Here is a 63,832-nt window from a genome sequence, read left to right on the forward strand (position 1 = left end):
TTGGTAAAAATCAAAGATAAAGAAAATTTATTGCAAAAAGCCAGAAAAATAAGTCATTATGTGAAGATGAACAATTTGAATGAGTGTAATTTCTCATAAGGAAGCTTAAAGTCCGGAAGACAGTGGAACAGTATTTTTAAGCGCTAAAATTTATTTAAAAAAAACAGTTAACTCAAAATTCAATACACAGAGAAAATATATTTCAGGAATGCAGATGAAATAAAGGCTTTGCCAGCTGAGGAAAATCTGAGAGAATCCATCACCAGCAGCCAGTCTCAAAATGAAATTCTAAAATGACTTATGGTTGAAGAGAGGTTATACAAATTTGAAAATTAGGAGATCAGTAGTAAAGGGAGAGCAACAGAAATTATAATTATATGGTTAAATATGAAACTCACTTGCTCCAGTTGTTTAAGATAACTTTTACATAGCCTTTGTGGGGTTTCCATGCATGCAGATGTACATTTGACAACTGCAACATGTAGGGAAGTACAGGATCCCATAAAAGTAAGGTTCTTTTACATTTCACTTGAAGTGGTAAAATATTAACTCTAAGTCAATTGTGAAAGGTTAGGTATGTATGTCACAATCTGTATATCAGTGGTTCTCAGTCCTATTTGCTCCCAGTCAGACATTTGGTAATTTCTAGAGATACCATTAGTTGTTAGCAGTATCTAGCAGCCATAGACCAGAGAAGGTGCTAAACATCCTGCAGTGCACAGGACAAACTTTCCATCAAATTATTATCTGGCTGAAAATAGTAACAGTGTCACAGTTGGAAAACTGTGATCTAGAGCAATCCCTAAAAAATAAAATAAAATAAAATAAAATAAAATAGATTATAGCCAAAAACCAATAGATAAATTAAAACTCAATACTAAAACTACTTAAATCCAAAAGTAAGCAGTGGGGGGAGGGGATGAATAAGAACAACAAACAGATCAGACTTATGGGAAACACATACAAAAATGGTAAACTTAAGCTCAACCACATCATTAATCACATTAAATGGTACTGGTCTAAACACACCAATTTAAGACAGAGATAGTGAAATCGGATAAAAGAACAAGATCCAACTGTATTTGTGTACAAAAAAACTCCTTTAAATATAAATACATAGATAGGTTAAATTAAAAAGTTGGAAAATACATGCCATGCAGACAGTATGTAAAAGAGGTGGAAGTGGCTATATTAATATAAGACAAAGAATTCAGAATAAGAGATACTGTCAAGGATAAAGACGGATATTATATCAAGATAAAAGAAGATAAATGCATATGCACTTAAGTGCAGAATTCAAATTACATGAAGAAAATTGATGAAATGAAAGAAAATATTGTCAGATCCACTATTGTATTTGGAAAATTTAAGATTCCTCTTTCAGTATCCATCAGCAATCAAAAGGTGTGGGATACAACCAGAAGTAGATTAGACTAAAATTTGTAACATTAAATATTACTAGAAAAGCCCCCCTTATAATCAGTATACATTAATTACTTTCATTTACCATCTTTACTTATTGCCTATCAGCTTTACTAAGGGAAATAATTTGGCTTCTTTTGTTTACTGTCATGTCTTCTATGTCCATATAAGTGTTGGGCACATTACAGATACTTACTAGATACTTACTGAGTGGATAGATGAATGCAAAATCAGTCATCATTTTATTTTATTTGCTCATTTCAGGAATAACAGTTCTAATTCTTTGAAATTTTCCACAAGTTTGAAAGATACACAGTGTTTGCACTAGCAGTGGGAATGACTCACTTTGCAATCCATATCAATTCTCAAGGGAGTTCCTAACATGCACCCTTTCTCATAAGTTGCAAGCTGAAAGCTCTATGGCCTACCCAACATTTTTCTCTTCTGCCCATCTCTCACCAACTTTCCCTATGGTTACAGTGAGAGGACAAATCAACCCAATGCAGACTGCCATCTGGATTATCTAGTTGAAAATTCCCCCATTAAAAAAGATAAAAAGGGGCATCTGGGTGGCTCAGTCAGTTAAGCGTTGGACTTTGGCTTGGGTCATTCTCATGGTTCTTGAGTCCGAGCCCTGCGTCAGGCTCTGTGCTGACAGCTCAGAGCCTAGACCCCGCTTAGAATTCTGTGTCTCCCTCTCTCTGCCCTTCCCCAGTTCATGCTCTGTCTCTCTCTCCTTCAAAAATAAATAAACATTAGAAAAAAAGCCACAGTCAGATTGATGTTCTTATTTGGTTAATCTTATAAAATAAACTAATAAACATGTTTCATAAAGACACTGAGAAAACAAACACATAACACACAGAAGAATTATTTCACAGACTGAAATAATATCTTTATTAGGTGCTACAATATACTAGAAACAGTACTAAACACTTTGTAACCATTAACTTATGACATAGGTATTGCTGTATCTGTTTTACATATGCATGTTAGTTAAATATAACTTCCACTTATGGAAATAGTAAGTAAGAATTAAGATTCTAATACTTGGTCTTGCTGAAGCTAGAATCCAAGAAATTTATACCAAAGAATTACAGGAGGATGGGAATAAGTGGAAAAATAAGACCCAGAATTCTCAGCTGATTTTAGTCATGAATAATTGTTGAACACATTCTCGGATCTGTCTGGTCCTTACTCCATAGATGATAGGGTTCAGCATAGGTGGTACCAACAAGTACATGTTGGCCAGCAGGATGTGGGTGTGGCGTGGTATATGCTTACTAAAACGGTGGGTGAGGAAGGAAAAAAGAGCAGGGATGTAGAAGGTGAGGATGACACACACATGGGACCCACAAGTGCTGAGGGTCTTCAACCTGGAATCATTAGAAGGGAGATTAAATACAGTACGAAGTATCTGTACATAGGACAGAGAGATGCATGTCACATCAGTCCCAACAATTAAGACAATGACTGCCAAACTATAAAGACTATTGATGGAAATGTCAGCACAAGCCAATTTCACCACAGCCATGTGCTCACAGTATGTGTGGCGGACTACATTGGACTGGCAATATGGCCATCTCCTTACCAGAAACGGATGTGGTGTCATTAGTACTAACCCACGTAGAAGTGCCACTACGCCAACTTGAGCCACCACAGTATTTGTAAGAATGGATGTGTGTCTCAGTGGATTGCAGATTGCCACATACCGGTCAAATGCCATGGCCACAAGAAGCCCTGACTCGACCCCAGAGAAAGCATGGATGAAAAACATCTGAGTGAGACAGGCATGGAAGCCAATTTCATGATAATTGAACCAGAACATACCCAACATCTTGGGAAGAGTGGAGGTTGACAAGATGAGGTCTGTGATGGCCAACATGGAAAGAAAATAGAACATGGGTTCATGGAGAACAGTCTCAGCTTTGATGATAAAAAGGATAAGTATGTTTCCCATGAGCGCCACAATATACATTGAGCAGAAAGGGATGGCTATCCAAATATGCAAATATTCTAGGCCAGGTATGCCCATCAGGAAGAAGGTACTAGGATTGGTGAATGCAGTGGAGTTAAAGTCAATCATGGTGATTCTGGCTACGTGAAGATATAGTCTTGCTTTCTTTCCTTCCTTTGTTCCTGGAGTGGTCAAGTGCATATATACTCTGGTAAATATACAGTAGGATTACTTAGGTAAAAGTGCAACTGAGCAATTTTATTCATATTTTAAGTCCTCCTTGGTGAGCTTCTCTCCTTGGTGAGCCTCCTTGGTGAGCTACCAAGCTTACCTCCTTGGTAATTTCTCTGAAATTACATGTATTGCATTACTCACTGTCAGCTATTAATCTCATTAAGGACTAGCTTGAGTAAAGACTATCTCCTTAAGCTCAGAAACTCCACAACATTCTGCCTGACACTAAGTCTTCTCCTTCTGTCTGTGATAGCCAGGCTGAGCAAAATCTCTTTTTCTTTTCTTTTTTTTCTTTTCTTTTCTTTTCTTTCCTCTTTTCTTTCTTTCTTTCTTTCTTTCTTTCTTTCTTTCTTTCTTTCTTTCTTTCTTTCTTCTCTCCTTCCTTCCTTTTGCAAAATTTCTGATAAATAACTCAAGTTCCTCACATTCTAACCAGGAACCTGTAACAATGCCTTCTCTGAGAAGTACCCCTCCGAAGTAATTATGGTGTTGGAGAATTTGGCATGAGATAAATTCTAAATAGAGATTTTTAAAAGCAAGGCATGAAGGATTAATAAGCATTCCACACTTGCAATGCTTCAAAGGACAATACTTTAGAAATTTGCTGCCCTGGTGAATTTCTGGCCATAAAAGAACCAGTATCTGATCACTTAAATGCATAATAGCTTTAAGATAGCAACAAAGTCATTGACCTTACATCCAAAAAGTATGCTCCCTGGATTTTCCAGGATCCCTGGAAAAATGTTACTTTGGCAGATTGTCCATGCTTTCATGATAATTCATACAAATATATATATATGATATAAATAAATATATGCAATATTAATATAATATCTAATATACAAATATATAATATAAAATTTACATTCCAACATCTCAGTTGATACCAGCTGTTCACTGTGAAACTAATGGTTAGTATGTTATTTCTTACTAAATTATTCTTAAGCCCAGAGAATATACCTGCATACACTTACTTTCCCAGAGTTGGTACCAGGTACCTTGTGGACTAGAATTTCTAAAGGATGATTGGGGAAAATGCCAAGAGCATCTTGATCTAACTTATTAGTGGCTAGTTCTATGTGGTGGAACTACACCAATTTACCTGTCAACAAGGAGGCAATCCAGAGAAGTCTCCAACTTATCTTCAGAGGGACCACCGTGTCTTCCTCTATTGCATGCTCTCAGTTTATTTTCAGCACAGCTGAGTCTCAAGAGTCCAAAGTAATTTGGAATATTTATGCCTGAGTTCTAGAAAGTCCTTCTTCACACCAATATGCTACAGTACCCTCATCACTGCCTCTCTCATGTCTTAGGTTTGAGTAAACATAGACAAGTTGTCTATATCCCTCCAGATTAATTGTGTTGTGTTGAATTAAAGCCAGGAATTCAGAGATTTGAATTATTCCCTCATGAAATGCTAACTTCAGATTTTATAGCTCCACTGGAGAGTCCCAATGGCTCAAGCACAGCAACAGATGTTTCTGTAGCTTCTGAGAAGTATAAATGGTGCCAGAGGAAGTACACAATTACTCTATCACATGATGTCCGTGGACAATGAAATTTGATTTGAGCGAGACTTTAAAATGGATTTTAAAAATCAGGAATAACTTTAAAAAGTTAACAAAGAGTCAGTGGAAATTTGCAACTAGTAATATGTTCTGGAGATTGTAATTCACTGCAAAATGATTATAGACAAAAATGTTGCTATTATAAACTTCAAGGTAGCTAAGAGATTAGATTTTAATTTTTCCTAACTCCAAAACAGAAATGGTAATAAGATAATAAAAATATACAAAATAAGATAAAAAAATAAGAAATGATAAAAAAGATATGATTAAAGGTGTTAGCTAATACTATGTGGTAATCATAATGCAATATATAAATCTGCCAAATTAACAACCGTACACGTTAAATTATACAATGTTATAAATCAACTGCATCTCCATATAGACACATTTTTTAAAAAGTTAATAGAGTTTCAGAAATCATAGAGATCTTAAAAGCAAATGGAGTAAAAAGATAGTTGGGGTGCCTGGGTGGCTCAGTCAGTTAAGTGTCCGACTTCAGCTCAGGTCATGATCTTACGGTTCATGGGTTCGAGCCCCACATCGGGGTCTGTGCTGACAGCTCAGAGCCTGGAGCCTGCTTTGGATTCTGTGCCTCCCTTTCTCTCTGTTCCTCCCTTTCTCTCTGTTCCTCCCCCTGCTCATGCTCTGTCTCTCTATCTTTCTCTCAAAAATAAAGATTAAAAAATTAAAAAAAAAAATACTCTTCGTGGGGCACCTGGGTTTCTGTGTCTCCCTATCTCTCTGCTCCTCCCCTGCTTGTGCTCCCTCTCTCTCAAAAGTAAAGAAATAAATATTTTAAAAAATACTCTTTGTACCTCAAATATGTGACCCATATCTTATGATAATCTATAGAGGGAAAGAAAGTTTGTGCCAGAAACAGGTATGGAGGGTGAGGATTTTGGAATTAGCCAGTAATATTTGTTTTAATCTTAAAATTCAAAAAGTGAAAGAAAGCGTAAACGTTACCCTAGGGAAAGAAAACACACTACGTAAAGTCATATTTTGCTCCATATATCCACTTCATAAACACCGCCCCGTAATTACTGAAAACAGCATGGATTTATTTTGCTGATAGTTTCACTAAACAAATAAATAAGAACAAAAAGAGGCTGATTTTCAAGTGAAAACTAGATAGTTATTGCCCTGATTATGTCTCTAAAACATCTTTTCCCCTATCAGGCTTATTTTTTCTCTTCATTGGAAAACTGTCGTTTTACTTAGAAACTGTCTATAAAAGCAAATTGCTATTTTGGATTGAAAACACTTACTGAACCTAGCATAAATCAATTTCTGTGAATGTGATCAGACTGATATGCAAAGACAAATATGAATATTTGGGCCATTTAAACGGACCTTGATTTATGGTTTTACTTGATCTTTATGTTACTCTCACTTTATAAAGTTCAAACAAAGCATCTAGCCATACCTCTCAGATGCATCGCCAGAGTGGCAGGCAGTGTGCACTACTTCAGAATTTAACTACCTCATTGACCATTACTTTTGGTCTTAAATACCTTTCAAACCTAGAAAACATTTTGTTCAGTTGCATGCACCAGTAAGCCCATAAAATATTACGTTTAATTAATTCTGTTCTTGTTTATAAATAGTCTCCATCTTAAATTCCCTAAGTGCTGCCTTTCCTTTAGTCACCTTACCCTCTATGGGAGACCCTGTAGATGCCCCTACAATTTAGCCATGGAAGTAAAGACTGGCATGGCAGGAGACCTTCCTGATGCTGCGTCTGTGCTATGGTTGGAGTCCATTTGTTGCTCACTATCCTTGTCATATAAGCTATTAAGTATTTTTAATTCTTCTGTTTTTCTCTCGAGTAGAAATGCTTGTCTCACGTAGTCCTATTTCTTCATCTGGCTGGGTTTTGCCTGGGGTTGCACTCATCTTGCAGACGCCTATAAGACAAACCAGCTGCCTGCTGCTTCTTGCTCTGGAGCCATAGGTTTTAGGAGGGTTATGCAAAATGAATGCCCCATGGGGATGGCTGTCAATGATCACCAATGAGAATGTCTCTCTTTGTTCTAGAGGAATCTCACTGACCAGACAGATGACAGACTTCTGAGACTTTTGCAGTCATTAGAGGACTAACCTCAGGAACCAATAATCAAAAGCGTGTGGGTACTAGGGTCACAATGATGATTGTTTAATTGTACTTTTGTGGAACTGAACATTGCAGATTGTATAAGGAAAACATCGGTCTTCACAGCATGAAGCTGAATAAACTTTCTATAGCCCCGCATTTTTGAACAGAGTTATCAGTATTGTTTAAAGCAGTGTGAATAAAGTGTTACCCATGCAGTGGCTGCCTCATAATCACCTGAAATGATCATCTTTACCCAGATATTCCCTAAAATTTCATATTTCCCCAGACGTTGCATGAGGTACAACAGCTTAGTTGATGCTAGTTCCTTATCTTAAAGAGGAGGATAATAATATCTTCTTTTCAGGAGTTATATAATATGAAAATTAATAATGTAATTCCCCATTTACTGTTTGACAAATAAAAAGTCATTTTTTATTTACTATTACTTTAGTTATTTAATTTTGCCTTTCAAATGTAAGCCTGGGATTTCCATTTCCAAATGGATGTGAGGGACTAGGTAACAATGTCAAGTAGTGTAATTAAATTCCCTGTTGCTCTTTAGTTGCTAGCATTGGAAGGAATCTGTGAAATTAGAACTAACAAACACTGATGACCAATGGATGAGGTATACCAGACGTAAGCCAACACAGAAAACATAATGAGGCATTTTGTCCCCTTTTCTACCACTTCTCCTGTCCTTAGTCTTCTTTGACCAGTCTACACTTGCAGACTTCCCTTGCCATCCACTGTATCATTTATTTTGCCTCTGATGTTTATATTATCCATTGAGATAGCTTCACTAGAGTTCATAGGATAAATGATTTGCCAAAATCAAACAAAGAGCGACTAAGGATGTCTCAAAAGAACACATTTAGCACTGTGAGATTTAATATGTCAACTTGAATGGAAGGGAAAAAATATATATATAGTGCTATATAACATATTTTATCCCAGGATCTGAGTTTCCCTTCTTAAAGACAAAATTCCCTGTTTCCTTTTTCTCAGTTAGTATGGTGTAAAAGGCCCCTATTTGATGTGTAAAGTACAAGGAAAGCATAGTGTTATTAACACCAGGAGTCTACTCCATAGATAGCGTTAAATATCAGGGATTGCATATCCCATTTCTTCTCTTCTTTTTTTAAATATTTAATTAAAAAGACATAGATATATCGATATGCAGATAGATATGCAGACATATATTTCTACGTCTCTGATTACCAAAATAATCTAGAATACTTTGAACGAAAGGCTTTTAGTCTTCTGGAAACAGAGGGAACTAAGTGGCTAATGCTTCTAAATGGACAGAGCTTTGGTGTTAACACCAGCATTAGTGTCTTTAGGTAAAATGTGATGAACCTCATGCTGTAGAGGAAGACCTGTTTTCAGAGTTGGCTCTGCTAGTATTGGTTGTATAACTATTTTCATGTAATTTCTTCTTTACAATCTCAAATTTCCTGAACTTTAAAATATGAATACTAGTAGTACATATATCATATTGTCTATATGAAGCTTAAATGAATTAATATGGTTATGGTGTTTAATACAATGAATAACATAATAATCACGTTAATAAGTGGTAGTGGCAACTAATCATGATGGGAATTGAAGTGGTAATAATAAATGGTACATAGATTGTCCTCCTCTGAGACTCATTGGATTTAAAGATTTCCTCATTGGAAAGGGAAATCCCTTACCCCCTACAGCCAGTTGCCTTTAGGGAGTTCCAATTATGTCAGCTGGTCTAGGCTATAAATTTGACATACAAAGATGGATAGCAGGGACACCTGGATGGCTCAGTCGGTTAAGTGTCTCTTTGTTTCTGCTTAGGTCATGATCTCACTGTTGGTGAGTTCAAGCCCTGCATCAGGCTCTGTGCTGACAGTGTGGAGTCTGCTTGTGATTCTCTCTCTCCCTCTCTCCCTGCCCCTCCCCTGCTCTCTCTCTCAAAATAAATAAATAAACTTAATAAAAAATGGATAGCAATAAAGCACTGACCATGGATGACTGGTAATTATGTCTAGATTTCATTACAATAAAAATAAAGGCAAAGTTCATGCAGATGAAAGCAACATCCTCCAAAAGCAGCTCTATTTTTAATAAAGGTATATTTAAAACAAAGTAGTTGCTTTATTTTTAAATATTTTAAAAATAATTTTTATTAGGGGGCACCTGGGTGGCTCAGTTGGTTAAGCATCTGATTTCGGCTCAAGTCATGATCTCGCAGTTTGTGAGTTTGAGCCCCGCATCAGGCTCTGTGCTGACAGCTCAGTGTCTGGAGCCTGCTTCAGATTCTGTGTCTCCTCCTCTTTCTGCTCCTCCCATGCTCTGTCTCTCTCTGTCTCTCAATAATGAATAAATGTTAAAAAATTTTTTAAATAATTTTTATTAAGTTTATCTATTTCTTTTGAGAGAGAGAAAGAGAGAGAGAGAGAGAGAGAGAGAGAAAGAGAGAGAGAACAAGCAGGGGAGGGGCACAGACAGAAGGAAAGAGTGAATCCCAAGCAGGCTTCCCACTGTCCACACAGAGCCCTACCTGGGGCTTGAACTCACAAAATGTGAGATCATGACCTGAACCGAAATCAAGAGCTAGATGTCAACCGACTGAGACACCCAGGCACCCTATCAACCGAAGTATTTTATATCAGTCTATACAGATACACTGTGTGTGTTTGTATGTGTGTATGAGTGTGTCTGTGTGTGTTTACTCAATTAGTGAACAGTATGAGAAAATGTTTCACAATTTGTATAGTGAAGAATCAGATACAAGAATTTAGATAGTTGAGGATTTCTAAATTTGAACTTAAAGGAATATGTGGGGACATTTGTTTTTGGACAAGTTGGAGTAACAGGAATGTGCATGAAAGAACTAAAGTACCATAAAATATGTGAAGTAAAGGCACTCAAGGTATTGGACATCAGATAATGAAAGACAATGGAATCTGTGGGATGGGAAACTAATGAGGTTATCCTTTCAATTGCCCAAGCTTACTGCATAGGGAAAGTTACCAAAACACATTAGGGAAAGGTAGAGCCCAGGCAGAGTACAACATGATTCTTAAATTCAGGATCTGGAGCTGGGATTCTTCTTCTTTCCTCTTTCAGCTTTCTTCTTTTTTCTTCTTCCTCTTCCTCCTCTTCTTTCCCTTCCTCTTCTTCCTCTTCTTTCTTCTTCTCCTTCTTCTTCTTTTAAGATTTCTGTTTGTTTGTTTGGGGTGCCTAGGTGGCTTAGTCGGTTAACCATCCAACTTCCAAGCTTGGCTCAGGTCATGATCTCACAGTTCAGCTCATTGAGTTTGAGCCCTGCATCGTGTGCTGACAGCTCAGAGCCTGGGGTCTGCTTTGGATTCTTTCTGTGTGTGTCTCTATCTGCTCCTCCCCTGCTCATCCTCTGTTTCTCTGTCTCTCAAAAATAAATAAACATTATTTTTTTTTAATTTTTGAAAAAAAAGGAATTTATTTCTATTTTTATTTTTGAGAGAGAGTGAGTGGTGAAGGGGCAGAGAGAGAGAGAGAGGGAGATAGAGAATCCTGCTGTCAGCGCAGAGCCTAATGCGAAGCTTGAACTCACGACCCCATGAGATCATAACATGAGCTGAAGTCAAGAGTTGGATACTTAATCGAATGAGCCACCCAGGTGCCCCTGGATCTGGGATTCTTGGAAGAATAAAACAGAAACAGTAAATCAGTGTACCAAAGAGAAGAAATCTGCAGAGAGACAACTTCTTGTTCTTCAGAAGGACTGCTTTAAAAATTACTTCAATACTGATTAGTTCATTGTGAACTAATTAGTTCAGATTAGTTGGAGCAAAACCTCTGTGAACCAATCTACCCAAAACCACACACACAAAATTGGGACAATATTTGAAGCCAACCCTTTTTGAGAAGTCACTGAGGAATTTTTCATAATTTATTGTGATATAGGAAAATATAGGGAAACCAAACAGTGAGACAAAATGAGAACTAGATGAAATATTGCTCTGGTTTCACACTGTACAGCCTAAAACAAAACCTGACAAGCTTGACCAATATTCAATCTAATTAAGTCCCAGAACAAAGCCTGAAAACATAGAAATACAAAAAAGAATTTAGCATCCCACAGGGTAAAATATATATTGTTTTTTTCATATTTTATATGTTTATATATGTTTTATATATTATCATATATAATTATGTATATAATCCATTCCAACCTATAAGTCATGAAAAGTAATAGAAAAACAAAATTCATAATAAGTAAGAAAAATTAATCAATTGAAACTGACCCAGAAATGACACAGATATTAAAGTTAATCGACACAGGCATTTAAAGTTTTTAGAAATGCATTCTATGTCTTTGAAAACCAGCATCCTAGCATCCAAAAGAAGGGACAAAATTGGTTTGGCAGTCCAAAAATCACCATCAAAATAAACTGTCACTATTTGACACAACAGGAAGCTTGAAAAATGCTCTATTCAAAAGGCTTGTTTTTATTTGACATGACTCAGAAATCAACCTATGAGAAAAAGGCATTTGTAATGGCAATTGTTTAACATTAAAGTGTCCTAAGACAAACTTACTAATTGGGTTAACAAAAGACTGACTATAAAACTCAAAACAAACCAGCCAACAAACAAACAAAACAAAAACAAGCAAACAAATAAAAACAGAGAATGAGATGTTCATAGGAGGATTTGAAAAGTTCCAACATATTTTTAGGAATATAGAAGGCCACCTACCCATGTGCATAGTGCATGCACAAGATTTCAAAAACAAAACAAAACAAAACAAACAAACAAAACCCACTCCAAGTAAAAATCTTGCTTACGAATCAGACTTGATATCAGCTATTACAAATAAGTTCCAAGAACTAAAATAAACGAAGTCTAAAGAAGAAAAGGAAAAGTTTGAGAATCATGTGTCACCAAATACAGAGTATAAATAGACAGGAATTATTTAAAAAGAACCAAATATAATGGAAATGTATAATAAATGAATGTAAAATCCACAATAGGTGCTCAAAAGCATATTTAAACTTAGAGAAAAAAAAGAATAAGCAAGCTTGAAGAGAGGCCAATTGAAACTATTCAGCCTGAAAAGCAAAAAAAAAAAAAAAAAAGAAGAAAAAAATGAAAAAGTCTCAAAGACCCCTGTAGGATACAGAAAAAAGAAAAAAAAAAAAAGCCTATAAAGAAAATCCTAGAAGGACAGGAGAGACAGAAATAACATTTGAAGAAATAATGGCTGAAATTTTTCAAAAATTGATAAAAAAAAAAACAAAAAAACTTCAATCCTCACAAACAAGAAGCTCAACAAATTCTAAGCAGAATGAAAACAAGATAGCCTTACCTAAAGTATCAGTCAAATGTTTAAAAGAAAAAGACAAAGGGAGAATCTTGAAAGCAGCAATATATGCTTTCAAACACATTTGATTATTAAGAATTTAAAGAATCCCTCCCGGATTCTCTTGGTTTTTACACCATAGATAATAGGGTTCATCATAGGTGGAATAAGAAGATATATATTGGCTATAAAAATATGGATATGTGGAGCGATGTGGTGGCCAAACCTATGAGTGAGAAAAGAGAAAAAGGCTGGTGTATAAAACACTAAGATGACCCATACATGGGAGACACATGTACTTAAGGTCTTGAGGCGGGCAGCTTTCGAAGGCAGATTAAAGACAGTGAAAAGAATAAGGACATAAGAACAGATGATCAATATGAAATCCAATCCCCCTGTCAGGAATGCCACAATTAGGCTGTAGGCTCTACGAATCTTGGTTTCAGTGCAAACTAGCTTTATCACAGCCATAAACTCACAGTACGTATGGGAGATGACATTAGTTCTGCAGTAGGAAAGCCACCTCAGTAGAAAGGGATGTGGACTGAGGAGTACAGCTCCTCTAAAGACAATGCCCAAACCAAAGCCTATAATCACTGCAGGGGTCAGGATAGTGGAATGTCTTAATGGGTGGCAAATGGCTATGTAGCGGTCAAAAGCCATGGCCAGGATAAATCCAGATTCCATAGTAGACAGAGAATGAATAAGATACATTTGAGCGAGGCAGGCTTCAAAGTAGATCTCTCTGTAATTGAACCAGAAGAGGCTAAGTATCTTGGGAAGTGTAGAAGAAGTAAGAATCAAATCAGCCACTGAAAGCATGCATAGAAAGAGGTACATAGGTTCGTGTAGTTTGTGGTCTGTCTTGACAATTAATAGAAGGGCAACATTTCCCATTAGTGACACGAGGTAGACTAGACAAAAAGGGATAGAAATCCATATGTGAACAGCCTCCAATCCCGGAATGCCAAGCAGTAGAAAGCTGGTTGGGTGAAGACTGGTCCTGTTGTAATTTAACATTATGTAAACAGTAGATATTCCATGACCCTGTCCAAATTAAAAATCACAAAGATTATAAATATATGAATATCAATGTTTTTCTTCCATTACTATGGGTTTGGAGAGATGCCAGTTATTGAATTATTTCTTCAGTAGTATAATCTCGCAATGCATTAAATATATGGGATTGTGCTTTTTTGGGTAAGAAAAATTAGTAGAAAAGTATCTATCTATCATCTATCTATCATCTATCTATCTCCTTGCCTTTTTTTTTTTCCAGAAAGTGTTGTTCAGTTAGCCATATGCATTTCAGTAGTATTATAGTATTAGAGAGGTAACAGGTGATATATTGCTGAGTATGAAGATATAATTTTCTATAATTTGAGACAAGCAAAAAAGGGTAAGTCCAACCATTATGACTGAGATCAGTGATTTGTGATATTTAACCTCTCTCACCCCCTTCTCAATGACAGGGCTTATAGATATAATGAAAAGGTGACTTGGGAAATACTAAAGAACAATTGGGGAAATTAGCTAAAAAAAAGGAGAATGAAGAAGTATGAACCAAACTGGTCCTATTTTTAAAGGTGAGTCATTAAGCTAATAAATCAAGGACCCTTATCTTCATAAAATCAGCTCAACTGAACAATAAGAAAATCACTTAGCAAAGGACTATCCAATAGAAAAAATGACTAAGTCTGGAAAACATGGGTATTCAGATTACCAGATATTTGTGTTGTTTTGTAAAAGATCAATCAAATTCTTCCAGAAGGTGAATAATACATTTTTCAATCACACAGTACACTTCACACTGACTTCTGTTTCCAAAGCTAAATTTTTTTCCCTATATGCCCAATGCTGTGCCTTTTATTCCTATAACTTACTCATTCCATAACTGGAAGGCTCTATCTTCCATCTCCCACCCCTCTTCCCTCTAGCAACCATCAGTTTGCTGTCTGGGTTTAGAGGTCTGATTCCTTAAGAAAACTTTTAAATAAAACTCTTGATTTCCAGAAATTGGCTTACCAGAAATCACTCCTTAGAGTTTGTGAGCAATTATTTTGGAAGGACATCCTAACAATACTAAATTTTGAATTGATAAATAATTATCTTGGTTCAAATATTGGTATATGGTGAGCTTTTATAACATGAAGTATCCTTTCACTCTGAATAAAAGAATTATTTTTAAAAAAATGTTTTGACCAGTTCAGTTTAGGACTAAATCCTAGAAGTAGATTAACAAAAATTATGAATGAACAAACTGTTCATTTCAGCTTAAATATTGAGTTCATCTTGTTCTACCTTATTTTTTGTCAAGAAGTTCAACCATCTTTCAGAGAGCCACAAGTGCTGTCTTCACCACTTAAGACTGGACCTAGAACCCCATCCTAGGTTCCATCATTCCCTTCTTATGGAAGCATTGAGTTTTCCAATCCCAACTCAACTACAACTCTGCAGCCTGTAACCAGGTTATCTTACCTCTATAATGAGATGGCCCCATTGTTCACCGTGAAGGTCAGCTTAATATATGCTATACTACAGCAAGTTTCATTATATCTCTTATCCTGGGGGACCAGATGCCTGCAAGGAATATCCTACCTATCACCTCCTTCGAGAATGTTGTCTGATTATAAGCAATTTCAATAATTTATCCTAGTCTCTTCAGGAACAGTTTGGTCTCTTGAAGGGAATCAGTCTTGTAGTGTCATTGCCACCCAAGCTAGCTCTGAACTTAGAAACCAAGAAGAGATGGTCTCTGGACTCCGAGTCTCTTGAGATACTTGATTTATTACACTTCTAGGGCTTAAGCACATGTAGGCACTGCGAATTAATGCCTTCTCACAACATATGTGATGAGAGCTAGACAGAATGGAGAATATCAGAGAGGCACATGGTTATTAATTAATTAGGGTATCCATATTAATATCCCCATATGTCTCCAGATATTAAGTAACTTACTTGAATCTTATCTAGTTCTGAAAAACAACCAAAGCTCCAGGATACTTTCTAGTCATGTTTCTATTACTGAATCCTCTTGAATTTTACTTGTTTAATCAAGTAAAGGATACTCATTATCCCTATATACAAAAGAATCATTATGTGCATTTTCGTTGCAATGTTATGCATATATTAAATATGTCTTCCTTATAAACTTGTCCTTCCTCAACTTCTTCTCCTTTTTCTGTATTTCAGGAGCATTGACCATTGCAGGCTATGTTTCCCAGGATCACAGATCATCTGTATTTATGCTGGGTTTGTTCAGTGTAGGTACTGGCAGGAAAATATTAGGGAAGAGGAAAGAAAGGTCAGGTTATTTCTCCCTATTTCTCACTCTCTTCAACTGCATCTACTCCAGGGCTCCAGATCCTGCCAGAGAGGACTTCCATGGTTTCACCTTCCACTGGGAGACTCATATCTTTGAGTCTGGAACTGCTGGCTGCCCCCTCTGTTTCACTGACCTAGAGCTGGTATGGCTTCCTATAGTTCTTAATTTCTGGGAATCTTTATTTTTAATATTTCACTTCTCAGAAGCTATATAATTATATAAATAATTATCAGTATTAAAGATGTCCTGTCCTAAATATTCAAATTTTTTTTTGTGTCCTGGTTAGATTCTTACTAATATAGATACCTTTAATAATTCTATAGGGCTTTGGTAATTGGTTGATTTGAAAGAATGACGGTATTTCCTAGTTAACTGTTATTAAATATTAGAAAGAGGACAATAAAAAATGACCAGCAACCTCAACCTCAACATAATAAAGGCCATATATGATAAGCCCTTGTACTAACATTGTACTCAATGGTGAAATACTGAAAGTTTTTTCTTTATGATCAGGAACAAGAGAGATATGCCCATTTCTATCGCTTGTATGCAACATAGTTCTGGAAGTATTAGCTATAGCAATTAGACAAGAAAAATAAATAAAAGGCATACAAGTTGGGAAGGAAGATACAAAACTATGTTTGCAGATGATTTGATCTTGTAAGAAGAAAACCATAAAGATATCACACTTGTATACACACACACACACACACACACACACACACACACAAACATACCTAATATACCCAATAAATAAATTAGCAAAATTGCAATATTCAAAATCAACATGCAAAACCCCAAAATTGCATTTCTATTCACTAACAATGAGCAATCTGAAAAGGAAATTACATAAATAATTATATTTATAATAAATTCCAAAAGAATAAAATAGGAATAAATTTAAGCAAAGAGACGAATACTTGTACACTAAAAACTACAAAACATTGTTGGAAGATATTAATGAAGACACAAATAAATAGAAAGATATTCCATGGTCATGGATTGGAAAACATAATGTTAATATGCCAATGCTACCCAAAGTCATCTACAGATTCAATGCAATCCTTACCAAAGTTGCAATGACATTTTTGTAGAAACAGAAAAATCCAATCTAAAATTCATACAAAATCTCACACAAAATAGCCACACACACAAAAAAATATTGAAAATAAGAACAAAGTTGAGGTCTCATACTTCCTGATTTCACAACTTACTACAAAGCTATAGTAATCAAATAAGTATGGTACTGGCCTAAAGACAGACATATAGACCTATACAAGAGAAAAGAAAGCTCCCAAATAAACTCTAACATATATGGTCAGGTAATTTCTACAAGAGAGCCCAGATCATTCAATGGGGAAAGAACAGTTTTTTTTTTTTTCAACAAATGGCAGTGAAAAAACTAGATATCCACATGCAATGGAATGAAATTGAACTCATATCATACAGAAAAAAATTACTGAAAATGGATCAAAGACCTAAATAGGAGAGGTGAAACTATCAAATACTTAGAAAAAAAATAGAGAGAAAACCTTATGACATTGTATTTCACAATTTTTTGGATAAGACAGAAAAACATAGGCAACAAAAATAAAAATAAATAAGCTGGACTTCACCAAAATTAAAACTTTTGTACTTAAATACAGACAACAAACTGGTTGTTGCCAGAGGGGAGGTGGGTGACGAAATGGGTGAAATAAGTGAAGGGGATTAAGAGTCAACTTACTGTGATGAGCACTGAATAATGTATAGAATGTTGAATCATTATATTCTACACCTGAAACTAATATAGCATTATATGTTAATTATATTTCAATTAAAAAATGAGCAGGAAAACAATACTTTTGTGCATCAAAGGGCACTATCAAGAGAGGGAAAGGCAACCCACAGAATGGGAGAAAATATTTGTAAACCATATATCTGATAATAAATTAATAGCCAGAATATATAAAGAACTTTTAAAGCTCAACAGCAATGACAACAACACAATAGATTAGAAAATGAGCAAATAACTTGAATAAAATTTTTTCCAAAGAATGTGTACAAATGGCAAATATATACATGAAAAGATGTTCAACATCACTAATTTTTAGGGAAATGCAAATCAAAACCAAAATGAGACACCACTTCATATATATTAGGATGGCTACTATTTTTAAAAAATTAAAAAAATTAGGAGTGCCTGGGTGGCTCAGTCGGTTAAACGTACGACTTCAGCTCAGGTCGTGATCTCACAGTTCATGGATTCAAGCCCCACATCAGGCTCTGTGCTGACAGCTCAGAGCCTGGAGCCTGCTTGAATTCTGTGTCTCCCTCTCTCTGTGCTACCCCCTCCTCACTTCCTGTTTCTCTGTCTCTTGAAAATAAATAAACATTTAAAAAAATAAAAAAAAAATCATTGGTGTGGATATGAAAAATTGGAACCCTTTTGCATTGTTAGTGAGAATGTAATATGATGCAGCTGCTGTGCAAAAAGAGACATGGCTATTGCTCAAAAATGAAAACACAGAATTACCATATAATACAGCAATTCCACTTCTGGGTATTTATCCAAAAGAAATTAAAACAGAGACTAGAACAGATATTTATATAACTACATCCACAATAGCATTACTCATAGGAGGCAAAACTTGGAAGCAACCCAAGTGTCCATCCATAGATAAATGGATAAATGAAATATAGATAGATAGATAAGAATCTGTATCTAGATATATGTCTGTTTTATCTATGTATCTATAGTCCACTATAATATTTATTGGAAATATTATTCCACATTAAAAGGTAAGGAAATTCTGACGCATTCTACAACATGAATGGAATTATGTTGAGTGAAATAAGCCAGTCACAAAAAGACTAATACTGTATGATTCCACTTATATGAAGTACCTAGAGTAGCCAAATTCACAAAGACAATATAATGGTAGTTGCCAGGGAATGTGGGGAATGGGAAGTTAATGTTAATGGATAGATTTCAGATGGGAAAGATAAAAATCTCTGAAGAAGAATGGTGGTGATGACTGCACAGCAATGTGAGTGCATGAATTACACTGAACTGGACAATTAAAAATGGTTAAAATAACAACTATTATGTTATGTATATTTTACCACAATACTAAAAAAGCCACCAGTAAATGTCCTTTAGTTACATTCTTATCTTAATTGCAAAAAGCATAAGTGGTGATGTTGGATAGATACATAGATACATGGATATATAGATCGATGATAGACTGATCTTCATGGTCTTTTCTTTATTACCAACATACAAATATATATTAACAAAGAGAAACATCAAGAGAAGTTTATTGCAGTTGTACACTGAGCTGTTCCATAAATACAAGTGGGAAACTGTCCATCATTTAGTTCTCTATAGAAATCCTTTTTTTCTATATTGTTTACTTATCCTTTTTCTTCTTCCACTGTTCACTCTCTGTTTGTAATTATCCTCCATAAGACATACAGTTAGAAGGAGATTGACAATTTGTCCTCGAATATTTAATACATGAAAAAGCTGAAATAACTTGTTTGATTAGAATTTTTGGAATTCACAGACATATAGTAAATAAAAGAACTTTCAGATGGTAAATGCAATTCTGCTTGTGAGAGTAAGAGCAGCTAGTTATTTTAATTATATCACTTCTTTTATTTCCATTTATTTTATCAATTCAACTACAATCAAGCAACTTTGACCATTAATGTCCTAATAACATGTTCCCGTATTTTCTTGGTCCTTACTCCATATACAATAGGGTTGAGAAAAGGGGGCACCAAAAGGTACATATTTGCAATAAAAATATGGACATGTGCAGGCACATTTTTCCCAAAACGGTGAGTGAAAATGGAAAAACCAGCTGTGGAATAGAAGACAAGAATAACACAGACATGTGACCCACATGTGCCCAGAGCCTTAAAGCTAGCTTCTCGGGATGGCAGACGGAATACAGAGCGGAGGATGAAGGCATAGGATACAGCAATGAGAATTGCATCACATGAGCCAATGATAGAAGCCATACTGAGGCTATAACTCTTGGTGGCCCCTATGTCCATACATGCCAGCTTCACCACGGCCATGAACTCACAATAGGTGTGGGCAATAATTCGTGATCTGCAGTAGGGAAGTTGTTTGAGCAGGATGGGATGTGGAGAAAAGAAGGCTACACCCCTAATCACCACAATAATACTCATTATGGTGATGCGTGCATGGGTGAGAATGGTAGTATGGTGCAGTGGATGACAAATGGCCACATAACGGTCAAAGGCCATGGCCAGAAAAAAGCCAGATTCCATAGCAGTAAAACTATGAATGAAGAACATTTGGGCTAGACAGACATCAAAGGCAATGTCATGGACTCCAAGCCAGAAGAGACACAGCATCCGAGGCAGTGTAGATGTGGAGAGGACCAGGTCAGTGACGGAGAGCATGCACAAAAAGAAGAACATAGGCTCATGGAGACTCTGCTCTGCCTTCACCACGGCCAGGATGCTCACATTCCCCACCACAGCCACCACGTACATGGAGCAGAAGGGAATCCCAATCCAGACATGCAGGTGCTCTAGTCCTGGGATGCCCATCAGCAAGAAGGTGACAGGAGAAGGATGAGAGGTGTTGAAAGGAGGCATGATGCTTTTTCCCGGGCTTATCAGTACTTCTAAAGATAAAGTTGCTATGACAGATGATCACAACCAGATGCTAAAAACATGGAGATTCAGTTCAGGAAGACCCTTAATGATCTATTGCTAAAAACAATTCAAATTCATAATCAGGTGTATTTAAATTCACTAGGACCATAATACCAAAATTAGTAATAACTAACCAAATGACTGTGTTTAGAAGTACAGAAAGATAATACTTATATCATATTATCCCAGGGGCTTATAAATTACCTTGTCCCTTCATTTCCAGTAAAAGATTCCATCTGTAGTCATACCTGAACGTAAGTCAACTAATATTTACTGAATGTCTTCCTTGAGTTACCATTCATTATTTCCCGTATGTCAGTGGGCTTTCCCCTAACTAGAAGTGATCAAGCAGAGGCACTGTGAAAACATCAAGTAGTTATTGAAAGGACCCTTATAGTCCAATCTGGCATTCACATGGGGAATAGAAATAAATGGTCTTTGTCCCTCTCTGGACATGATATTGAAGTCTTTGACACAGCTTTTGAAGTAGAATCAACTCAGTCTTTATCTTTAGCCTTTCATTTACCACTGTGCACACGTGACTAATCTGACAAGATTACAACTTGCTTTTTTCCTATTGTTTATTTCTTTCTATCATGTACTGTTCAAGTAGGCACATATTATGTTCTTTTGAACCAACAGATATCTATTGGTAAGGATATTTCTTAACATTAACCCCACTCACTACCCTTTTATTCTCATTTTTTTTCCAGATTTAGATTATTTCACAGTACAGACGGATACTAATTGTGCTCCTTCATTTGTTGATCTAGAAACTCAAACTCTCAAACATGCACAACGGTTTATTTATTGGATTGGTAAATTTATACCTGATGATGCTTGAGATATCAGTTATGGACTATAGTAGATTTCTTTATACTTTGTCCTATAATTCCAAGCAATAGTCAAATCCCCATAGCAGAGAAGTCCTGGGATAAAGTGGGTGAGCATGAGGCAGGAGTTGAGAAGGTTAAAGAGAAAAACTAACTTCTAAGTCACCACAAATGCTTCAGTTGTAGAGTAACCCTTGGTTACTAGTTTTCTGCTTCTCCTAGCTCCCATCAAGGCAGTACATAGTACTTATGTAGAACTTCCATCAGTTTTTAAAGATAATATGCTCTCCTTCTGTCCCAAACAAATCCTTATAAATATAATATGTACTAATAAGAACTTACACAGAGTTACCAATACATATGCTTTCCTGAATCATGCCAGAATACTTATTATATCCCCCATATATTATTAACCAAACAATTTTTTCCAGGCTTTTATATGTACTATAACCTAGCTTTATTACAGTGAAAAACAAAAATATGTCTTTTTCCTGATTTAGCTTTAAACAAGTAATGGTAGTGTAACTTTCAACACATAATTTATATGGCCAAAACTTATCCCAAAGCTAAGGGAAGGATGAGTTATACAGAAATGATACCAAAGGATCAAATTAAGCTTCATGAGTCAAAAAAAGTCTTCTTGAGTAAATGGAACTTAGGTTGGAATGTGAAGATTATATGACTTGGTCCTATGGAATCTGAATATAGATATTTAGGTATAGATAAAGATAATATGTATCCGTCTATCTGCACCCACATGCACACACACATAAACAAAGCAAAGGAAAGGGGCATAAACAAAGTTCCACTGGGAAGAACAATCATGATGTAATGAATTAAATCTAGTGTAGTTGAGACTCAAAGATTACAAAGCGATGGGGTGCCTGGGTGGCTCAGTCGGTTAAGCATCCCACTTGAATTCAGGCCATGATCTCATGGTTTGTGGGTTCAAGCCCTGTGTCATGTTATGTGCTGACAGCTTGGAGCCTCAAGCCTGTTTTGGATTCTGTATTTCCCTATCTCTCTACCCCTCCCCTGCTCAGGCCCTGTCTCTCTCTCTCTCTCTCTCTCTCTCTCTCTCTCTCTCTCTCTCTTTCTCTCAAAAATAAGCATTAAAAAAAATTTAAAAAATGATTATAAAGAAATTAAAGTGAGATAAACTTCTGTGGGTAAACAAAGGTCCCTACACATTCATGTGTAAGCACATAACCAGCAGGAAATTTTATAATCTAGACCAATGCAGTGGTTGTCAGGTGCTTACTAGTAACTGTTGGAGTTACAGATACAATGCAGAGCATTGTAAGCACAGAAGTAGAAAGTGCACACACTCAGAGATACACACACTGGTTTCTAAAACACTTTTTTTTTTGTTCAAAAACACATGATATAATGTCTGTGAGATCATCTCCCTGAAAATGCCAACCTGAGGTTGAGTATGGAGGTCATGAGGTATCCTTCTTCTTGTCCCTTCAATAGATTCACACAATATGAAATATGGTCAAAATGAGAGAAAACTTTCTATGAGATCCTTAAAAAAGATCTTCGTTTCCTACAATCTATTTTTTTCTTCATTTCATCCATAAAGAATGAAAAATGTGTATTCCCTCTGTTTCAAAGAATTACATCTTCTTTCTTGAAACTAGGACATTTGGAAAGTAAAAAGATGTTAAGAAAATCCCATGTCTTTGAAAGTTTTCCTTAGATTGCTCAGACTATCTTTCTCTCCATCCTTCTTTAGTTTCATAACCTTAACTATCTCACAAGGAAACGGACTCGGAACCAAGAAGCAACCTAAACATGTAGTTTCCATATATAGTAGCTTCAGCATGGTAATCTCAGAGGATAAGCAAGAATAACAAGTGACACAAACAGGTCCTCATGGAATCACTAAGAAAGGGGAGGGGGGTATTTGTATTGTTGGTAAATATTTGATAATCTTCCTAATTGCAGGAATCATAGTTTATCTGTACACTCCCTTGGGTTTACAGTTGCAGATATAGCCATCTCTTAGTATTTTGATATAATCTGTCAACCACTTAACAGGACTTGAAGGGAACTGAAAAGATAGAGAACACATTCTTTATTCCTTTAACACATCAGCTTCATTCCATTGCAACTTGGGACATAAACTTTGCAGGCCAGAACAGAGGGGGGTGCTATATGTAAATTATTAAAAAAATATTCAAGAATTCCTTATCTAGCAAAAGTGCCCTTCCAAATGAGGACAATAGGATATTCCCAGACACACAAAAGCTGAGAGTTCATTATCTCTAAACCTGCTTTACAAGGAATGCTAAAGGGAGTCCTTTCTGTTGAAATGAAAGGAAGCTAGAGAGTAACTCAAATCTATACAAAAATATAAAGTTCTTCAGCAAAGATAAATACATACACAGGTATAAAAATCAGTATTATCCCAATTTTGGTTCATAACTCAACTTTTTATTCTTCTACAGGATATGAAAGACAAAAGCACAAACAATTATAAATCTAAGTTAATGCATACAAAATATATAAGGATGTACTTTGTAACATTAATAACATAATGTCATTATGTGGGTGGTGGAGTTCTAAAGAAGGGAGTAGAGCTTTTGTCTGGGACTGAAGTTTAGTTTAAAATATATTGTTATAACTTTGGGATGTTATATGTAATTCCTGTGGCAATCACAAAGAAAATATTTGTAAACTATACACAAAAGGAAATGTCAAGGAATCCAAAAAGTGTCATTACAAAAATTAAGCAAACACAAAGACAGGCAATAAAAGAGGAAACGAGGGACAAGAAAGTTATAAGACATAAAGGAAATAAATAACAAAACAGTAATGGTAAATCCTTCCCTAGGAATAATTATTTTAAATGTAAATGTTTCGGGGAGCCTGGGTGGCTCAGTCGGTTGAGCATCTGACTTCTGCTCAGGTCAGGATCTTCCAGTTTGTGGGTTCAAGCTGGGCTTGAACCGTGTGGGGCTCGGTGCTGACAGCTCAGAGCCTGGAGCCTGTTTCGGATTCTGTGTCTCCCTCTCTCTGCCCCTTCCCTGCTCATGCTCTGTCTCTCAAGAATGAATAAACGTTAAAAAAAATAATTAAAAAAATAAAAATAAAAAATAAATGTAAATGTTTTAAAATCCCCAGTCAAAATGAAGAGTGGTAGAATGGATGAAAACAGCAGGATTCAGACTTCAGTTTGAATCTCCAGTCTGGCATATGAGAATATGGAAGTTCACACTCTACCCTAACAACAAGTAAAAAGCTGAACCAACTGAGAAGTCAGCAACTCTTCCTAGACTCAGAGGTAACGTCACAGGGCAAACTGCTGTCCCCCAAACTGGAGAAACCAATAAGTGAAGACAGAAAAATTATAATTTACCAGAGCAGAAATCTCTAAGAGAAGCAGTGCCAGGATAAGAAAATACAAACTATAGGGGCGCCTGGGTGGCTCAGTGGGTTAAGCGTCCGACTTCAGCTCTGGTCACGATCTCGAGGTCTGTGAATTCGAGCCCCGCGTCGGGCTCTGGGCTGATGGCTCAGAGCCTGGAGCCTGCTTCCTATTCTGTGTCTCCCTCTCTCTCTGCCCCTCCCCCGTTCATGCTCTGTCTCTCTGTGTCTCAAAAATAAATAAACTTAAAAAAAAAAAAAAGAAAATACAAACTATAATTGACAAGTTGCTGGGGGCTTAGTCTGGGAAAACATGAGAGATAAACTCCAGGCGAACGCAGTCATTGATGGGTCCCTACACTTTTTTGAGTTTTACTTCAAGAACCATTAGCTCAGTTGTGACATTCGATGTGACATTCGATATCAGGTACTACTCATATTGTAAGACATCACAGTCAGAGGTGCTTCAGGATTTAAACCACAGCTAATCATTCACAATACAGTGTAAAGGTATTAAAAAGCAAAAGTAGAGAGTCTACCATGCAAAACAGGATATGCAATCTTAACCAGAGCTCAAGAAGTCTAGTGATCCAGTGATCTTTAACCGGGAAGAAAACATAATTACACTAACCTAGCTTCAGAGTATGTCTAAAGTAGCCAGATTCTGCTTTTCTTTTATTTATTTATTTATTTATTTATTTATTTATTTATTTATTTATTTTTGAGAGAAGGAGTAGCAGAGTAAGTGCAGAGAGAGAGGGGGACAGAAGATTCGAATTGGGCTATGTGCTTCCAGCAGAGAGCTTGACTTGGGGCTCTAACTCATGAACCATGAGTTTATGACCTGAGCCAAAGTCGGAGGCATAACTGACTGAGCCACCCAGGCACCCCTGCTTTTTTTTTTTTAATACACTACCCTATTTTAAATTGTCCATTCTTCTTGAATTTGGTAACTGTGCATCCTTTTCTTTTTTTCCCCTTCTCTTTCTTCTTCTCCTTCCTTTTCCTAAGCCCCAGTAAAAACAGACTATTTCACATTCCCTATTCCACAAATCTACCCTAAATAAATGAGCCTTAATTACTTTAGAGAATTAATTTCATCTGGCTGTATCTGAAAGATGAACACCCTCTTCAAATTTCTTCTAAGGACCACGTTGAGTGCCTGGAAAAGCAGTAGTTTGTTCAACATTTTGATAAACGAATGAGTTAATATAAGGAAGATAAACCCTTTTAACAAATCCCATGGGGAACCAATGTTAATGACTCTGAGATAAATAACTCCCTCTCTGGCACCAGGAGTAATATTGAAGTAATATTGAAGGCTCTCATAGGATTATATATTAATGCACACACAGTGACAGAAACAAGATTTCTTCTAGGACATCAAGACTGCCAGGAGAATTTCCAACTGCAGTGAAACTGGGTTGGCATCTAGGTAGATAAAGAAGGAACACTTAATGGTGGCTTTCAGGCAAACTAGGCTAGAGCTGATGACAGATGGCAAAAATCAGTGTTCTCCATCTCATGGTTTCCATTTCCACAAAAACGAAGGCAGGAATACTGAAATGTTCCCATTTTTTAGCTCAGGTTAAGGTCTGCAGGATTGTTTGCTTCTACCGCTCTGACATTATTATTATAGAACTTCATCAGAACATTCTGGCCATACTGCCATCCATAGATCTGAACTTACTTGCTCAATGCTCAATGGTTGAAAGATAATGGTTGAATGATAGTGAGGGATGAAGCCTCTTCATTTCTCATCCAAGTTTCCTTCTGCAGGTGTCAGAATCAGCAGCAAGAAGACAGAATACCAATGTCTATGGCATCCATCAATACATCATATTTGACCCCAGAACAGTAATCTTAATCAGAATTCCTGGACTAGAACATGTGCAGTTTTGGACTGGGTTTCCCTTCTTTGCTGTGTGCATAGTGGCTCTTCTGGGAAATATTATTTTACTAATCATCATTGCTACAGAACGCAGCCTGCATCAGCCCATGCATAACATCCTGGCAGTGCTGGCGGCCACTGACATAGGACTCTGCGCAGCCATTGCTCCCAGGATGATGGCCATCTTCTGGTTCAGATCTTGTTCCATGGCCTTTGACAGCTGCCTGACCCAGCTGTTCTTCATTCATGCCTTGCAGTGCATGGAGTCTGGCATTCTGTTGGCCATGGCTTTTGACTGCTACATTGCCATCTGTGATCCACTGAGACACATCCATCCTCGCGCCTTCCATCCTGGATCAGATGATAGCAACAGTGGCGATCCAAGCTACAGTGCTGGTTGGTCTGTCACCCACTCTAATCAAAAGATTTCATGTTTTTCATTCCATTCTGATTGCCCCACTCTTACTGTGAGCACATGGCCATGGTCAAGCTAGCTGCAGAAGACATCCAAGTCAATAAAACATGTGGTCTCCTAGTAGGTTTTACAATACTGGGATTTGACATGATTTTTGTCCTCATTTCCTATATCCATATTTCCAGGCTGTTTTTTGTCTACACCAAAAGGAGGCACGGCTCACAGCATTTAACACATGCACAGCTCATATTTTTGTTTTCCTTGAGTTTTATATTCTTGCCTTCTTCTCCTTTTTCAGCCACCGTTTTGGACATGTAGGTCCCCCTACCCACATTCTCCTGTCTACCATCTATCTCCTTGTGCCACTCAACCCTATTGTCTATGGTGTAAAAAATAAGGTAATTCGTAAGCGTGTGGCATGGATTTTTCTTCTGAGTCATGGATCCCACCGTGATCTATCAAATGTTTGTGGTCAGGTAGAGAATACTTTTATTTCCTAGAGATGGAGAGAGTTTGGACTCCGTGCATTCACTGTTGGGGATTCACATCATTAGGCTCTATCTTAAAAGCTTTTAGCTCCAAAACCACAGCTAGGTTGACATAAAAAGTATCCAGACTAACAATGGTACTTTCTATCTGTAATGCATTTGACTTCTAATCCAATCTTTATCATGTCTTTCCTTTTACTTTCTTTGTGTTTAATTTGCAGTTCTTTTTACTTATTCATAAAGAAGCTTTGATTATTGGTTTTCAAACTTTCCCTTTTGGAATTTATGCATTTTCAAGTAGGGATTTATTTTAACCATTGCTTTTTCACATGCTACACATTTTGATATCCTCTGTTTTCATTTATTCAATTACAAATAAAATTAATATTTATTGTGACTTCTGTTAACCGTGAAATATGCAATATACTCATACATGTAAGGTCATTTGTTTTTTGAAGAAGATAGATAAGTGATGTAATGGAGATTAGATAGTCTTCCTGAAATGGAGAGCTGGAGCAAATAATTGTATGAGAAAATGAACTTGACATCTACCTCATATGACATAGCAAAATTAACTTAAGGTGAATCATAGACCTAAGCATTGATGAAAAAAACTATAAAGCTCCGGTCTGTTAACTAGACCTCATTAGAGAAGGAAGAGCCTTGGATCACTGAGAGACAGAAAAGTGGCTGTGATACTGCTTCAGTGGAACGTGCCACAAGTCCACCTTGTAGGATGCCAGGGCTCATGAGGAAACGGCTGGCCACTGGGTGCTGCCTCCTTCATTTATTGCAGAATTTGGGCCCTGGAGGAGTTGCAAGAGCTGCAGGAGCCTACTGTCGACTACAGATGGCAAACAAACTGCACTGAGTCTGTGGAGTGACCATGTAGGAACCAGGAAGCAAAACCCTCCCCTCCTTCAGTTCCTTACCCATGCCATCCACGGACAAAGTGTAGCATTGCACGAGCTGTGAAGACAAAGTAATCAGAGGGCCAAGGCACATTTTCACAGAGAAGGCAAAAAGTGAACCTGGAGCTGAGAGGCAATGAATCATTAACCAGCACGTGCTTCATGGCAAATAATAAAGTTGTTGGTACATGCACTGGGAACACAATATACAAGCAGGACCAGTCAGCCATTTATCTTTAGTGAGTGTTGTGCTCACAGCAGCCATCACCTATATAGCTGACAATCAAATATTCTTTTTGCCATCTGCTAAAGAAAAAAAAAAAGTAAGAAAGCACAGACTAAGCATAAATACTCAGCTCTCCTGACATCAAAAGTGAGGATATTTTTAAGAGCCAGGCTGGAAGGGGCAGCTGTGTTTTCTAATTGGCTATGTGAGTGATATTCCTATTTTGCTCATGACTAGATATTTATTTTTTATTTTTTGCTTGAAAAAAATATTTATTTATTTTAGGGCAAGTGCAAGCAGGGGAGGGGCAATGAGAGGGGGATAGAGGATCCAAAGCGGGCTCTGAGCTGACAGGCTGACAGCAGTGAGCTTGATGTGGGGTTCAAACTCACAAATCCTGAGATCATGGCCTGAGCCGAAGTCAGACGCTTAACTGACTGAGCCACCAAGGTGCCCCTGGATATATGCTTGTTTGTTTGTTTGTTTATTTATATTTTTAATTTATTTTTATACTTTTAAAAATGTTTTTATTTATTTTTGAGAGACAGAAAGAGACAGAGCATGAGTGAGGTGGGGAGAGGCAGAGAGAGAGAGGGAGACACAGAATCTGAAGCAGGCTCCAGGTTCTGAAATGTCAGAACAGAGCCTGATGTGGGGCTAGAACTCACAAACTGTGAGATCATGACCTGAGTCAAAGTTGGACATTTAACCAACTGAGCCACCCAGGCACCTGTAGATATTTATTTTTTAAATGAAGATTGCATATAGAACTTTTGAAAATTCTTTTTCTGCATATATTGATATGAACTTTTGTTTCTGGTTAAATCTTATTGTGTTGGGTTCCTATTAAAATATCCAGAACAAGTGCTTCTGGCCACCTCATTTACTAAATAACTACCTGGTACAAACCATTAATTTTTTTCTGGACATTGCAGTCACAATGTAGTAGATTGTATTATTAGTCCCTAATATTTATGAAACTTTCTTAATAATGTCACCCATATCAGTCTGTGCCATATTAATCACATTTTTTTCCATATTAATCGCATCAGTATTACATCATGTGACTTCCTTGTCAGTGAAATAGAAATGGAGAGACTTATGTCACTTATGAACTAATAATTTAAAATTCATCATTTACTGGGGTGTCTGGATGTTTCAGTCAGTTAAGCGTCTGACTTCAGCTCAGGTCATGATCTCAACGCTTGTGGGTTCAAGCCCCGGGTCAAGCTCTGTGCTGACAGCTCTGAGCCTGGAGCCTGCTTTGAATTCTGTGTCTCCCTCTTTCTCTGCCCCTACCCTGCTAGCACTCTGTTTCTCTCTTTCTCTCTCTCTCTCTCAAAAATAAATAAACATTAAGTTCATCATTTACTTTCATAGTCTCTCTTTCTCTTTCTCTGGTGACACAACAATAGCAGTGGTTAATAAAAGGGCTCCGCCTCCAGCCTAAGCCCTGGATCAAAGCAGCAAAACTGACACATAGGTGAGAAGTATATCTTTGTTGTTACAAGTTCCTGAGGTTTACGGAATTTATTTTACTACAACATTGGTTGGTCTATGTTGATTGATGCAGGTTATAAATGGCTCCCTGTCTCAACTATTTTCCACTTATATCAATTACCAAAGGAATAGCCAGGAAGCTTACTTAAATACAGTTGAGAACATTAACACTTCTCTACTACAAAACCAAACTCAATTTCTCGCCTTTTTTTTTTTTTTAAGAATTAGAGCCTAGGTCTTACAATTGCCCCACTCTTATCTCTCAAAATTATCTTTTATTTTAGTTTTTAATGTTTATTTTGAGAGAGAAGGAAAGAGCATGAGTGGGGGAGGGGCAGAGAGAGATGGAGAAGAGAAATTCCAACCAGGCTCCATGGTGTCAGGGCAGCTAGATCAGGAAGCGTGAGGTCATGACCTGAGCTAACATCAAGAGTTGAAATGCTTAACTGACTGAGTCACCCAGGCACCCCTCGAAATTATCCTTTATAAGTGAATCCCCCTTGCTTATTCCTTTCCAGTTACCCATGCCTCCTTAAAGCTACCAAGCATGCATTGTATATTCAACTTCAATGTCTTTGCATTTTCTGTTGTCCTTGACTGCAACACCCTTCCCCCAGTATCCATGAGGCCCATACATACCCTATACTGGAACACACTATTGCAATTCACCTGCTCTCTAATCCTTGTGTATACCCTTATACACATGTGTGTAGACACCCACACACACACATTCAGAAAGAGAGAGATCGAAAAAACTTGTTCCTACAGTTTTAACTCTCATCATTAGGGGAACCTAATTCCATTTTTAAAATTAATCTCTAAGAAATGAATAGTGAGAGAATGAAAATGTGAGGCATTTGACAATGTTGGCATAAAATAAATATAGTAAGTAATTTCAAAGTTTGTGTTAGTCATGTAAAAGAATTATGAACACGGTAATAACTTTCATGGAGACAAGGAAGCACTTGCTCAGGTTGCTAATTATAAGCATGAGTGGCCTCAACAAAATGAGTCCAAATATTTAATAGAGACAAAGAAAACAATACAATGTTGTGATGAAAACAAGAGTAACTGGGAAATGAAAACTTTGCTTTAGCAAAAAGGGGGAGATAGTTTTATAGAGGTCCTTTAGTTTCAATTTTAAGTTTCCAACATAATTTTGCATGCTATGAGTAGTATTTATAAAGATAAGCATCTTTTCTATTCTCTTAAGCCACAAGTCTGGCCATAGGCCAGAGGGTGAACTAAATTGTCTTCCCTCTTTTCCATCTACAAATTTTCCACTTCCTAGATGTCCCCCCCCCCACATTTCTAATGATCTCAGATTCACCATGATCTGAACATGACCCATAATTTGAGATTCCCTGATTTTCATTCTTTGAAAATAACTTCTTACGGAGTAACAGTACTTTCTGGCTATGTGCCCTCCAGCAAAAGATACCTTTCTCCTCCAAAATGGGGCTGAGCTTCAGTCAGGTGGTGAGCTCTCTAGGCCAGGTCTGAAAATTGCCCTGGGATCACCTCAAATTCAAAGGCCAAGAAAAGCAACAGCTAAAGACAGATGATAAAAGACACTTAGCTATTAGTACCTTTCCAAATCAAAGCCTAGCGAAAAAAAAAAAAAAAAAAAAAAAAAAAAAAAAGAAGAAAAGCTGCTTCATCCATTGATCTTACATTGTAGCCAGCTCTCTCTTTCTCTGGGTAAATTTCTTCTCCACTAACTGGGACCTGAGTATGGCTCAGTGTTTCTAATTGTAGCAAATTTTAAGAGGAACCAGAAAGGACAGTGAATTAGATGATCCTAATCCTGCGTCTTTCAGTGGCATACTTTCCTTTGACATGTCACATTTTCTCTGACCCAAGTAGATTTGTCAATAATATTAGAGATGGACTAGATTCATGTCATTTAGAGATGGAAGAGATGCAAAGGTAATACAGTACCATCTTCTTAATCCCATGTGAAGAAAACTATGAACTGCCATCCCAGTTAATTAGTGGCGGGGCAAAAATAAAATAAAATAAAATAAAATAAAATAAAATAAGGTTTTCAAGCTCCTTCTCTAGTGTTTACTACAAAGTAGTTCTAGCATTGCTTGGTTTATAAAAAATAAGAAGATAATCCATGTTTTTGAATGGTGTGTGTTTGTGTGTGCGTGTGTTTGCAGTTTGAGCAGGAAAGCTTGTAAGATATGAAGAGAAAGTAAAAAATGGGAACGTCCTATTTATTGCCTTTAATAGTTTTGCTATCTGGGCTTGTTGCCACCATAAGCATAGCTCATAACTCATCTCCCTAAATATAGTTTTCTCTTTATCTGGGGCATCAAAATCTAGTGTATTTGCCTCTTGTTTTTTATGCTTTACCCTGCCTCCATTTAAGGCATCTTCCTATTCTTCTCTCCTTCTCTTTTACTCAGGGACCAGGAATGAATATTTTTCTGATCTGATTAATACAGAAAGATTGCATAAGATGTATGCCTTTATGGCCTTAGAAGCTACTAGAAATTAGTTTTCCTATTTATGGGTTTTCCATCTACCTACTGACTTTATTTATTTTTAAGTTTTTTTTTTAATTTAATTTTTTTGGGGGGTGCAGAGAGAGGGAGAGAGAGCCCCAAGCAGACTCCACATTGTCAGTGTGGAGCCCAATGCAGGACTCAAACTCACAAACCATGAGATCATGACCTGAGCTGAAATCAAGAGTCCAATGCTTAACTGACTGAGCCACCCAGGTGCCCCTACCTACTAAGACTTTAAAGGAGTACATGATTATTTATCAGGTGAAGTGGTCAAATTAATTAAAATCAGTGAAATATATTGACTCCACCACAGTCTGCACATGATTGGGAAGTCATTTTTTTGTTGTTGTAACAATGATCATTTCATCTGCTTACACAAATGTCCAATCCCATAGATCAAACTGAGGGAGTGTATTCCACTCCAGAAAATTCAACATCTCATGAAGTTTTAATCAACTCTTTTTTCAGGAAGTTTCTCTTGTGCAGGATTGGAGGAGGTGTCAGCGTGAGCCCGATGTGGGGGTCGATCTAATAAACCGTGAGACCATGACCTGACCTGAGCCAAATCAAGAGTTAGATCCCCAACCGACTGAACCACCCGGGTTCCCTCATTTCCATATCTTTGTTTTACCTTTTGTTTTGTCTTTCTCAAGAAGGCAGTGATGTGTCTGTATTCTAAGAAGTTCTATACAGGTTCTGACAAGCACTAACTACCAAACATTGAGTGTTTACTTTCTTTCATACATTGTCCTGAGTTCTTCACATATAAACTAACACAGTTCTCACAATAATTCAGTGAGTTAAGTGCCATTATTACTCCCATTTACAGTTGAGAAAAATTAAGGAACTGGGTAAGATTCCATGTAACATATCATAGTGCCAGCAATAGATGATATGCTATATTTCTAAATTCTTATCCCATGATTTTACATACTATTTATCTTTTTATCAGATTATCAGTATGCTGCAGCCTCAAGAAAAAACAGTGGAGAGGCTCAGGAAAACAGAGGTAATCATACCAATAGGTCCTAGAGACAGGAGACACAGAGGCCTTGCAGGGCCAAATAGAAAATCACCAGGGTGATCAGGAGGCAGAGGAAAGGAGGGGGAGGTGGGGAGAGTGGCAAAGGCAGAGCATTTAAGTGCTTAAGCTCTGGACTTTGTTGGTATTTCCACAGGAAAGGAAGGAAGGAAAGTGTGAACAGTTTAGAATTGGTTAGTTGGAATAAGTTTGGTGGATTTTGTGTTAGAGATATAGTGTCTAGTTTCCTGGTACTTGGCCCCAAGATAATTAAGGCAGAAGGATACTGTTTCCTGGCAGATAAAGGAGGTATGGACTGGTTAGTTTGCATATCGAAGGTATGATCCTGGCTGGACCCTTTGTTACTTTAAGAATTAACTAACCCAGCCAGAGAGAGGTGGGTCTCTCCCAGCCAGAAAGGTTTTGTAAGATATCAAAACATCATAATATACAAAAAATTACATATACATATATATCTATATATATAATATAAAACCTTACATGTAATGTATATTTTATCATATATAAATTTAATTTATATATATATTTTGTTTACATTTATACATTTTATATTTTTATATTTTCTTATATATTTATATAATATAAATTACATACACAAATGTTTATATAAATATGTATTTGTCTAATATAAACTTATTTTATATAATATGTAATCATATTACTTGTATAACTATTATAATTATTTTATGTATTATAAATATACAAATAATGCATATATGTATTTGTGTTTATATAATACACATTTATATTATTTATATATAGCATATGCTATACTATTTAGCATTTTATCCTTATACCATCAAGCTTTATAAATATATCTAGTGGCCTTTTACTGTTCCTTTAGGTTCTGCCTTTGTCTACTCATGTCACCTTAGTAAGATATATTCATGTTTATCAGTAATCTCTTCTAGAGAATCCACTACTTCCTCACCTAACCTCGTTATTTGGGCATCATAGGGAATTTCCTTTCACAAAATTTCTATAATATATAGCTTCTTATTGCCTTGGTCATAGTCCATTGGTATATGTAGCTACAGAAGGTCATATAATGATCTCCTACTTTCAATCAAGCAGTAAAGTATTTTAGATTTTATTGCATTAGGGACTTCTTAGTGATAGCCACATCTATATTCCTACTGACTGTGAACCAGCCTGTTTTTTCCTATGATGTTATAGCAGTAATCCTTCTAGTTTCCCTTCAAAGAAAATGTGTAAAATCTCATTCAGAGCGGTATTCTCTATTCAATGATTTGGCTGTGACAAAATCATAAGGAAAACAAAATGAAACTTTTGGATGATTTTAAGCTTGTAGAATGGCTAATGAAAAAGTAAAAAAGAGTACATAAGGTTTACTGAATAAATTTATAAGGAAAGAGAGCAAATTATAAAAATTCCAGAAGTTTGAGGTGGGTGTGAAATGGGACAGTACAATCAAAAGGAGTAATTATTTTCTTGGCCAAATAACACCAGTAAAATGAACGAAAGCACCTAGGTTAGGTCGAGCTCCATTATGGACATTACAGTGGCTCACAGCCAACCCTGCTTTTTTGCATCTGAAACACATTAATATCGTCAGAATATTTAAGCTACACTGGTTTTCCAATTGATCTGTTTCTGTAGGTTACTATCCTATCCTAATTTATGGTGCCTGTTTATTCAATTGACTTCCTATCAATCTTCACAACTTTCTGTCTTCTCTAGGATCTGTGACTACTTATATCACCATCTACCCCATTCTGCTTATATATCCACTTTGAAAGCTAACCAAACAGAATTATCTCAGTGAGTCAAATACACTCTGACTCTACTGATAAAAGAACAACTCCTCCATATCATTTCCATGAACCTGGATAATGGGTCTGCACATAGTCAGCTCAACCAGTATTTGCAGAAAGAACAAATATCCTCATTCCCCACTCTGAGAGTCAATTCCTAAGATCTGTGGGACAGTATTTTACTCCCTAAACCACAAAGAAATGGGAAGACTGGGAAAGGCTGCCACTTTCTGGAGATTCTGAGCTTTGAAAACAATGGACAGGTCTATGGGTTTGAGAATCTATCCTATGCCTTCAAGTGCCCCAGAGGGATTTCTCTTAATCTGAAAGGTGTCTGGAGTTTGGAGATAGATATAGACAAAGGAGCTAATATTGTCCTCTATACCATCTGAGAACACTTCAGAACCTAGCAAGATCAATGCTCTTAGAATCATAAATTCCATTTCTACAATTTCTTCATGCAGATACCCACACTGGCTTTGGGAAAAGATATTCAAGAATCCTGTTCTAATAGTGACTTGTTGATTCCTCAAAATTAAAAGTAGTGGCCACATTTCCATCTATGTTTTTTTATGTTATAGAAGACATGATGAGAATTCCCTTATTTTTCATCCATAATTTTTCTCTGAATAGGTATCAGAGTCAGTGGAGAGAAAAGGATTTATCACCCTGATGGGATCTACCAACATGTCATATCTGAACCCAAAGACTGTGACCCTGACTGGGATCCCTGGACTAGAGCATGTGCAGTTTTGGATTGGATTTCCCTTCCTTGGAGTGTGCCTGGTGGCTGTGCTGGGGAACATCTTCTTGTTAATCATCATCCCTACAGAACGCAGTCTTCACCAACCCATGTACATCTTCCTAGCAGTTTTGGCAGCCACTGACCTAGGTCTCTGTGTAGCCATTGCTCCCAAGATGTTGGCCATCTTCTGGTTTGGCTTGTGCTCCATGGCTTTTGATGCTTGCCTCACTCAGCTCTTCTTTATCCATGCCTTGCAGGGCATGGAATCTGGTATCCTGTTGGCCATGGCCTTTGACCGCTATGTTGCCATCTGTGATCCTTTGAGGCACACATCCATCCTCACACCTCTCTTTCTAGTTCAAATCGTACTGATGGTAGTAGTCCGGGCAACGGTGCTTGTTGGAATTTTACCCATTCTGCTTAAACGCCTGCAACTTTTCCAATCTGTGGTCATTGTCCATTCCTACTGTGAGCACATGGCTGTGGTCAAGTTGGCTGCAGAAGATGTCCATATTAATAAATCATATGGGCTCTTTGTGGCCTTTGCAATTCTAGGTTTTGACATGATCTTTGTCTTCATCTCCTACATTCTGATATTTCAGGTTGTTTTTCGTCTTCCCCAGAAGGAGGCACGACGCAAAGCATTCAATACTTGTACTGCCCATATTGTTGTCTTCCTGGAGTTTTATATCCTTGCCTTTTTTTCCTTCTTCAGCCACCGTTTTGGACATGTATCACCCTATGTTCATATCCTCTTGTCTACCATCTATCTGCTTGTGCCCCCAGCCCTTAACCCCATTGTCTATGGTGTGAAGACCAAGGAGATCCGCATGCGGGTTGCTCAGATTTGTATTCTGAAGCCTGACACCCAGAAGTGATCTAAGAACAGAATGACACTGGAAAAATGTATATTTACCCATTTATGATGGAAACTCCTTGTACTATGTCTATGTTGGTGGGACTTTCACATTATAAGGATCTCCCCTAAATAATCTATATTCCCCAAACAAAAGGAATCAGAAGGTGAGATAAACTTGAGTAACAAGTATATAAGCATCTCATTAATTCCTATAATCTCCCCCATCTCTCTATTCCTTTCTTCCTTTATCTTTTCTTTTTACCTTCCTTCCTTCTATCAATCTTTCTTGTTTTTTTCTTCCTTCCTCATTTGCACATCTATTGTATCTTTCTGCAATACCAAGAAGCAGTTTATCCTTTATGTGTAACAGTGACAAAGACAGATTCCATGATTTCAAAAGATGAGAGTATAGCTACAATATAAAATACTGAGCAAATATAATTTAATGTTATTTAGGCCATGGTAAAAGAATAAGAAAATATCTACTTTCACATGTGAGAAGCAACTAATTTAGATTTTAAAAAGAATTGGAGAAGACCTCATATAGGAAGTCAAGACAAATGTTAGATTTGAATAATGCATTTTACTTAAAATGATAAAATGTTATTAACCAAGATTTCACATTTTTAAAACACTATCATCATAACTCATATAGATGTGGAGATGTATGTGCGGGTGTGTGTGCATCTAACCTCCTTGAGCAGTGATTCAGGAAAAAGCAGGCTCATCTGTGCCTTTGTTAGTGATCAATAATACACAGAATTCTGAAGTAGGGAATTATGTATTAATATATCAATGTCTGACACATGGTTTTATTTAGTTGTACAAATATAGTCCTTTTATTGGATAAATGAACAACTCAACTTCTCAGAGTTGCCATTGACTAGCTTGTGATGGCCTTGGAAGGAGTTCATTCTCTGTATAGTCTGGTAACTCGCTATGAACTTATTTTTTTTCCCTAAATGATATTAGGAGATACTTCCAACATTTTTGAGATGCAATCCATCAACATGAGCAGTTCTCTGATGAGGGGCATGAAACTTCTCAAAGGGCTTACAAGCTACTGAAGAAAATCCAAAGACTTTGAAGTTTATCTATATCTCCTTTAGTTACCTTTTCATGTCAGACCTTCTTGTCCAGCATCTCTGTGGCTTGAGAGCATATACACTACCATTATTATCACCATATGGACACCAATAATCTTAACTCAGTTGTTTTTTCTATTTACCATAGTGGTTTGTCTCCCTCCTCTTGATGGTCGAGCTAAAGACTTATACTATGTCTTACAGTAGGAATAGAAGATTAAAGTTTACCCTATGATGATCTCAGTATATAAACAGGTGAGTATGGCATAAGAGTGTCTATCAAGGGTTTCCCCAAAAGCAAATCAAAGCAATAATTTTAGTGTATGTAGTATATTTGGGACTTGCTTCAAGAAAAAAGTTTGCAAGGGACTGAGCAAGAAAGATAATGAAGGGAAGTAAGCCATTCATGTGTGCATGACTGAGCAGGTTACTGCTATGGATTACCAGAGCTCTTTCCTGTTGAGGGTATCTGGAAAAGGTAAGGGTCACACCTTGAAACTGTACCAATGAGGGGCTAGAAACAGCATATTTATCTAGAAATCTCCATCTCTTGTTAGATGGTAACTCCTAAAATATCACCTTCCCAACACTTCTCACATGTACTATTTATGGACAGAGCATGCTCCCCAGGTCAGAGAAAGGTCTTGGAGTCATGGGAATCCACTGAAATGAAGAGACTATCTACAGGCAATATACGGAGCAGGCTGAGGGTAAATGGACAGACAGTCTTTTATAATGTAGGTAAGAAAATGTTTTTCTGGGTAAACATGAAAAAAACAAGTAAACAGAAGACAGTAAGTTCCTTCATGATTTCACAGACTTAGACAAGGTATGGAACAATGCTAAATGTGTCATGTACTCCAGAGAAAGAATCCCCATGAAATAGATTTGTAGGAGAATTAATACATAGGTCTCAGGTACCAAGCAGTCAGATATTTATGGGAAAAATTCTGAAGTACGAACTATTTAGAAGAACAAATGGAAACACTAGTTTTCCAATATGTGGAGATTTTCCCCGTTACCTGAGCCAATGGAAAACTGAATTTGGTTATATAGCCTTTCTACTGGGAAGGAGGGGGCATCCTTTGTTTCCCAGGCAGAAAAGATAAGGCTCACTGGATGATTTTTTTTTTTTGGTATTATCTTGCGTGTCTTCACAAGAAATATTGAGACATATTGAATTAAATTCTTATCCTAAAGTGATTTTTGTAATAAGAAAGATTCTTTTATATATTTTGTGGGACTAGAATTCCATCTAGAGGCTTTTACATTTTTTACTTTAAAAAATTTTGTTTAATGTTTATTTATTTTTGAGAGAGAGAGAGAGAGAGAGAGAGAGAGAGACAGAGTGTGAGCAGGGGAGGGGCAGAGAGAGGGGGAGACATGGAATCTGAAGCAGGCTCTGGGCTCTGAGTTGTCAGCACAAAGCCCGATGCAGGGCTCCAACTCACCAACCATGAGATCATGACCTGAGCCTAAGTCAGAGGCTTAACCAACTAAGCCACCCAGGTATCCCCCCACCCCCATCTAGAGTCTTTTAAAAGAAAGACATACAAAAGGTAGACCAAAAGAGTGAGATTTCCAAATAAGATAAACTAGCTGTCTTCAAAAAAAAATATGGAATATACTAGTGAAGGAAACTTTCAATCCTCCTGCCACTATCTGAATCAAAACCCAAAACAGGTGTGAAAGCTATTAATCTATTTATCCATTTATTAATTCATTCATTTTGTTTAAACTCAGTATCTATATTGTGTACATAGTATGAAAGGCTCTGAAAGAGCCTAAATAATGTTCATGCAGTCCCTGCCCTCAAGAAATTCTCTCCAGGAAAACAGTACTGTAAAAATATTAAAAACATGGATATCTTGATCAGACAGATGTAAGCCTGACTTTTGACTCTACTATCTAATAGTTGTGTGTTATAAAGAGAAAATTTAAAAATATTTTAATTGTCTAAACCTAGTTTCCCTCATCTTTATAATTGGGATAATAATAATTCCCTTAAAGGACGATTGTATGGACATAACAATTTAAAATGTGTTTTAAGCATAGCACATAATGATAAGGCGCTTAAAAGATAGTTATTATCATTATTAAAATTGTTAACAATAATAATGAAGACAGGCATTAAAAATTTAATATAAAATGCAAGGAAGTCATTGTTATGACAGCGACCTGAGATAAGGAAAAATAGACGGAGTAAGGAAACACTGGCGGTGTATTTTTTTGTTGCTTCCACTATAAAATTTTAATATATTGAAGAAAATCTTACTATAATAAAATTTATATTTCCTTTCTAGTCCTCTTGATATGAAGCTTCTTGCTCTGAATGGAAATAAGAATACCTATTTTAAAAAGTAGTACAAATTTGAAACATCCTAAAGGAAATATTTGATACATGGACAGTGTATGACTTCTAATGGAAGTTGATTTTAGGGAAAACCTGAAGTTAAATTCTATAAAAATTCCAATAAATGTCTATGCCTTTACAATCATAGCATATTATGTGTTAATAGATGTTCACGTACCAATGCCCAAGTGAGATCATTTAGAGAGAAAATTCTTATGTGTAATCTGACTCAAGCTCCTACTTCATAACCACAGCAGAATTAAATTCTACATTGCATTTATTTCTCTTCCAGCATTGTGGAGATATAATTGACATATAACACTGTTCAGGTTTAAGATGTACAATGTGTTGATTCAAAACACATACAGTGCAAAATGATACCACCTCAGTGTTAGCTAACACCAGCATCATGTCACATAATAACCATTTCTTTTCTGTTGTAAGAACATTTAAGATGTTATCTCTCAACAACTTTCAAGTATATAATACAGTATTGCTAGCTATAATCCCTATAATATGCATTAGACGCCCAGAACTTATCTTATAACTGGAAATTTGTACTCTTTGACCAACATCTCCCCTTCCTCCATCCCCAGCCCCTGGTAACCACCATTCTACTCTGTTTCTATGAGTTTGGCCTTTATAGATTCCACATGTAAGTGATATCATATAGTATTTGTATTTTTCTGATTTATTTCACTTAACATAATGCCCTCAAGGTCCAGCCATGTTGTGACAAACAATAGGATGTCCTTCTTTCTCATAGCTGAATGATCTTCCATTGTGTGTGTGTGTGTGTGTGTGTGTGTGTGTGTTTGTCCATTCATCCACTGATTGACACTTAGATTGTCTCCGTATCATGGCTATTGTTAATATTGCTGTAATAAACATGGGAGTAGAAATATTTCTTTGATATTCTATTTTCATTTCCCTTGGGTATATACCCTGAAGTATGATTACTGAATTATATGGTAGTTCTATTTTTAGTTTTTTGAGGAACCTCCATACTGTCTTCCATAGTGACTATACCAATTTACATTCCCACCAACAGTCCCTGTTTTCATTTTAAAAATAACAAAAATGGTGTCATATTTTGGAAAAAAAAATGTTTCTTCTCTCTTGTTGATTTCAAACTGCTTGAGTCAAACTTTATGTGCCCCAGATGTTTAAAGATTAATACAGTATTGTTCTTGGTTGATGACATTAGTCAGATCAAGGAGCTTTAAATGCTAGCTGTATTTGGTACAAGGGAAAACACAGCTAAATGATAATGGCATGTAGGAAGGTAAGCTGGTATAACCGGTATAACCCAAAGATCAAAGGCTTTGAAGTACTACATATCTGAGATACATTCAGAGTTTATTAGAGGTGACCTTGGACATGGTTGTTTTAAGTTTATGCTTTAATGTCCCAATTTGATGAAAAAAAAATAATATAAATTTTGCAATTGTGATAAGATAGTTAAATGGCAAAATTTAATCTTGCACTTAATCTGTACTAAAAAAGTATAGGGGCACCCAGGTGGCTCAGTTGGTTGAGTGTCTCACTCTTGATTTTGGCTCAGGTCATGATCCCAGGGTCATGGGATCAAGCCCCACATCAGGCTCCACACTGACTAGAGAAAGATTCTCTCTTTTCCTTTGCCCCTCTCCCTGGCTCACATTCTCCCTGTCTCTCTCTAAAATACATTTTTTAAAAAAGTAAAAATATTATTTCTTACCTATGGGGTGGAAAACCTTGAAAGTCATCTACAAACTAAACATTTGTTGTGAGTAATTGAATTGAAAGTGACTAATGTTATTAAGGAACTTTGAATTTTTACCTTTATTAAAGTAGAATTTGAAGTCTCTGGTAACTGTCACTTCAATTGCAAGAATACGCTAGACAAAACATATTTCTTTTGTGGCCACCAGATCTTATATATTTCAGGAGTGGATGATAAAAAGGTAAATTTGAGCTTACTATTGCTAAGAACTCGAGGGAAACACAATGCCATAGTGTGAATTATGTAAATTATGCCACATAGTGCCATTAGGTGTGCATGTGGAGGAAGCTCTCTATCAGAGGAGATTTTCAAATAGCAATTGAGCAATCCTTTCTATGGATCGACATTCTTCATGCGGCAGATGGAATTAGAAGAAAATCACAGCAGCTATAAGTACCACTGGTTGGGTTGAGTCAGAGCTGTAAGGAATGATGATTATTTTCAGTGGGTAGGCATATGAACTAACAACTGGTTGTTGGTGTATTTAATCAGTGAGAATATTTGAGTATTTCTTTTTTCCATATGACTTTACATTCCATAACTGTACCCAATCCAACTTTTTTTTTTTTCCTGGAATAGAAACTAGAGTTGATTGAGAGTCTTTTCTCAATGGAGCAGGAATCAGAAGGGAAGCTAATTTTTTGAGTCATGGGAAGAAAATTGCTATTGTATAGAATTAGGCATGTTGTCTTGGAAAAGAATAGATGTGTGCTGGTGTGCCCTGGCTGTCATGAATCCCTATAAATCTCTGTATCCAAAACACCTTGGCTGCCTTGGAATCTCTAGAGAATAAAACTAATTCACAAAATCGAGAGTAGACTGATTATATGTATGAGACCTAATATGGGAAGCACTGGAAAATCATCATTGGTGAGCAATGATAGAAATGTTTAGGAACATAATATGGAGCCATTGAGAAGAGGTAGAAACTGAAAAATCATTTATGATGGAAGTGAAAGAAAAGTTGAGTGTGGCAAATTCTATCTTCCAAGAATGGCTAATAACCGTATCTTCCACATCACACACTTTTCTGTTATGTGCTCTTGCCACTCCTCAGTCAAGAATGGACTCTTCCCTATACCCTGATATGTTTAGGGCCCTTCATCTGCCATGAATACAACAGAAAACAATCTGTGCCAGGTCTTGGTAGAGACCTTAACTAATACCACAACCTTTTCTGTTTTCATGCCACCATGTAAGAACCCACCTAATTCTAATCCGATGGAACAGGAGTCAGTGTGGAGGTAGACTGCAATGCCTAACATATGAATGAAGAAGGCTTGAGTACCCAGTCTTAGATTCCTGTTTTAAACATTATCTGCAACTGCTTGAGAGACTCCCAAGTGAGAACTATACAGATGAGTCCAGACAATCAATAGTACCTTGAGAGAAAAAAAAAATCGTAAAATACCATTTAAAGCCACTAAGTTTTGCAGTGTTATATTACACATCACCAGTTAAAATATAAAGGGATGCCTGGGTGGCTCAGTCAGTTGAGTGTCTGACTTCGGCTCAGGTCATGATCTTGCGGTTCATGAGTTCGAGCCCCACGTCAGGTTTGCTGCTGTCAGCATGGAGCCCACTTCAGATTCTCTGTTCCCCTCTCTCTGCCCCTTCCTCTCCTCAAAAATAAATAAGCAATAAAACACACACACACATACATACATACATATGAAAAATGATGTTAACAACTAGATTCTGCAATAACAGAAATCCCTAGAATATGAAGCACTGGCTTTGAGCGGACAGACAGAATCTTGAAGAATACCAATAAGACTGTTAATGAAGGCATTAAATAGAATGACAAACTTGTCATTGTGTACCAGAGAATAAAGGTATCTGTGGATGGTGGAACTTTTTTTAAGGTAGAAAATAAAAAATGAAGGAAACTTCCAGACAATGTTGACAATGCCACTTGTAATAAAATATGTATAGAGAAAAATGAGTTAAAGAAGTAAGTGTTTAACTTGCAAACACTACTCATAACAGCCACAGAAGCCTCAGGTATTTCTGAGTTCGAACACAAAATTGTTTCTCATTCACTTTTTCTCTAGACATTATATACTCTTAAAGCATGAGCTAGCTTCTGGATAAAAGTATGCATTTTCAAGATCCTTTACTAGTCAGAAGAACTGCCTGGTTAGATTGAAAAGCACAGGCATCTCAAAATGAAAAGAACCACTGGAGTCCCCAAACTATAGGCTTAGGAAGATAAAATGAAAATGTGGTCCACTTCTTTTAGAAAATGAGTGATGATACAGAGTACGGGGTCTAGGTCTCAGCAGGTAAAGCCAAGAATCACAAAGAAGCAGAATTATCCTCATGGAGCAGGGTAAGAACTTAATCAAGAAGCTGAGAATGTGTGCCTTAGATTTTAGCATGCTAGGGACCAGCGACTCCCATGCTCCATCTTTCTTCCTCTTTTGGAATGGGAATGTTTTTACAGTTTTCTAATTGCTGTACTAACATTCTATGTTGGCAGTGTAAGAGGCAGAAGACTTATCTCTTCAGTTAATAGATATTCATAGAAAAAGGAAATTGTACTCAAAGAACTATATCTAAGGAACCAAACCTTTGAAGCCTCACCTACATCTGGGTATGACTTAGATGATGAAATTCTGGACAGATATCATAATAGGATGAGGCCTGGAATTTTAGAGGAGATGTTAAGTATATGCTGCCTATGAAAGGGATGTGAACTGTTGTAGACAGAGAAGAAACTATGCCAGACTGGATCTGTCAAAGATGGCTATAACAGTATTTTCTAAATTCAATGTTTTTCTGCAATCTAATCATCAATAGTGAGACTACTTTCCAACCCCTTGATTTGGTCAAATCCTTTGACTGCTTTGAGCAATAAGATACTACAAAAGTGATGCTGTCTAAGTCTTGGGTATAGACCATATCTGGTCCAGCAGCTTCTGGTCTTTACCTCATGAAGCCCTGAAACACCAGGTAAGAAACCCAGGCTAATGTTATGGAAAGAGAGACTAGGGGGAGGAGCACTATGGCACCAGGCTTGTCCATGAAGAAGCCACATTGGATGTCCATTCTCACCGACTCTTCACAAGATTCTAGCCCCACGCAACCCTTTTTGCCATGCAACCATGAAAGAAAATGAAATGGGAGTATTGAGCCCAAACAATCCCAAACTCTTAATTTGGGAGTTGTTTATAGCCTAGCTAAATTAATTATAACAATTGAGAAGGGGAATTATATTTGAGGGAACACCAATGGTACACTGAAGGTGAAAGAACATGCCCTAAATAATATTCAGAAATGGAGTCGAAGAGATTTCACTATAATATTATATATTTAATTTTAGTGTAGAAAAAGATCATGTAAAGAGGCAATTGTCATATGAAGTAATCATGTGTTACAATTAAGGGAGGACTGAGTGACACTGGAGACCACTGAAAATGAACCCAATAGAGAGTAGAGAAAAAGAAGAGAGGGGAGGTCAAAGAAGGCTTACATAGAAAGTATTGCATAAAATGAGTCCCAGATAATGATAAACAGCATGTGGTAGGGGCATTCGGAGAGGAGTCGTTAATTTATCTGAGCAAAGTTAGGTCTCTGAAAACTTGTTCAGGCAAACTGCAAGGAGTTTAATCGTGGTTTTGCATATTTATGGACGTAATTAATATGTACGTCAGATACACGTGTACATATATGTGCTTGTGAATGCTTGCGTTTCTCAGGTATGGTGTATGAACGTGTACAAATATGAATATGATAGCATGTTTCAGAGAGAGACTGAGAGAAAGAGATGTTTATAGACAAATAAGATGATTGTAAGCATGTATATGAAACAAAAAGCATGTATATTTGTATACATTTGTGCGACATAAATGTCATCTGTGTAATTTTGTTCCAGTTAGACCTAGGGATATCTAAATTGTGAACATTAGAGATAGGAAGATGGGTATGATTTACATGTATAGGTTATCCCATGTTTTATGAGTTGACGTTCAATACTGTTTCTGAAAAACTAAGACAAGGAGGATTACAATCTGCTTATGTGCAGTGAAAAATTCAGTTTCTGGGCATGGCCCTTAAAGAAATGTCAGTGTAAGGGTAATGGGAAGGCATGCAGACCAGCATCTGAAGTATAGGCCGGATCAAGGAAACCTAGTGTCTGGCAATACAGAAAATGACTGAGTGATATCATCTGAAGGCAGGCATTAAGGAAAACAAATTGAAGTGTGAGATGGGAAGAATTTTGAGTAAGAAAGACCAAGTGAAAATGCCTCCAAAATGGCATTAAGAATGAGCTAAAGTAGCAAGAAATGTGTTGTTTCTTTTCAAATAAAGCAGTCAGCTTTAGCTGGATTGATGCCTAATTATGATTTAGTGAAAAGAAAGCACCTGGCAAGGCAGATGGGCATCAAGTCAAGCAATAACTTGAGTGCTGGGGAGTTTAGACTTTGTCTTGAGGCATAGGCTGCTGGAGATTTAAGTGGACAAAATGAGATATTTGCTTGGGAAAGACGTGTTGCAGTGCTAATAATAACTTTGGATAGGAGAGAGAGATTTGGTAGAGGAAGGTTAGGAGAATCTGCAGTACACTGATGAAAGTATGAGGTAGAGAAGTAGAGAGTGGAAATGTGCAGGCATGTCTTGGTCACTGGTTGGATGAAGGAAAAGAAATAAAGACAACTAAGTAATTTCAAGCTTTTTAATTTAACTGAAGTCAAAAGAAAAAAATGGGGAAGGCAGAGGGACAATCAAGCTAGGAAGGAGACTAAGAGTTTAGTTTGGGAAGATTTAAGTTGAGGGTATATATGAAGAGTTGTTCACAAGGCTATTATAATGTGTTTTTTTTTTTTTCTGGAACACAGACATAATTCATGATTTAAGATACAAATTCGGGTGTCTTGAATATATGAAAGTATATGAGGTCAGGTAGGTGGAAGGGAGAAAACGAAGCTAGTGAAAAAATAACTTTGTTAAAGGCCTTCCCCCCCCCCCCCGCTGCCTTTGTAAAATACTTACCTACCAAGTCCAACCCACTTACCTACCAAGTCCAACCTACCAAGTTCCATATTTAGACACCAATAGTAACTCTCTAAAGATGACTCTTCTGCATTAAAACCATTCAGACCAAAAATGAGCTCATTACTCAGACATGATCATAGATATTTATACATATTTATTCCCATTAGGATTGTTTTTTATGATATATAATTTTATGTTGGTATAATATCTGAAAACATAGGTGTGGAAGAAAAATCATGGAATCAACAAAAAATTTGGATAATTATTTTTGCCCATAGATCATGAGAATGTATGACTAAATTCATTTTTTACATCATTTGAAAAAAAATGAGCTTACAATTTATGTTCTCTGATGGGATTAAATAATAGAATTAACAACAAAATATCTCCTACTTTATAACTTACATAAACATTTGGGGAAGGTTCTGGTCATGAGAGTTTCATAAAAACTACATTCTGATGGAGAGAACATGCCCCCCATTATGTGCCCACACTCACCGAATCCTTCTCTTGCCTTTGCTATTCCTTTGCCCAGGAAGCCTGAAATCAGGCAGCCATTATCTCTACCTTCAACCTAACAAGATTTCCAGCTCCATATCACAGGTATCCTGTCCACCTCAGATATCATCCTCAGTTTCTATGACAGCGGAGGATCCGTAGTACCTGCTCCCGCATTTGCTTAGTCCGGGCTCCATAAATCAAGGGGTTGGCCATGGGAGGCACTAGGAAGTAGAGGTTGTCAATGATAATCTGGATATAGGGAGCCATATGGTAGCCTAAAATCTGGGCCAGGACAGAGAAGACAACAGGAGAATAAAAGAGAGCTATGACACAAAGATGGGAGCCACATGTACTGAGAGCTTTGCCCCCTGCCTCCCAAGAGGGGATCCGAAAGACAGCATGAAGGATCAGCCCATAGGACAGAATGATAAAAAGCAAATCAAATCCCACAGATGTTACAATAACCATGAGGCCATAGACAATGTGGTTGGAGATGTCCCCACAGGCTATCTGTACCACAGCCATGTAGGCACAGTAGGAGTAAGAGATGATGTGGGTTTGGAAGCTTTCCAGTCTTTTTGCCAGGATGGGTGCTGGAGTCAGCACTGCCACTGCCCTTGTCAGGACAGCCAGGGCCATCTTCACAAGTATGTTGTTAGCAAGGATGGTCGTATATCTGAGAGGGTACCAGATAGCCACAAATCTGTCAAAAGCCATGGCTAGGAGGATCCCAGACTCCATGACATAAAATGAAGGGATGAAAAACATCTGTGCGAGGCAGGCATTAAAGCTGATGTCTTTGGCATTCATCCAGAAGATCCCTAGCATGCGGGGCACAGTGACACTGACCAGGGACAGGTCAACAACAGACAGCATGGCCAGGAGGAGAAACACAGGCTCATGAAGACTCTTCTCCACCCAGATGATGCATAAGATGGCGGCATTCCCAATCATTGTAATGACAAATACCAAGAAAAAAGGCACAGAGAACCAGCCATAGGAAGATTCCAAGCCAGGAATTCCAGCCAGGACAAATGTCAAGGGTTGAGGAATGGACTTGTTGCAAGAGGACATCCCTAATCTGAACTCCTAACAGTCTGATTCCTAGGGAGAAAGAAACAAGGGACATTTTGAAATCACAGCATCATTTGCACCTAAAATGCTGGGTATTCCAGTAGCTTATGGTGATAATCATAATTATACTGTATAAACTAATGATCAAAAGCTTCAGTTACTTAAGGTGTGGAGGGAGATAATCCTAGGCTACTCTCACTGAAGAAGGGAGAAGCAGTCTCAGGTATAAATTTTAAATTTTGAAGAGCCCCCAATAAGAGTGGCATATCTGCTAACATACTACTGTAATGTTTATACATCATAAATTGAGATCTAAGTATTTCATGTGTCAACTGCATTTGCCAAAAAGCACACGATAGCCACAGGATAGTCAGACCTCCTCGAAGGTAACTTGGGATAGTTAAAATAGCAAAGCCTTTGAGAAAACACATGTCTGGGATACAATCTCAGTCCTGCCACTTAAGTGACTTGATCAAGCTGTTTAAGACAAAGCCTCATTTCCTCATCTCAAAATTGGGATGAGGCTTACCTTTCAAAGCTTGAAGTGAGGATTAAATCCATGATTAAATTTCAATATTGTATAAAACATGCAATGATCCTGGCATAATTTTCCGAATGTTTTGATATTCTATAAATGCAAATTTTCTTCTTTTTCTATAAGTACAAATTTTAAGTGAGATATGGAGAAAGTAATGTTCTTTTGGTTGTTTCTTGGAAAGAACTGTAACGAGGATAATGAATACTCTTTAATTGATACCATAAAAAGGAATATTTGATGGCCCTAAATAACTTTATCCTCAAATACTAAAGAGCAAAAAAAAAAAAAAAAAAAAAATAGTGTCACCAGAAATAGGTATCCGGCCAAATAAAGGATGTTAAAAAATTTTAAAAGGTGCATTTTAGTCCAATAGGGGAAATGATCCTATCACAAATTCAAATAGAAAAGACAGTCCTGTGACACCAGAAACTCACTATCAATTGGACTTTTCAGGTAGAAATTGAATTATGAACCATGAGGAATAATGTAGATAAAATTTCTCCATGTGATGGGGACATTAGGACATTATAGAGTTTTAACAACATGGTGAAGTTCTGTCTGAGCAATCACGAACAGTTGCCAGGAACAACTATATCAACACTAATCATAAGTAAAGACACCACCAATTTAGACATAAAAATTAGAAATATACTTATTTTCTAAAGAGTGTCACTGGGTATCCTAAAGATTGTAGATTCCAACCATGGTCTTACAAGGGCTGGTGATGGTAGTAGGTGGATTAAAAGAGAATCTCTTTTTCCCTCCATGACCTTGCATCCCAGGATTTTCTACTCTTTTCCCTCCTTTTCCTCTCTTTTCCTAGAGTAAGTAGTACCTGTAGATGGTTGTGAGTCTAGTCACAGTGGGACTGGGAGCAGCAAAGCATTCATTTACTGAAGGTATGGGGAAGATCTGCTGATGACCAGAATAAAAGGCAGATTTATGCTGTTTGTTCTGGTCCTTGGGGATCCCTACTGGCCTCTCTGTTGGCAAAGTGCCTTATTTAGCCTGGATATCCTGGAAAACAAATCCTAGAGCCAATCACTAAGGATACCACGTACGAATAAGAGCAGATATTAAGGAGCACTGTAAATCTAACTGTTCATAAGGTTTAGAAACCCTAGAGAGAAAGAGTAAGGGCTGGAGAATCATTTAGGATGGAAATTAAAGCACACCTGGAGTAACAGAAGGCAGATGTGTGTGAAGCTATAAGCATTTTAAAATTGCTACAGCTTGCTTCCAAACCAATAGTTGAAATCATTTTCATTTCCAGTGACTTTGGGGCCTCTATAAGCAAAACTTAAACTAAAATTAGGAGTCTTGATTTCCTAGATGCAATTAAAATCCACAAAATTTGGAAAAAAGGGGGGGATTAAGAGCACACTTACCTTGATGAGCCCTGAGAAGTGTACAGAATTTTTTTAAGTTTATTTATTAATTTTGAGAGAGAGAGAGCCCAAGCAGGGGAGGGGTAGGGACAGAGGAGGGCAGAAGATCCAAAGTGGGTTCTTTGCTTATAGCAGAGAGCCTGATTTGGGGCTCAAACCCACTAATTGTGAGATCATGACCTGAGTGGAAGTCGGACGCTTAACAGACTGAGCCACCCAGGCGCTCCCAGAATTTCTGAATCATTATACTCTACACCAGAAACTAATATAACTATATGTTAGTTACGCTTCAAAAAATGTATCCACTGAAATACATCTTAAGTGACTAAATAAGGCCCTTGTTAGGTAAGTAAGATATATAAAAAGAAACATAAAGGAGTGAGATTAAAGTAGGAACAAGAGAGGAGCTCTATAAAAAAAATTTTTTAAAAGCACAATACTGGGTTTAGGAGAGACTGAGTTTCAGAAAGACCTTTGGCAGAAGTCAGAAGCTCAATCTGAGAGTAAATGGTAAAGAGAGGGAAAATCTGTTAACTGTTTTGCTGGTGGTCAAATATAAAGATCCTAATGATAGTGACTGGATCTTGTTTGTTCATGGTTATTTCCCCAGTACCTGGTGAATTGCAGGTCTTCCAATGTTTACATATGAATAAATGCACACACTCTGCCCCTGCCCCCACAGGTCTCCACTCTAGACTCTAGGCCTATAATAACACCTGAAGGGTAACCAAAAGTCCTGCAACCTGTGAGCTTGTCAAAGTCTTCATTAAGCCATTTTCTCCTAGCCTAAAGTATACTCAGGGTACTCAAATAAATTTAATTCTTTCTATCATGATTGCTACCAACTTGGATCAAATTATTATCATATTGTCCTCAAAAACTTTTATAATGTTCTAAGAGGACTTTTGCATTCCTTTCTTCCATTCTTTGTCGTGAAACATTTTCCTCACTGTAGTCACAATGGTCTTTTTATTTTCCCTGTATGTTTCCTTATTTTTGAGAGGGGGAGAGAAAGAGAGAGAGTGTGCATGTGCAAGAGAGAGAGAAGGGGACAGAGGATCTGAAATGGGCTCTGTGTTGACAGCAGAAATCCCCATGTGGGGTGGAACTCACAAACCATGAGATCATTACCTGAGTCGAAGTTGGATGCTTAATGGACTAAGCTATCCACATGCCCCACAATGATCTTTTAAAAACACAAACATGATGTCACTCCTGTGCATAAAATGTTCAGAGTCTTCCTCTCATTTTTAGGATAAAACTGAGAATCCTCAGCCCCAGACATCCACTCTTCACTTCACTCTCTGTCCTTCAGCCCACAAAATGAACTCTCTCCAAGTTTTCAAACATATGGTGCCACTTCCTATTTAAAGATCCACCCACACATGTTCACATATCGTGTTCTCTTTCCCTGTAACATCACCAGTCCCATTTCATGATCTTTCTTTTCTCAGCTGCTTAACTCCCACTTGGCATTCAAATATGTTTTTTTTTTTTTTTAATTTTCTTTTTAATGTTTATTTTTGAGAGAGAGAAAGCGAAAGAGAGCAAGTGAGAGAGAGTGCGAGCAGGGGCGGGGCAGAGAGAGGGAGACACAGAATCCAAAGCAGGCTCCAGGCTCTGAGCTGTCAGCACAGAGTCTGATGCGGGGCTCGAACCCACGGACTTGGAGATCATGACCTGAGCCAAAGTCGGAAGCCCAACCAACTGAGCCACCTAGGCGCCCCTCAAATATCATTTTTAAGGAAGCTTTCCTTGACTCCCTTAGACTAGAGCAAAACCCCATGTTATGTGCACTTACAGAAATCTTTGTTTCTACTTGACAGCCCTTAGTATCCAGTATAATTATGCATTTGAGCATCATTTAATTATTTCACATTACATTTCCCCAGAATGTAAAGTCCCTGAGACATGGACTTGTGTTTTGCTCACCTCTCCTCAGAACCTAGCACAATCTGGCCCATTTTAGCCACTCCATCATTTTTTGATGCATGAATATATGAATAAGTTGTATATCTTCCTTCCTTTAACTAGAATTCAATTCAGAATCTTTGAAGATTTAGATTTAGTTTTGTGTTTGTTATTGTTGGACATTTCTTATTTGCCATCCATTGGTATATAATCTGTGAGTATAACTCCTTAGTTTTTATTTCCAAACCTAACATGTAAGCAATGCTGATACTTGTCAGGGGATATATTATAATTAAATTCCATGGTTCATGGTACTCCAAATAACAAAAATATAGCAAGAAGGTCCAGACTTAATAATTTGTCTTCACGAAACATCCAACATAATGGTAATAGTCTCAGAGTTTACGTTTCCTTAAGACGTCTTTTCTCTTTAGACTGGGAGAGATCTGTCTCTACTGTCATTGTCATTACTCTCCATTATCTTACAAAAAAAGATCATTGAAAGATATCCTTATGGCTTTAATGCAGGTCCCTTAATTACAACTATCACATGATCGGGAGTTCTAAAATACAGGAAATGTGAATTCAAACATCTTATTGCTTTATTCATTCCTTCAGAATCATTCACTGAACACATAGGTTCACAGGACACTTGGAGGCATTATAGATAAAAAGTAAATGGGATTTCAAAAAATACAAAAACACTAATTCAAAAGGATATACACACCCCTATGTTTATAGAAGCATTATTTACAATAGCCAAATGATGGAAAGAGCCCAAATATCTACCAACTGATGAATGGATAAAGAAGATGAGGTATATATACACAATGGAATATTACTCAGCCATAAAAAGGAATGAATCTTGCCATTTGCAATGACATGGATGGAGCTAGAGAATATGATGCCAAGTGAAATAAGTCAGTCATAAAAAGGCAAATACCATATGATTTCACTCATATGTGGAATTTAAGAAACAACAAACAAGGGGAAAAAAAAGGAGAAGAAAACCAAGAAACAAGACTCTTAACTATAGAGAACAAACTGATGGTTACCAGAGGGGAGATGGGTGGAAGGATGGGTTAAATAGGTGATGGGATTAAAGAGGACACATGTCATGATGATCACTGGGTAATCTATAGAATTACTGAATCACTATATTGTACACCTGAAACAGATATAACATTGTGTGTTAACTGTGCTGGAATTTAAAATAAAATTAAAAAAAAATAAAATAAAAGTAAATGGATTTTAAAGTGGGATTAATTACTGTCATTTTTGTTTAAATCCAGACTATACCACTTAGTCAATATGTGACTATGAGCAAATTATTTAATCTCTCTGAGTCTAAATTACTCATATGTAAAATCAAGACTAATAATCTAGTGATTATGGTGATAATTATATAATTTAAATTGCATGTATACATATCAATGTATACATTTACCCACACACATATATACATATAAATGCACACCTATGTCTTGCAAATCTGACATATAATAAATACACAAAATTATACTTGTTATGATAATCCACGATGTTAACTATGTTAAGTGTTTTATATGCTTTCATTCATTTAATCCTTAAAATTCTACGGGGCAAGAAATCTTACAATCCTCATTTTATTAATTTTGACAACAAGGTCCAGAAAGTTTGGACAACTTGCCTGTGAGCACACAGATAGAAAGTGACAGAGATGAATAATGAACTCAGCACTCTGCTTCTAGAGCCAGTGCACTTAACCCCAAACCATACCAAGAGTTTAATTGGCAAAAGGCATATTAAGAATTTAACTAAAATATATCATGGCATTTTTTACAATAGAGGTGGGGGGAATTTTTAGTTAATTTGACTTGAGGAAAGAAACGTAATCTTTCTGATAAGGTGGGGGAGTTTAAACAAGAGCTGGATCTTGAAGGATAATTAAGTTCTTCCCAGGTGACAAAGACAATAGGTAGGAGAGAAACATTCTAAGCAAAACATGAAGATATGGAGAGACGTATTGTTTGAATGAAGGCGGGGGACTTTATGAACAGGACCAGTTCAAATGATATATAAGAATGAGAAGAGAAGGAGCAGAAAAGAATTTCATTAAGTTTTGCTTTGCTATTCTGGTGCTTACATGGGTCTGACATATCAATTCTGTTTGTTTTCTTTTTTTTTTTATTTTTTTTAATGTTTATTTATTTTTGAGACAGAGAGAGACAGAGCGTGAATAGCGGAGGGGCAGAGAGAGAGGGAGACACAGAATCCAAAACAGGCTCCAGGCTCTGAGCTGTCAGCACAGAGCCCGACGCTGGGCTCGAAATCACGGACCGCGAGATCGTGACCTGAGCTGAAGTCGGACGCTCAACCGACTGAGCCACCCAGGTGCCCCAATTCTGTTTGTTTTCTAAATTTTTATGAGGATAACTATGATCTCAATGTAAAGGATGTATTAGACATAGTAATTAAAAGCTAATGCTTTGAACATATCAGTGGCAACTGTTGAAATATCCCAAATTTAAAATTATAAAAGCTTGAACAACATTGCAACAGAGTCTAAGGAAAAGGAATACAGAGAAGCGGCCCAGATATTTACTTCTAAGAAGCTCCTATACTAAACAGAAGAAAGAAGATACAAATAATACTTTACAAACCACAAAAGAGAACTTTAGAAAACCACAAAAGAGAACATCAATTCAAGGAAATTCAGCATGTGTTTATTGAGTGACTCTGGAGTAATTTCCATTTTGTACAAGCCAGGAAGTGAAGAAATCATATTTTTTAAAGAGAAAATATTCAGACTTTTACCAGTAAAATACTTATATCTTTTTTAATAATTTTATTTTTAATTATCACCAGGAGCATAATCACTAAAAATGTATTAATTGAGTTATTTATAATGATAGATACCTCCTTGAGCAAGCACATGTAATATCTGTATCTAGTTCAGTGGGCTTGGGCCTAAGCTCTGGGCAAATTCCCAAGTAGATACATACCATCAAGCATAAAGTTGTTTCTGGTTTCAGGATAATTTGTGAGAAGGTAAAGAGAATATCTTTAAGAGACCCAATCTTAGTTTAGATAACAAACCAATAAGAGGCACAAGTTATGCTTTGTGGAGACAGAATATTCTATGAGCAATATGTTTAAAAATTCTGTGGGCTTGATTATTGCACTATTGAACTTTTCCACATTTCTGCTTGACAACTTGTCTTGTGTGTGTCCATTCTTGTGACTAAAATACACAATTACTATGTCCTGTATTAAAAAGACATCAATCCTATTATATTGCCTCTTCTGTAGAATATTGATAGTGATCATTAAATTTTCAATTGCAAATACTTTACATGGAATTTTTGAGGTTCTCATGGGCTTCTTCACTTTTTTTTTAAATCACGCCTACTTCAAAATAAACTACCACCCCCAGTTACAACACAGATCAGTAGCACCAAGGAGCAGAAGGGGACTGCTTTCCAATTAAAAAAGCTTTAAGGAAGCTCCTTAAAATCCATGTGTGCACAAAATGTCTCATGCCCTCTAGTTTCACTACAATTGTGGAATTTCTATTATGTGTGGTCACTCTTCTCTGTGTCTGATTTCAGTGGGAGAAAATTCCATGTCATTTATGAAAATGGGATCAATTATTTCCCTACTTCCCTTCTGATTATGATACCATCTCTGCAAACAATTCCAGGATAATCAAGTGACTTTTACCTTTAGAGAACTAAGGACATGGTCTCGAATTTTTTTGGTTCTAATACCATAAACAATGGGGTTAAGGAAAGGTGGTACCAGAAGGTACATATTGGCAATAAAGATATGAATTTGGGGGGCCACATTGTGGCCAAAGCGGTGAGTGAGGAAGGTAAAGACAGCTGTGGAGTAGAAAACAAGGATGACACAGACATGAGAGCCACAGGTTCCTAGAGCTTTAAAACTTGCTTCCTGTGATGGAAGGCGAAAGACTGCACGGAGGATTAGGGCATAAGAGACAGCAATGAAAAAGCCATCGCAGGAACCAATGACAGAGGCTACACTGAGGCTGTAACGTTTGGTAGCTCCTGTGTCCACACACGCCAGCTTCACCACGGCCATGAACTCACAGTAGGTGTGGGTAATGACTCGTGTTCTGCAGTAGGGCAGCTGCCTGAGCAGGATAGGATGTGGGGAAAAGAAGGCCACTCCCCGGAGTACCACAGAAGCTCCCATTTTGGCAATGCGAGCATGGGTGAGAATCGTGGTATGGTGCAGCGGATGACAAATGGCCACGTAACGGTCAAAGGCCATGGCCAGGAAAAAACCTGATTCCATAGCAGTAAAGCTATGGATGAAGAACATTTGAGCCAGGCAAGCATCAAAGGCAATGTCACGCGCTCCAAGCCAGAAGAGACAGAGCATGCGAGGCAGTGTAGATGTGGAGAGGACCAGGTCAGTGACAGAGAGCATGCACAGAAAGAGGAACATAGGCTCATGGAGACTCCGCTCTGCCCTCACCACGGCCAGGATGGTCACATTCCCCACCACAGCCACCATGTACATAGAGCAGAAGGGAATCCCAATCCAGATATGCAGGTGCTCTAGTCCTGGGATGCCCATCAGCAAGAAGGTGTCTGGAGATGTTTGAGATTTATTGGCTGGTCCCATAGTACTGCTGCTCTCTGTCTTTTGTGGAAGCAATCCTCCTTTTTAGGGCAAAAGTTTTCTGGCAAGATCATCACAATCAAATCTGGCAACAAATGGAAAACAAAACTGGAAGACCCCAAAATATCACATTAGAAAGCATTCAGGTTATAATTTAGAGTGAAAAAAACTTAGTAACACTAGGCAAAACTATGCAACCCAACACAAAGCCCTTATTCTCAATCAAGTCATGAATTTCACAAATTTGTTCAAAACAAAGCAGAAAAACCCAACTTTGTAACATCCATGTACAATAAAACTCAATGCCACTCCTTGAATTCACAATTCGATTCAGTCATAAGGCCAGATTAGCTTTTGCTAAAATATCTGGTGTTACAGGCAAAATGGATCTTAGAATTTATCTAGTCCAGCAGCCTTCTCAATGTCATCCTGAAATGTAATTTTCTAGCCGATGTCTCACTTTCTCAAGTATAGTTACTCATTTCTCAGACAGTCCTGTTTTTTCTAGTGCTGTCACAGAACCAAGCCCCAGGAGCTGCAAGGCATTACTGGCCTTTCTGATGGAGCATTACAGACTCACCTGTCTTCTGCATAGTCTTCACAAAGTCATTTAATACTCATGCTTCCACTAAGTTCTCTTCTGTTCTGTACATTCTGTGTCCAGTTCTGAACTTTTATTACTTGTATTTGAATATACTAGTCACTACAGAGATACATGCACTTGTTACCTCTTTTGATTTCTACACTATTAGTGTGATTTCAGTTCAAATTATTTCTTATACGAAGTAAGGAAGAAAAGTAATACTTAGTTGATCCTAACATGAAAAAAGACATTGTCCTGGAATCCTTCTATTTGTTCATTTTAGCTAGAAAACCAATGCAAACCAAATATTTTTCTGCCAATTTTACCAGTTAGGAAACAGAAACCCAGAGTGCTACAGATAATGCAATGGCAGCACAGAAAGTCTGGCGAGAGATCAGAACTCTTAACACAAAACTCTGCATGACTGCCAAATCCATGATATTTTCATTATGCTATACTCAATATTTCGTGGCACAGTGGTCAGTCTTAGTCAACGATAACCTATTAATATTTTTCACAATCTTCAAGTCAGATTTCTCAAGATGATTTCATTTAATTTTTTTTAAAGGTTATTTAGTTTGAGAGAGAAAGAGCGAGCAGGGGAGGGGCAGAGATAGAGGGAGAGAGAGAATCACAAGCAGGTTCTGTGCTATTAGTGCACAGCCTGATGCAGGGCTTGAATTCACAAACCGTGAGATCATGACCTGAGCCAAAATCAAGTCAGTCACTTAACTGAGCCACCCAGGTGCCCCAAGGAAGACTCTCAAAGAGATTTTAAACAAATGATTAAAAAATTAGCCCTTTCATTTAAACTTTATAATCTGTAACATTTTAAAATAATCATTATCATGTGTTTCTTTTGTTATTATTAAGCATTTATCCACACACATACATCTACATAAAAACAAGTGAAATATAATTTTGATGTAAGTAGATTCCAATAACAGGATTCTTTTTATGATCCTAGAATATTGTATTGATCCCTCTAACATGGTGTGTATACTGTTTATTAGTTAGAAAGAGACCTATTAAATATAATAATAATGAGATTACAAATACTGAATCCTGTTTGCTACATTATAATTTAAAATTTTTTAAATTTTTTACTGTTTATTTTTGAGAGAAAGAGACAGAGTGCAGGCAGGGGAGGGGCCAAGAGAGAGGGAGACACAGAATCCTAAACAGGCTCCAAACTCATGAGCTCTGAGTAAACCACCCTGGCACCCCTACATTATAATTCATAAACCCTGGTCAAATGCCTTATTAAACTGGAATATGACTTACACTACCCAGTATTTGGGGAAGAATGTAGAACACATCAGACTGATTATATATTTGATTAGAAATATTCTCAGTGTTATTGGGAATTTTTCTTAGCTTGGCCTGGGCCTTATAAAATGATCATTTATATAATACTTTCAATTATTACAATATTTGGCTCAGAAGAAATAAAGTTCAATAAACCTTGAAATTGGTCAAGTATCACTAGTGATGTTATCATTGTTTCCCTTCCATCTGATTATTTTCATTCTCATCATAGACTCTTCTTATGTCTTTTTATCAAATGCATTTATCTCCATAATAAGATTTAGGTTGTCTTATACATACTGACTATATCTTTTTCCCCAGTATTGTCTTCTGGAAAGTGGGTGAAACAAAAACTTGCTGGGAGGATTAAGTTAATTAATACATTAACAAATTAGAACACTATCTTACAAAGAGCAAGAATTTAAGAAACTAATCATTCTAATGGAATTTGGTAATCATTCTATAGGTAATGAGCTCCAGTAAAGTTTCTAAGTATCCATAATAAGATCTGCATTTTAGATAACAAAATAAACCATTCTTTCCGGCCTTTTCACCAGGTACTCTTTCTATACCCTCCATGGGGTAACACCAACCTTCTAAGTACTCCCCAGTATGTCATGCTTTTTTGTAAAATTGTGCTTTTGTTCACATACTTTTCTAATTGCAACTTTCCTCCCCCTCCCTTTTATTCATTTCCCTTTGCAAACTACTGCTCTTCTTACAGTGTCTAGCTCAAAAGTAATCTCCTCTCTGACTTTTTGCTGAATTACCTCGGACAGAAATTGGCAGATTATTTCTTTTTGCTCTTATTGCATCTTTACAAGTCTTTTACACTTGTCTTTGACAGATCTTATCAAGTTGTGGAATATTAGATTCATAAATATATTATTATTATCACTTTCATAGGATTAAATTCTCCTCAGTATAGAAATAATAGCATAGCTAGATATTACCATGACCCAGCCCTGAGACTGGCATTGGATGATGCCTATTAACACAGTAACACAAGTAGCTGTACAGCCTGTGTAACACCACATCCCTATTCTCACTGACAAATCTATCGTGTTTCCCAACACTTTCACAAATGCAATGCCATGTCTGATATTTATCAAGATTTCCACAAGATACCTAGATATCAGAGGTAAGATAAGAGAACTATCCCTGCCACCTCTGCCCATAGTGAAATAAAAGAGTTTCTGCCTTTGATCTTTATTACTGCTTTGCTCTTCCATGATTCTGAGACAGGACCCCAGGGACAGAGAGATAAAGCAACTAATTGAAAGAGGATTTCAATATAATTACTGCTTTATCTGAGGGCTTCAAGATCCTGATTACTCACATCTCCACTTTCAGAGAAACACAAAGCTATTCACATTTCTCTGTTGGCTCCCAACATGTTTTAATTAACAAATTGAGGAGTACCTGGGTTGGTCAGTCGGTTGAGTGTCCAACTTCAGCTCAGGTTGTGATCTCATGGTTCATGAGTTTGAGCCCCACACTGGGCTCTCTGAGTCAGCACTGGGCCTGCTTCAGATCCTCCGTCTCTCTCTCTCTCTACCACTCCCTGCTCATGCTCTCAATCTCCCTCTCTCAAAAAATAAACATTAAAATAATTTTTTAATTAATAAATTCATTCAGAGAAGATCTAGATACCTGTACTCACATATGCCTAGAGGCCCAAACAAGCAGATTTTTTGTACATCTGAAGTTTTCTTTTGTATTGTCATAAATTATGTTACACTACATCCAGAGATCCAAGCACGCAAAGACTCTTCAACTTTTTGAATACAACATAAAGCCTCCTTCAAAAGCACACCACTTTGATGCTCAAAAGTGCATTCAAATATGCATGGATATATTAATAATCTTCTATTTTAAAGCACAGGCAAAGCACTTTGTTATACCTACTAAAACATACCCTGCATTTTTTCTTAGAATTATTAGTCTTTCTACACTTCAGCCTGGAAATCAACATGTGGGTGTGGAGGCGGCACACAGAAATATCAACTGCCTTCTTTTAGAAAATCCATTTAGGTGAAATGTTTATGTCCCACAAAGGTTTACAATGAAGTATTTCTATACTTTGTACTGTCTCTTATCTGTGCAGATTAACTAGTTTGAAGATGAACTACATCAAATATTATGATAGTTAATGTGACTAAGAGAATGTAGGAGTCTGGAGTGTTTTGAAAATAAAGGCTAAAGGGAGAAAAGGTTGGCTATGGCTTGATCTTGCCCAATTGATCACCTCAATAAACAGACACAGTTTTTTCACCTTATTCCAAATATTTTTCCTCCCATAAGATTTGCAATGACTCATCACATGTAATGTTGAGCGGAAAGAAACTGTTCTTTGTTCACAGCTGTCTCAGACGTCAAAGCCTATCTGGTCAAGCAGCTTTAATGCTATATTAATTCTAATTTGGGGTATATATGACCTTGTGCTCCCTATACTTCAGAGCTAATTAACCTATATTTTTATCAGTTATGGAGAAAAAAGGTCCATTCTACCTTCTAAGTATATTACATGTCTATGATCTTTATTCTGAGCTTTACTAAGTGTATTTGAAGACATGAATAAATTACCTTTTTGACGATCTCATAATTCTATAAATGCAGATGTTTGAATGTAGCCCTCTCCTCTCCTTCTCTGTCTTGTATCTCTATCTTAACTCACCCAAATCAAAAGCTGGGAGTCATCCAGAGAGTCAGTTTCTACAGGGAGTAGATGCTAAGAAGTGTGCTCAGTGAACACGAGCTATCATTACATCCACCTCTAAATTCCACTGGATTAAAGAGTGTAGATGGCAGGGAAATCAGTGGTCCTCTGGGACACAGGGCCTTTTCCCCAACTACAAGAACTAAATTACTTATAGGTATAACAACCATTATTTACTATCCCTTAAGATAAGAAATAGAAACATCATTATTTCCCAAAGGTCTGCTGAGTGCTTTGACATGGAATATATTGGCAGAATTTATCAGGAAAAAATATTATAAAACCATAGAATCAAGGGAAAGGATTATGTTTATGCACTGAGAGATCATCATTTTCTAGACCCTAGGCTTAGTGCTTAAAATCCCTTCTCCCACTGAACTTCCAAAACTTCTGGAAATAGAATATGATCACTAAGTATATGAGGAAACAGAGAGACTGACAGATTAAATATTTTCTGTAAAAGTTTACAGCTAATAAGGAGTAATATCAGGATCTGAATCCAGATATCTCTGGCTCCACGTTTTATTTACTTAACTACTCTATCACTAAGGTTTGAAAATGAAGTATGCTTGAATTAAGGTTTATATTCTTTCTTATGCAAAGCAGTAAGGGGCCTAGATTACAACTGATAACATCCAATAGAACTAGCAAATGCCTTTATAATCTGGTCCCTACTAGCCCTTTGGCATTACCTTCTGCTAAAGGGCTCATCTTTGAGTTTTCTTGAGTCTCAGCCAACCTAGACATTTTTAAAATGTCTACTTTAAGATTCTGTTTCATGTTTTTGCTTCTGCCTCTAACATTCTCTCCATTTCTCACATCATGTCTTCTCATTTCCTGCTAATTTTAAGGTTACAGATAGAGTAACATTGGACTTTTTTTTTAATCAAGTTATGTTTGTTACATTTCTATTCCACCTGTATTCTTCTACTCTCTCATTTATCACATTAGTAAATATTTATTAAACCAATATTATGACAGTCTAGGGGTTTAGTAGGCAGTGATGCCAGTCATATATCCCTGGGGACACTGACCTCATACAGTGATGCCTCTGGACTTAGGGAAAGGAAATTATGTCTTGTTGTGTACCATCGATATATTAAAATGTTGTTGAATGAGTGAGTCAATCCATGAATGAATGAATGAATGAATGAAAGGAGAAAATGAATAATTTAAAATGCCTTAGGAAAATTCTAGGTTAACACCCTTTCCGGAAAACAATTACAACATCTTCATTATGATTGTAAATCATCACAATTAAAACATTCATCAAGTGCTTATGATATACCAGGAAATTTGCTAAATTCTTCATAAGTGTGATAATCTCTCTTTATAGGCACGCACACACTCACGCACACAAACACACTCACAACCTTATAAAGAAGGTGCCATTATTTTCAGCATTTTATGTCTGATAATGTGTGCCCCATATCTGAATTATTGAACTTTGCATCTTCCTTGGGGATTGTAGTTGCTAATAACCTGGTTTTTCAATTTCTTGATCTCTTCTCCTCTAAAGGTCTTATTCTCTATCTTGTTGCAAATAGTACCCCACATTCCATAGTCTAGGTTTTATTACCAATGAACCTGAATCTTTCATAATCTCATGTTCATAATCTCAAGCTCAAGTCATCCGTTCGTCACTTGTAACCTTATAACTTCCCAGCTTGTTCCCACCAGTACTGCATGTTCAACAATCCATTGGTAATATTCATCTCCTTCAAACCATCACTTTCTGATTTACCCAATGTAAAATCCAGGATCAGACTCTTACATGTGGTCTAAACTCCCTTTCCTTTCTTGTGATCT

General features: G+C 37.0%; 6 protein-coding genes and 1 pseudogene across 6 annotated transcripts; 2 read left to right on the forward strand and 5 right to left on the reverse strand.

The window, feature by feature from the left end:
• Positions 1-2,560: 2,560 nt before the first annotated feature.
• On the reverse strand, positions 2,561-3,508 carry LOC102964364 (olfactory receptor 52E2-like). Its single transcript, XM_007089398.1, has one exon. The coding sequence runs from the start codon at positions 3,506-3,508 to the stop codon at positions 2,561-2,563; it is 948 nt and encodes a 315-aa protein (XP_007089460.1).
• Positions 3,509-12,671: 9,163 nt separating this feature from the next.
• On the reverse strand, positions 12,672-13,616 carry LOC102964073 (olfactory receptor 52K2-like). Its single transcript, XM_015540743.2, has one exon. The coding sequence runs from the start codon at positions 13,614-13,616 to the stop codon at positions 12,672-12,674; it is 945 nt and encodes a 314-aa protein (XP_015396229.2).
• Positions 13,617-19,593: 5,977 nt separating this feature from the next.
• Positions 19,594-20,538, reverse strand: LOC102971330 (olfactory receptor 52E4-like). Its single transcript, XM_007089343.1, has one exon. It carries the CDS (start codon positions 20,536-20,538, stop codon positions 19,594-19,596), a length of 945 nt encoding a protein of 314 aa, XP_007089405.1.
• Positions 20,539-21,389: 851 nt separating this feature from the next.
• LOC102963782 lies at positions 21,390-28,468 on the forward strand (annotated as a pseudogene).
• Positions 28,469-36,239: 7,771 nt separating this feature from the next.
• Positions 36,240-37,190, forward strand: LOC102963501 (olfactory receptor 52A1-like). The gene has a single exon (XM_007089397.1). It carries the CDS (start codon positions 36,240-36,242, stop codon positions 37,188-37,190), a length of 951 nt encoding a protein of 316 aa, XP_007089459.1.
• A 10,812-nt stretch (positions 37,191-48,002) lies between these two features.
• On the reverse strand, positions 48,003-48,947 carry LOC102971034 (olfactory receptor 52D1-like). Its single transcript, XM_007089342.1, has one exon. The coding sequence runs from the start codon at positions 48,945-48,947 to the stop codon at positions 48,003-48,005; it is 945 nt and encodes a 314-aa protein (XP_007089404.1).
• Positions 48,948-56,471: 7,524 nt separating this feature from the next.
• LOC102970735 (olfactory receptor 52D1-like) lies at positions 56,472-57,416 on the reverse strand. Its single transcript, XM_007089341.1, has one exon. It carries the CDS (start codon positions 57,414-57,416, stop codon positions 56,472-56,474), a length of 945 nt encoding a protein of 314 aa, XP_007089403.1.
• Positions 57,417-63,832: the final 6,416 nt, after the last annotated feature.

This window comes from Panthera tigris, chromosome D1 (assembly GCF_018350195.1).
Source record: "Panthera tigris isolate Pti1 chromosome D1, P.tigris_Pti1_mat1.1, whole genome shotgun sequence".
Classification (NCBI taxonomy): domain Eukaryota; kingdom Metazoa; phylum Chordata; class Mammalia; order Carnivora; family Felidae; genus Panthera; species Panthera tigris.

Coding starts and splice junctions, on each gene's coding strand:
- LOC102970735 (XM_007089341.1), bottom strand. CDS start 57,416: ATGGGACCAGCCAATAAATCTCAAACATCTCCAGACACCTTCTTGCTG.
- LOC102971034 (XM_007089342.1), bottom strand. CDS start 48,947: ATGTCCTCTTGCAACAAGTCCATTCCTCAACCCTTGACATTTGTCCTG.
- LOC102971330 (XM_007089343.1), bottom strand. CDS start 20,538: ATGCCTCCTTTCAACACCTCTCATCCTTCTCCTGTCACCTTCTTGCTG.
- LOC102964364 (XM_007089398.1), bottom strand. CDS start 3,508: ATGATTGACTTTAACTCCACTGCATTCACCAATCCTAGTACCTTCTTC.
- LOC102964073 (XM_015540743.2), bottom strand. CDS start 13,616: ATGTTAAATTACAACAGGACCAGTCTTCACCCAACCAGCTTTCTACTG.
- LOC102963501 (XM_007089397.1), top strand. CDS start 36,240: ATGGGATCTACCAACATGTCATATCTGAACCCAAAGACTGTGACCCTG.